At 42.1% G+C, this 59,163-nt stretch overlaps 1 long non-coding RNA gene across 1 annotated transcript; it reads right to left on the bottom strand.

The window, feature by feature from the left end:
• Positions 1-34,876: 34,876 nt before the first annotated feature.
• Positions 34,877-37,955, bottom strand: LOC131739999 (uncharacterized). The gene is made up of 6 exons (XR_009330631.1): positions 37,847-37,955; positions 37,401-37,466; positions 37,050-37,106; positions 35,951-36,010; positions 35,596-35,820; positions 34,877-35,417 (listed from the first exon to the last, which is right to left on the bottom strand). It is a non-coding gene; the product is annotated as an uncharacterized LOC131739999 (long non-coding RNA).
• Between the last annotated feature and the right edge of the window lie 21,208 nt (positions 37,956-59,163).

Raw genomic sequence — 59,163 nt, 5'->3', positions numbered from 1 at the left:
AGTGGCATGGGGCAGGTGCCGCAGTCTGCTGGACATTTTAAACACCCTTCCTCAGGCTCACAGATATCATCGCCACACACTAATGTGCACAGGAGACAAAGCACAGCATTGGAAACACCAATAGATTTTCATAGGAGCAACATTTGAATGCCTTGAACCAGATTCTCAAACCTTTTTAATCCAGAGTTCTTAGCACTACGAGAAACAAATATAAAAAAACAACTTACTGAAAATGACTAATTAAAAGCCCCTAAATTAAATGTCTGAGTTGTTTGACTTTATTGGGTGAGTTTTCCTTTAAAAATGTAATAATGACAATTTGGAATAAAACGTTTTGAGACCCTTTGCAGTTTTTTTCCTTCTGAATTTTCTTAGTTACACATACTGTAATTAGCTTCCAAACTCCATTTTACAAAAATTACAAACATAAAACAAATTGCAAAGCAACAGTAAGTAAGTAGATTGTTATTAAAACACACAATGCTCTATAATCATTGACCCCTCAGCAGTGTGCAGGACTGGATACGTTATTTTCTAGGCTTACAAAGCTACCCTGGCATGTTGCTAAATTACAGTTGTTGTACAAAACTCAATTGATTTTATTTCTGAAGTCTTAAATGCAATAACAGAAGTTGGTCATTATGATCGAGCCAGTACTTCACCTGTGCTAAAATTGTTCATTTACAGTAAATCAGGGCTCTTGGTTCAGTTTTTATTTTTTCACAATTAGTTTTTTATGATTAAAGCTGAAAACCTTGTGCACTGAGAACCGATGTCTTGGCTTCTAATGCAGCGTGCATCTTCCCGATTTTAATGTGTGCAATCATTGAAGTGACTCCAAGATGGGCCAATACCACCTGCAAAAAACAATAACAACACTGAATTATGTCGTAGTGGGAGGTACCCTGTTTTTTGCTCAGGAACCCCTTTGTCACACAAACTATCATACTTTACCTTGCTCCATACCACAATTTTGACATTACTAGATTATAATGTAGTTACTGTTGAGTAGGGTTTTTGATTAGGTTTTTACTGATGAACATTGATAAAATACCCTTGAAAAAAAACAAGCAGGTGTTTTTTTCTTATAAAGACCGAAACAACCCCAGAGATGGCTTAATTTGTTTTCACTTTGTCCTGCTCATGGGGTAGTAGAAGTACAGCAAACTGTGATTCCTATCTGCGCTGGTATTTCCTTTGAGCAGTTCTCATCATATCTTCCCACAATACAACACTGGAAGTGTACTTTTGGGCACCATAGAAAGAACTACAGTGCATACAAATGCATACAAATGTGTAATGTCGGAAATCTGAGAGAAATGATCTTGTGATCTCAAAATAATAGTTTGAAATGTCGAGATCCTAAGATTTATTTCATGATCTCGTATAATACATTTTAATTAAACATGTTTCCCACTGTACTTAATGAGCAACTGTAAAGAGCCACTCTATAATAAGCATTCAGATAAACAGACCATCTATAAAACAAAATGTGAATTTAAAAAAAAGGAATTGGTATTTCCAGTCAACTTCTTGTCCTTTAATTGTATTGAATCAATTGAATAGGCCGTGCTGTCTCATACTGTAAATAGACGTTGCTGCTTTATTTTCACAGAGTACAGTGGAATCAGTCTTAATACCTGATGTTTTACACATAAAAATTGGAACCAGTAAATACCAGACACCGATAAACACTGCACTTAAAAAAGACAAGCCATGTTTGATTACAGTCACTTTGGTGAAGGAGAGATGAAAAACTCTCCCCAGTTGAGCCGACATTGAATTATTCTGGCAATCTTGGCACTATAAAAAGATATCTGCTGATTAAGCTGGGATTTATTCAAGCAGGAATTAATCTCCATGATGAGGAATACCAGTAATACATTAGTTACTAGCATGAAAAGGGAAATCTGTATGACAAAACCTCGAAGATGACATCTGATGAAGCATTCCTTTAGTAACTGTACACAACTGTAGCTTTACTTGGCTTACAGCATCATAAACTATATCACAAATCCTGTACTATACAGCAGTGGTTATAAACTGTGATCCAAGGTGCTTCACTGGACGGGCTGTGGAACAATCCTGTCTCTGTCAAAAAAATGTCTCAAAAAAAGGCAAACAAAAGGAAACAACTGATACTGTTAACTAATTGAACAACAGTGAAACGAGTATAGATACAGTGCATGTTTCATCCATGCCTAAAGAAACACTCAGTGGTACATTTTAAACTCCAGTGACATTTCAGCTATAAGTCTTTCTCAATGTCTTCAATGTATTTTGCTATGTTTCACAGAAAAAAAACCTGCTTTACATTCGGATTTAAGTGTTAATGTTTTTTTAAAAAAATCATTTTCTTTCCACAGTGGACTGCTGTGCCTAATAGAAATCACTGTGGGCTTAGCGTAAAAAAATCTGGGAATCTCTGCTGTACAGTATAATAGATTTTTTCCTCAACTAATGATTTTTGGTAAGGGTGGTTTAAAAAATATACAAAACTTCTCAAGTATGGTAACTACATTGAAACCTTTTGACGTTGTATTTAGATGAAGTATATAGACACTTGCATGCACAGGACTGCTGTCCACAGGGGTCACAATAGGATATGTTTTCAGTGATTGGGAAAACCCAGGGAGAGAAATGAAATCTATGCTCTAAGGAACATATAATTAGGGTATAACCAAAGTCTCTAGGCAAGGTAACCACAATAACAGTGAAGGCTTAGCACAACATCAGGCTTCAGAAAGTCACAATAGCTCAGGAGACTGTCTAACATATTAACTCCTGCCTGTAATTTAAACTACAGTAGTGATGTGACCACTAGCTCAGGAGACATTGTATCAGTTTGGACCTGTTCTCATTCGTGGTAAAGCAATGAATGGTTGTGATTTTTAATAAAGCCACGGCTGTGGAACCATGAACCAAGATGGAAAAGGTTAATCAGGATAAAGGAGGGTTAACCATATCCATAGTGACGGAACCAAAAAAAAAACATGGATCAGTTCAGGTGTTGCTTGTTGCCTGGGAAACTTCATAGAACCCTGCTAAAACTCTGAACGTGTTGCTGATGCCTTCATTCCTCCAGTGGTAGCTGAGCTCTTACCTTAGATGTCCAGTTTAGTTGAGACATTTTGCCAGCTTGCGATAAAGTGTGTGTGACGATTTTACCATCGTCTGGGATCCAGGGACCGCAAATGCCACCCTCCTTCTGCAAAATCATAGATTAACAAAAGGGACAATTAACAGCCTTGTCCATGTTGGTAATATTGCTGGTTTTCCTGCCAGGGCTAATAGTAGCATACATTTCCACCAATTGTGTGGGATTTATTGGAGACAATAAACACCTTACTAAAATTCTAATGTTTGACTACTGTAGCTAAATAATTATACATACAATACTTACTGTGCATGTCTAATTATTTACAGCTGCTGAATATTGAGGCAATAATCTAATACACATATAGAGCAAGGCTTGTGACAAGTTCATTAAAGCAAAGTTGTAATTGAAGGCCATTGCAATGTAAAAGCACCAACCATGAACGCTAGTGGGCAGGAATGGATGTTGGCGTGATAAATACAGCAGTTGTCCTCACTGGCATCCTTCCAGTTCTCTGGACACGCATTCTCATTACAGAACCACTTGGCACTAGATGCATCGCTGTGAAGGAAACACAGTAAAGTCATTCTTACAAGGCTAATTCATCTGTGGTGTTCTGAGAGCATATGCTGTAATTGAAACTGACACACAATTTAGAGAATAGTCTTAGCCGCATTATTTATTTATTTATTTATTTATTTATATTTATATAGCGCCTTTGACCAAGGCTCTTTACAATTATTAAGCTAAACGGTACAATCAAGAAAAATGGCGGAAAGGAAGAAGGTACATTTATAGAGCAAGGGTGAGGAAGTAGAGAGTGGTGCTACTGTGAGAACAGAGGCTAGGGCAGGGTTGGGCAAGCAAGCAGGGTCCTGATCAGGGGTTAGGGGCTAGGGCACGCAGTGGGATGGACTAGGGTGAAAAGATGTGTTTTAAGGGAGGAACGAAAACTGCGTAGTGTAGGTGACTGTTTTATATGGAGTGGGAGTTTATTCCAATGAAGGGGAGCCAGGAGGGAAAAGGAACGGAAACGGGATTGGGCACAGGGCGAGGGTGGGACCGAAAGGGACAACAAAGTTTAAGAGCGTAAGGGACGGGAGAGAGCATAGTAAGTGATAAGTGCAGCCAGGTAGGGTGGGGCGAGACCGTGGAGGGATTTATAGACTAGAGTAAGGAATTTAAATAAGCAGCGATAGTAAACAGGGAGCCAGTGTAGCTGGTGGAGAAGAGGGGAGGTATGAGAGGAGCGGGGGAGGTTGAATATGATATGGACAGAGGCGTTTTGAATTTGCTGTAGTGGTGTGAAGGCATAGGAGGGAAGGCCAAAGATGAGGGAGTTGCAGTAATCGAGACGGGTGAAGATGAGAGCATGAACCAGGAGTTTAGTGGCAGAGAAAGAGATGGAGGGGCGTATTTTGCGGATGTTAAATAGGTGGAATCGACAGGTGTGTGTAGTGGCCGAGATATGATCAGCAAGGGAAAGGGTAGCGTCAAAGATGAAGCCGAGGTTGCGAGCAGAATTAACTGGAATGAGGGACAGGGGAGGAAATGAAATGGTGGGGGTGGGGGGGGGGGGGGGGGGGGAGAAGAAGGGGAGGGGAAGAAAAGGATTTCAGTTTTTGATGGGTTGATGAGGAGGTAATGGCGTGCATTAACTTTAAACAGTGCGTTCAGGCTTGAACAAGTCATTGTGTGATGTGCCATTTATCATTTTATATAGTATTTGCTTTATTAATAAAGTGTAAGCACATGTAAACAGGTGAAACTGTTGCAGATATTGTATATTTGTAACCTCCCTTCCAGTTTATGCTCTCCATCTTCGTATTCATTTTAAAGGTATGCCCATTAAAAATATTTATTACATATGCATAAGGTTTTTTTTTTTTTTTTCTTATTAAGTTGAAACATTAGCTCTGTAGTTCTTTCTTGTAAAATGTTGTATTTCATTTTGGAATATTAATGTAATAGATAATAGTTCCATTGTTAACTAAAAGTTCAATACAACAATACCATACAAGAGTTACAACAGAAGCAATTCAACTAATAGTAAATGAAGAGTATAAACATACATAAATAAACATGTCATGTATGAGTACAATAAATAATATAATTACGAAAAACAGCAGTTTTCAATGTAAAAAAATATATTCAGTTAATAAATAGCCTATAGTTTCACTTTATTAATATTTGCAGGAGTTTGGTTTGGTTTGGTTCACAGACAACATTGTGGCAAGCAGGATTGAAAGTGAAGTTTGTGTCCCTGCAGGTGATAATAAAGTAAAACATATTCTTCTGATGTAAGCTTATTTGCCAACATTTGCCTACCTAAACTTGAGGATTGCATTTTTCACTGCATAGTCGTAGAAGGAATCAGAGGCGGTAACAGTGTAGGTGACATTGAACTCCTGCCCACTTGTAACTTTCTCAGGAGGGCGCTTGACCCAAGACATCTCAAGTCCTGTAGGATGGATGGGAAAAAATTGTGACAAATGGCACCTGGAGGAATATATTTAAGGGTGGGAGGGACAAATGATTTTAGGTCACTAAGTAATTTAAAAATGCCAAAGTCAGATTATCAGATTATCCAAATGAGTGAGATTTGGGAATATTCTAATAAAACGCACTGTTTCCTTTCTTTTAGGAGTGAAGCGGCTCAAATTCAGGCCAAATGAAATGTTTGTTCAATATCAGGAATTGGACCAACTGGCAGTCCAGTTTTTGAAAAATCCAGTTTTTGCCTCCTTTGAATTATGTGCTCACCGTGCAGATTTAAAAAGCTTAATTTTAACTTCTTAGCTTATTAACCCCTTACAAAGTTTACCGTAGTAAAAAGCTTAGCAAAGTGTGATAAATCATAGTGAAAACATGATAAAGGGGTACATATTGCAAAGAATAGTGAGGTATGGTAAAGCATACTATTAAACATGGCAAACCAGACTAAACTATGGTAAATGCATAGTATAACTATGAGAAAAGCAAGGGGAAACTGAAAAAAGGGTTATGGTAACATATTTACAAAATAATAAACATATAGACCCAGTTAAAATGTTCTCCAAATTATCAGCTCCATATCTCTATAAATTCCACATCTGTCTTAACCCATTTTAGCACTGCTACAGTAGAAATGTTTATCAAAAGAGATATTTTATCATACCTTTTTATGAGTTTATAAATTAATGTATATTAACTAACTGAACACAAAACAATTTGTTAACATGTCAGTCAGCTAGCTGATACCAATTGAAGTGCCCCTTCAAATAAAATGTGACCTAAACTTGGCTTGGCCACTTACCTCCACAATCAATCATATTGTACTCATTAGGCTTGATACTTGGCCAGCAATCATATTCTGTGTTATCCAAATCATGCCAGCAATCAGCAGTCTAGGAGACAGGAGAGGAGACAGATGATAAAGTACTGGGACTAGTAATAGTGAAGGGTGCTTTTGCTGGATGTGCACACTGTTCTAAGAAAAAAAACCTTCATGTAATCATTAGTTAATTGAATGAACAGAAACTTGGCTCCACATTTCCACAGTTTGCTACCACAAAATCAACTGCCATAATTGCAGTTTATTTGTCACTCTCCTTGTGTGTACATCCTTCAAAGTTAACTTTCAAAAAATGTTTACTGGCACAAATTAGTCTGGAGACATTAAAATACAAAAAAATTGGTGGGAAATAAAATCACTGTCTAGGTCAGTGTTTGGGTTCATCCTCCAGCCAGGTGCTGTTGGGTCCCATTGATTGTGTATGGACCTGTGGGATTGGGGGAAACAGGTTCTTCTAGTTCCAGAACTGTGTAGAATTGTGTAACAGGGGAGATCTGTGCTTACTGTCTGGCGCACGCGTGGTTCTGCAGGAAGGGGGCAGCAGCCTCGTCAGATTCGCCTGTCAATCATGGCAATGACATGGAGAGGTTGGGAGGAAGGTGTGTTGGCTTTCCTTCTCTCTGAGTGGTTGAGAGGTGGGCCTTGGGGGGTTGCTCAGCCCATAAGAACTGCGCTTGGTTGTGCATTCGGGTGCCTATGCCCGGGGAAACCCAGTGACGCTAGCTGAGGAGGCGTAAACAAACACCAGGCAGGAACGCCAGTGGTAGGAGCAAGAGAATAAAATCAGGCAAGCACGGCTAAGGAAGACAGCCAGCCTTAAATAAACTGTTTGTTAAAATATATGGTTACGTACCCGAGGGGACGTGTGCAGTGATAGGGGAACCTTGGCCACCCCAGTGTATAGTGCACAGCGAAGCGTGCGCCTGCCTATACCTGTATTGGTAACCTATGGTCCTGATTACCGTTGCCGTTATACAGGCCACAGACAACAGCGCCCTCTGCGGGCTAAAATAAATCAAAAAGAAAATTAATAAAACTGGGCGCCTGTGCTGTGTTTTCAAGTACAATATTCCGTCTCCAATGTCAGTGAATACCCCCACCCTTCCACAAATGGGAACAGTTCTAAATGGATTAAATGAAGGTGCAAGAACATTGTGAAGTGGAATACTTAGAGAGGGTAAGGGGAGACATTCTTGCAGTCTGTGGACAACAGTGATAAGTTTGGATTTTACCAACTTACTCTAAGTTTATTTTAGTAGAGTACCAAAGAACACATCGGTTTAAAGATATTTTAAGTGACGTATGTTGATCAACTCTAAATGAATGTTGTATAAGGAATTGCATGATATAGCAGTTGTTTTCTTATGCCAGACTAACAGAGCACAGAGGGGTAGATGTACTAAAGTGTTGCTGTTGTCACAATAGTCGCAAACCAGTTGCAAACGGGTCAGAAGTCTAGGGTGAAATGCACTAAACAAGTGCAATGCTGTTAGCAACTTTTTAGGGAATGCTTTGAGGCAGCAGTTTTTCTTTGCAGTTCAGCCTTAGATGAATATGTAATTATGGCCGTTCCTGCATAAATCCGCAAAAATGGGGTGGAGATGAGGGTCCTCAAATATTATAATGAGATACTAAAGCTGCAACACTTACAATTGCATCAATTTGTTAAGAACTTTTGAAAGCACGTTTTAATTGTCGCAATTAGCAAACCTTTAAAAGGCAGTATAAAAAACACTATTCCTTAACCATGGCCGCTGTGATTGCAGCAAGAAGGAGACATTGTCTTCAGCAAGAATGAGTGGTTCGTAGAATTAGAAGAGAAAGGGTATTTCGTACCTGCATTACTCAATTCGATTCTAATGAAGACCAAATTAAGCACAAATACAGGCTCGGCAGCCACATAATTCTTGAGCTGCTGTCTGATTTAAAAGCAGACCTGGAACCCAGAGAAGCCATGCTATCCCTGCAGTGGTCAAACTGTTGTCCACCCTGCATTATCTTGACTCTGGGTCCACTGTTTCTCGAACGTTGCCAGTTGTGCTCAATGCATTTTTGAGGCAAACACCCAAATACCTATTTTTCCCTAAAAGCAGGGTGTACTTACAAGCCTTGAAAACACATTTCTATGACATTTCTGGTTTCCCCAAAGTCTTGGGAGCAATAGACTGCACACATGTGCCACTAACCCCTCCAGCTCATTCTGAGCATCTGTATAGGAATAGGAAACACAACTATCCTATTAATGTGCAGGTGGTTTGTAATTGTGCACAACTTAGCACTGCACCACTGACTAACTCAAATAAAAACTGACAGTATAAATTTGGCTTATAGGCTACTCATGATAATACCAATTTAGTGGTATAATGCAACATTTGTTGCTGGTCCCTTGTAATTCGTATTAACGAGAATAGACTATCCTGTAAGTATCATAACTTGTCAATGCCGCACCATGATCTATTTTGTGTATTGTCTAGGCTACTAAGTAGGCCAAGTTACAAATAATAATAATTAAAAAAACTAAACGCTAAAATCATTTAGTTTCAATTTTAAATAATCTTTTATTCACATTGTACATCAATGTGTACAATGCAGCAGCATGGTTTATTTTGTGTTACTGGTAGCCTACAGGCTAAAGTAAAAAGCAAGTACGCTAGGTATTCATTTGATTTTACTACTGTACAGATTTACATTTTTATGTAATGTAATGTGTAGTGTACCCAAAACACATTAGTGTTAATTCTGTGCAATGATTTATACATTTAAAATACATTTTTATAAGCTTTTTGATATACATATTTTTTTTTTATTTGGGAGTGAAGGTGGGGGCCCCACTATAGAATCTGATGGGATTAAACTGCCTTTCATTATTTATTCAAAAAAATGTCACATGACTCTCGCAACGCCAGAGATCTTGCGAAGATGACACAACAAATATTTGGCATATATTGCGGCTCTCTTCATTAACATTTTCTCTTAGTACATATGAGAAAATGTATAGTTTGCGAATTGTCGCAATGAAAATGCAAATTTTGGTACATTTGCGCTGAGACTGGCCCATCTTAGTACATCTATCCCACAGTCTCCTGAAACATCCTATAACTACTCATCACAACCCCTGCATGCACTGGCTTACTGTCCCGTGCTTCTCAAAACACATTCGTTTTCATTATCTTTGCTATGTCAACAGAAGCTGGAAGGTATTTAAATGTTTACAAAGCAAAACACATATAATTCAAGCAGCCATAGCAGAAGCACACTTATTTTTTTTTTCCATTTCAATTTCACTTCTGTTTTCATTGATTCGTTTAAAAAAATAATTGCTGATTTCTTCATTTGTAGCCAATATTCAGATATTTTAGCTTATAAAGTGCACATGAATTTACATATAGGGTTTTTTATTATTATTATTATGATACATGGTGAACAATAATTTTCCTGTAAACTTCAGTGTTTTACAGTCTTGATAACATGCTTCTGGAATGAAAACCGTGTATAATAATGGTGGTGGCACAAGACCTATTTATAATAAGTTTGATTATAAAACTGCTATAAAACACGAACACAACAAAGCACTGTCAAAACCAAAACAAACAACTAATATTATTATTATTATTATTATTATTATTATTATTATTATTATTATTATTATTATTATTGTTGTTGTTGAGTAATATCAGACCACCGAAACTTAAAAAGGGACATGGGTTTGGATCACTATTTTAAGAAACTGTAATGTCCTTCTGGAGAGAGGGGATTAGAGGTTGGTTATATCTCCATTCTTTTTTAAGGAAAGGCGTAACAGTATGCACATGTTTTTGACAACAGCATGAGGCATTTCTCCTGTAGAATTAAATTTTACTTTATATGGGCTACATGTTTCCAGATTTGTAATAAAGCAAACTAAAAGGCTAACACAATGATTTAATCCTTAACCCTTAGCATGGAACAATGATTGTAAATAACATGTTGTGAAAAACCTCTCTTGCTGATCAGTACTTGTGATATAAAAGATCAAATACATCTACCTTGTTGGTGTTGAGCTGATGTAAAATACCAATATAACTAATGATACTAATACTAATATAAACACTACTACTACTACTGCTGCTGCTAAGAATAAAAATAATACTTTAGATTTGTGTTTTTCCACCCATACTCTAATAAATAATGTCATTAAAGAGACAGCTAAAATATAGAATAACTTACCAGAATAAAAGAAAAAAAGACTGCTTTCCAAAGGGCCATGTGCTCCCTGAAGTGCTGTGTTTGTTCAGTCTTTGTGTGGCGCACACAGTGTGCCCAGTACAGTAGTGCTTCCAGTCTTCAAGCCTCACTTTATCATATACCCTAATTGTTCAATGAGTCCAACAGCCCTCAGTGTGGAGCTGCTGATCAGAGCAATGGTTATTCTCTAGTGTGTTCCATCTGGAGTTTGAGGACACACACACACACACACACACACACACACACACACACACACACGTCAATCTTTTTTATTTAGTCTCAAATATAAGCTTTATGTGCCTGTTCTTCAATAGGCAATTAATAGGTTGAAACACATGTAGTTATTTTCAATTAAACAATCCAAGCAAATCATGTTCTTGTTTTTCTGTATTTTTTTGTAAGTGAGTTTTTTTTGTCTTTTCCTGTTTTGACTCAATGTAGATTCATTTTGCATTATTTTCCTGATACCTGACATTGAATACTACAGTATTATACAAATGCATTTATTAAAATTACTTTACATATACCACTCACTTGACATACATTTTGAATATCAAAAGCATGGCATCCATTTTGAATACAAAAATGGAAACAATCCTGTACTAACACTTTTTAAATCTCAAGAGCTGATTGAATATGCAGTAAATATGGTAAAAAAAAAACAAAAAAACTTAGCTGTTAGCCGCGTTTACATCTGCCAGAGCGATTTGAAATAAGTTCTGTGTGTTTCTCGGTAGCTGAGAGACCAAATCAGATGCAGGCTGGCAGAAACTGATCTCTCCCACTTGATCTTATGGTGGAAGTTACCTTTTAAGCATTAAATGCACTAGAGGAAATGCAGATAAGAAAAAAACTAAAATAAAACAAAAACATTTTGGCAAAATAAAGGGCTATCAATGAATGTTTCTATAAGGCAAATATTGGAGGAAGTAAAGAAATAATAAATAGTAACAGTCACAGGCAGAAGTGAACATTAGCCACTAATATGCCAGACTAAAATATACAATGTCTGGTAGTTTAACAAACAATCTTTATAAAAAACAAAAGCACTTCAGCAATTTCAGATATTTCTTAATGACAAAAGTATTGGCACATTTTGATTAAAAGTCTGTAAAAACTGAACAGAACTAATTAAACTGATTGAAAACCATTGATTCACATTTGAGAAAAGCACTCGTAGCAAAACTACAACAAGGGAAATGGCTACAGAATAGTATCAAAGAAATATGGAATACCAAAATCCACAATCAGAGCAGTAATCAAGAAGTACCAACAAACAAATTCAACTGAAACACTTGAAAGAAGTGGATGTCCAGAGAAAATTACAGATACAGCAGGCAGGAGAAAAAGCCAAGATTAAAAGCCAAGAAAGATTTAGAAGAATCAGGCATAATAGTGCAAAAATAACTGTACAAAGAACACAGAACACAAAAGAGTTTGATGTACATAGACAACGCTGCAAACTACTTTTAAAGAAAATTCAGAAAACAAACGTCTAAAATTTGCTAGGAATCTGAAGCATTCCAACATGACAATGACCCAAAGCATAAGACTAAGTCAACTCTGGAATTCTTGAAGAAAACGAAGACAAAAGTTCTGGAATGGTCTTCGCAATCACCAGATCTCAATCCAATAGAAATGCTTTGGACTGATTTGAAAAAGCTGTAGCCAAGCATTGTGTATCCAATCTGTCTGAGCTGAAGGAAATATGCAAGACAGAATGAGCACGGATTTCATCAACAAGATGTAACATACTGGTTAAGAATTAACATCTGAATGCTGTAATAAAAACAAAAGGAGGACACACAAAATACTAAAGCAGTGATGCCAATACTGAATAAATACTTTAAATTAAATAAGTTTGTTTCTTTTTTGATAAAGATTTTGTTAAATTACTAGAAATTGTGTATGTTGCTTTTTGTTTTATTAAAACGTGGTTAAGGTTTACTAAATGCATGTCCTTAATCTGATAACTTGAATTATGGTACAGTAAGCGTAGGGTGCCAATACTTTTGTCTGCGACTGTATATCATTGACCTTTGTAGAAAGTCAGATTGCAGACTGGATTTGTAGACTGCAGATAGAACCAGTGGCAGACCCTTTCTGATAATGGAACAAGATGAGATTCAGTTTTACTCACTGGTTTTGTGATGCAGATGGAAGTGTAACATTAGTTGGTTCATAAATGGACTGAAGTAAATCTAGAGTCCTCTGTGGTGCAAGGTTAGTCATGTAATCAGGAGTTTTCAGGTTCAAATCCTGCTTGTGCCAAGTTGCTGATCTTGGCCAGTGCTGCATTGGCTTTTGCGCACATACACGCAGAGGTCTCCAACTAGGGTTGCCAACTGTGCGGTTTTGTCCTCTGTGCCATATATGTTGCAATTCAATTATTTTTTTGGGGGGGGGCGGTGCTGTCCTGTTTTGAAAAAATGGAAAGTTGCCAACCCTATCTCCAAGCCTGGTCCCGGAGAGCCCCAATCAATGGCTAAATATCTGGAACACATGCTAATCTTGACTAATTAAGACAATAATTGATTAAATTAAGTAACTGAGAGCTTGGTTGAAAGAAAAACCAGAAGACCCTGTAGCTCTCCAGGACCAGGGATGGAGACCCCTGCACAGGATGAGAGGCAGATCAGCTGGGGGTGGATCCCTTATACAGCCATAGTGACCCCTGCTGTATTGGAGCCAGACATGGCCAGGTTTCAGTTGCTTAACTTAGACAAGTAATCAGCTAATCCAATGTTTTTCAACCAGGATTGCTGGGCCTATAAAATAATGCTCTGTTGTTCCCTCAGCCCTGCCCCTTTAAAGATGAAAAACGAGCCAGCGGAAGCGCTGCTGCTGGACCAAGCACAGCCGGAGAGGAACAAAACAAAAGAAAAAGAAAAAGAAAGAAAAATGATTTTTTCTTTAGTAGCGGGGAAAACTTGGGCAGAACCCCAGAAATTATCTGCATAGCAGGTAAAGGGAATGGGTGAGCATAGGACGGAGACCCAGGCCGTGCGGATAGCGACGGTCGTGGTAAAGCTGCTTTATTTTGTAGTTTGTTAAAAGTGTTTTATTTTTTATTTTTCTTTGTACCTGTTTTTGTTTATTATTTGTTTAGGCACCTGCAAGTGTCTATCTGGCCCTGTCTCATTTACCATTGCTGGTATCTAGGACCGGCGGACCTTTAGTGCCACCTGCCGGTGAATAATAACAGTGCACCCGAGTGGTGTTTAGCACTAAAACTTTCTGTCTCCTGTGTCAGTGAATTCCTCACCCTTGCACACGTGGTGTAAGAAGTGGGATTCACTGGCACTGCCTACAAAAAACAGTGCACTGAAAAGGAGCAGAAATGGATGCCACCCAGTTTGCAGCGACGCTGGATCTCCTACGCCAGACCCTAACTGCTGCGGTGTAGGGGGCTGCTAGGCCGGCAGGACCAGATCCCAGGTTGCAGAGTCCAACCAAGATGACGGCAGAGGATCCACCTGAAGCTTATCTGGCCCAGGCACAATGGGCTAGCTACCTCTTGCTACAGCTGACGGGGGAGATGCAAGCAGCGTAGAGAAGACTGTCTCCCGAGTGTATGATGGATTACCCCGCGCTGAAAGCAGCCATCCTTAATCATGTGGGGGCCACGCCGGAGGGATACCACCAAAAGTTTTGGGAGGAGCGTTTCTCGGCGGAGGAACATCCCAGAACCATCGCCCATCGGCTGAAGGATTACGCCATGGGCTGGCTGAACCCGGATGTGAACACCAAAGTTAGGCTGATGGAGATGATCATGGTCGATCATGGCCCCGGGACCTCGGCTATGGGTACAGCTGCAGGCACCTGCCACTCTGGAGTGGGCGGTCGAATTGGCAAAGCAGTACCAGGCAGCGGAACCAACACCAGCTAGATTGCCTGGAAAGAGTGTGACTATCGTATCACCCCCTCTACTGGCCCCGGAGAGGGCGAAGGGACTGGGGGGAAGGGGAAGACAGGTTTTTGGATGGGGGGGTGGCGGTGGGAGCTCCCGGCCTGGGAACCGGGGCAGGGTGGGGTTACCCACGGGCTGCTGCAGTGTCAGGGTCTCACTCGGTCACCTTATCGTCAAGCTTCTTTGATGGCTCCGGTATTTCCACCTCTTGCTGAAGCTCCAGGGTGAGAAACTAGTCCACCGAGGTGTTGGACATGCAGGGAGGTGGGCTACATCGCTCGGGATTGTCCCATGATGTGATTGTAATTACCTCAGTCACTTCAGCAGACGGCTTTTGTTATTCCTGTGTAAGTGGATGGTACAAGAACCCAGGCTCTCTTGGATTCAGGGTGTGGTCAGTCTCTAATACAGGAGAGCATAATCTCATCGGGGCATAAACAAATATTGGGACGGATGCATATTAAATGTATTCATGGAGATGTACGCTCTTATCCCAAGGTTAGTATAAATGTAAAAATTGGCCAGCAGGTGATGCAAGTAGAGGTAGGGTTGTGTCCTCAACTGCCAGTACCAGTAGTTCTGGGACGGGACTGTGGGCAGTTTAAGGATTGGTTAGCTGCCCTGACAGCCCCGTCCTCCCTATTGGCTAAGAAAGAGGAAGTAATTGGAGAGATCTTCCCCTTTCGTGACCCAGAGTGGTATTGTCACAAATTGAAACCCCGTAAAACAAAACGGGAGCGCCGGGCCACTAAGAATGAGGGCTGGCAATGGAGGGGGTCTGAGAAATTTCAGGTGGGGGCGATTGGTGAAGAGTCTGGGGGGGAGGCCGCGGAGCCAGCACAGGGGTCTGGTTTGGCTGTCTCCACTCAGGACCGACCCGATCCCAAGCTGGAAGCCATGGGAGCTGATTTTTTAGCTCGTTCCTGTGACTTCCGACTCGAACAAGGACGTGACAACATGCTGGGCAAGCTCTTTGACCAAGCAGCTGTGGTTAATGGTTGGGTGGTCGAGCCTAGACGCGTTGCCGCGTACCCTCACTTTGGAATTGCTCGAGATCTCTTGTACCGTGTTGAGAAATTACCCCAGACTGGGGAAGTGCTTCACCAATTGCTCATTCCTAAACCCTTTAAGGAGGATTTGTTGCGGTTGGCTCATGCTATCCCCTGTCTGGTCATTTGGGAAGGGATAAAACTAAAGTGAGGGTTGTGTCACGATTCTACTGGATGGGGCTGGATGGTGACGTCAGACGTTTTTGCGAACGTTATGGGAAATACTAACCGACCAAGGCACCAACTTCATGTCCCGAATAGTCCACGGAACATGTAAGCTTTTGGGAATTAAGACCATTAGGACATCGGTTTCATCCTCAAACCGATGGTCTTGTGGAGCTTTTTAATAAGACCCTTAAGAACAGATTTATTAATAGTGATATCCGTTACTGGGACCAGCTGATTCCCCCCCTTCTCTTTGCGATCAGAGAGGTACCCCAGGCTTCTATGGGGTTTTCACCATTCGAGTTGTTGTATGGGCAGAGACCAAGGGGTGTGCTTGATCTGGTCAAAGAGATGTGGGAGGAGCAGCAGGATAATTCGACCAATACCATCCGGTATGTGTTGGACCTGCGCAAATGTCTTGAGTCTGTTGGAAAATGTCTGCTTGACAATTTGCAGCAGGCACAGCGCAGACAGGAGACACAGTACAACCGAGTTGCTCGGTTACGCACATTTCATTTGGGATGGTGAGAAAAGCACATTTATAATGTAAACCTCCTAAAGCCCTGGTTGCAACAGGAGGCATTGTTAGTGGTGCAAGCAGATGACGTCACAGACCTGGGACCTGATCTTTAAGTGTTGCGAAAAAAGGGTCGGTTCAGATTGCAGATAATCTGACACCAACACAGAAATGTCAGGCTCGGACTCTGGTGACGGAATTTCCTGATGTGTTTTCTCCCGTCCCGGGCAGACTCGAGTAGCCCATCATCACACTGAAGTTGAGTCGGGGGTGCCAGTTCGCCAGAGGCCATACCGTATACCTGAATGCAAAAGGTAATAAAAATGGAAATTGATGAGATGCTTAGACTGGGGGTAATAGAAGAGTCCCAAAGTGACTGGAACAGTCCCATTGTTTTAGTAGATAAGCCAGATGGGTCAACTCAATTTTGCATTGACTTCAGGCAAGTTAATGAAAAATCGAAATTTGACACTTATCCTATGCCCCGGGTAGATGAGATGCTGGAGCGTCTGGGCATGGCTCATTTTATGATTGGATTTAAGGAAGGGGTACTGGCAGATACCCCTGACCCCGGAATCCAGAGAGAGGATGACGTTTTCGACTCCCTTCGGGCTGTACCAATTTAGAACCATACCCTTTGGGTTGCACGGAGCGCCAGCCACTCGCTCTGAAGGGAAGGCTGTGTAGCAAGCCAGTGCTGTGCAGTCCTGATTTCAGTAAGAGGTTCACCCTGCAGACGGATCCGTCACACACAGATCTCGGGGCAGTGTTGTCTCGGGAGGTCCGGGGAAGAGAGCACCTGGTCCTGTACGTCAGCAGGAAGCTCCTTACCCGTAAGAAAAACTATAGTACCATCAAGAAGGAGTGTGTTGCGGTAAAATGGGCAGTCGAGTCACTCCGGTACTACCTCCTGGGGCAACACTTCACCCTGGTGACAGATCATGCCCCCTTAGCATGGCTTCACCAGATGAAAGATAACAATGCCAGAGTCACGTGGTGGTACTTGGTCCTGCAGCCCTAGATCTTTAGGGCTGTCCACCGAGCAGGAAAGCTGCATCAAAACGCAGATTTTTTCTCAAGGGAAGGCATGGGAATGTAGAATTTCCGAATGTACCGGTGGTGCCATTCTGAGGGAGAGGATATGTAACAGGGGAGATCTGTGCTGACTGTCTGACGTATGCATGGTGCTGCAGGAAGAGGGCAGCAGCCTCGTAAGATCTGCCTGTTCATCATGGCAGTGACAAGGAGAGGTGGGGCAGAGGGTGTGCTGGCTTTCCATCTCTCTGAGTGCTGACAGGCACGCATGGTGGGCCTATAAAATAATGCTCTGTTGTTCCCTCAGCCCTGCCCCTTTAAAGACGAAAAACAAGCTTGCGTAAGCGTTGCACCGCCGGAGAGGAAGAAAACAAAACAAAATAAAAAGAAAGAAAAAGGATTTTTGTAGCGGGGAAAACTTGGGCAGAACCCCGGAAAGTATTTGCATAGCAGGTTGAGAAAATAGGCGAGACCCAGGCCGTGCGAATAGCGACGGTCGATGTAAAGCTGCAGAGTGCAGCACCTTTATTTTGTAGTTTGTTAAAAGTGTTTTATTTTCTGTTTTTCTTTGTACCTTCTGTTTTTGATTATTATTTGTAGGCACCTGCAAGTGTCTATCTGGCCTTGTCTCATTTACTATTACTAGTATCTGGGACTGACGGTCTTTTAATGCCACCTGCCGGTGAATAATAAACAGTGCACCCGAGTGGTGTTTAGCACTAAAGCTTTCTGTCTCCTGTGTCAGTGAATTCCTCACCCTTGCACAGAGATGAATACAGCAAAAAAAAATGAAATCAATTCCTTTATCCGATAATACCATAGCAAGAAGGATTGATGATATGGCCTCAGATGTCTCCGTTCAATTACTTGAAAAGCTTCGAAACACTGATGCATTTGCAGTGCAAGTTGATGAATCGACTGACATTTCTAATGATGCCCAGCTACTTGTATTTGTAAGATTCTTTGAAAACAGCAAAGTGTCTGAAGAATTCCTGTTTTGTAAAAACTTGCCAAAATGTACTACCGGTGCTGAGATTTTTAAAGTGCTTGATGAGTTTTTGGTGGAGAATGGCATCTCATGGGCAAAATGTATCACACTGTATACAGATGGAGCCAGAGTGGACTACTTGGACGTGTAAGGTAAGTGGCACCCTGTGGCAGAGTGTCCCACCCCTATATATTTATTTATTATTATTTGTATTTTTGTTTGCGGCGCAGTTAAAAGCGCCGCGTATTTGTTATTGTTTATATATTTAAAAGCGTCGTGAGGATGCGTGGCTGATCAGCTACTGATTATTTAACTAGCTGACAGGGTCCTGTTTTGCCTGGGGTCGCTACCAGTCCCGCCATGCAGCAGGAAATACTGTGGCTGGAACCCCATGAAGGGGAGCTGCCGGCCACGAAGAAAGGGGGGGAGATCAGGAGACCAGCTCCCCCAGCCGCACTTTCGCGGCAGGAGAAGTTGTGGTCGGAGCCACTCGGAGGGGAGCTGCCGGCCATGAAGAAGGGGGGGGGGGGGGAGGTCAGGAGACCAGCTCCCCCCGCAGCAATTTCGCTGCAGGAGAACGGGTGGCCGGAGCCCCACGGAGGGGAGCTGCCAGCCATGAAGAAGGGGGGGCAGGTCTGGAGACCACCCCCAAAATTTCCTTGGCCGGAGGAGCCGGCCTGTGCGTGGTCCACCGGGACACTACAGTTGTTGGGGTACAGTTGTGGCCGCCCCCGGAGACACCTTGCTTCCCCTGTTCCTGGGCCGGGACTGCTAGCCGGGACTTTGGGGACTAAGGGGGGAGGTGGCCGAAAAGGCCATGTGTGCTGCGCACACATGGGAAATGTCGTTTTAAGACCTTGAAATATACCTTTGCTTCTATGCCTGATCCCACATTTTCCACAATTCTTTTCAAAGTCCCATTCCTGTCTATTGGCTGAGCGTCGCAGAACAAACAGGGGTAGCACATTCAAATTCCAAACTACACAGACAGACACAGAGCATTTCGCTTATTTGTTTTTCAGTTACTAACTGTCTCTGTTGAACCGAATACTGTTTTGTTTTTAGCCGTATTTTTATTTTCATCGGCAGATGCGCTCTGGATGCAAGTACAGTGCTGACATGTCATTTCCTAAAATTATATTAAGCGAGGTTTCAAGTATATATATAAAGAAAAAAGGGAGTGCATATTTTAGCACTAGTACAACAAGACCATGTACGGAATTAAAATGAATGGACTATAGAATAGTCGTTATTTTTTTTTTTTTTTTTTTTTAACAATTTAATTGGTTTAAAAGCAAACAAGATTATCCATAAACTAATGTTAACAGAAAATAAATATAAAAAGAGAAGTTCGACAAAAGTTCGGGAAGCACTGTCGCTGCTGATTGCTTGTTTCTACACGCATTGAAAAGGGAGTCTCGTCTTCCAGAATATCACTTACAATGTGTGCCATCAAAAATAAAAATAAAGTTTATAAAGAAGATGGTTTCAGCGATCTAAAACAGCACACGAACAATTAAGAACATAAGAACATAAGAAAGTTTACAAACGAGAGGAGGCCATTCAGCCCATCTTGCTCGTTTGGTTGTTAGTAGCTTATTGATCACAGAATCTCATCAAGCAGCTTCTTGAAGGATCCCAGGGTGTCAGCTTCAACAACATTACTGGGGAGTTGGTTCCAGACCCTCACAATTCTCTGTGTAAAAAAGTGCATCTATTTTCTGTTCTGAATGCCCCTTTATCTAATCTCCATTTATGACCCCTGGTCCTTTTTTCTTTTTTCAAGTCAAAACAGTCCCCCGGGTTGACATTGTCTATACCTTTTAGGATTTTGAATGTTTGAATCAGATCGCCGCGTAGTCTTCTTTGTTCAAGACTGAATAGATTCAATTCTTTTAGCCTGTCTGCATACGACATGCCTTTTAAACCCGGGATAATTCTGGTTGCTCTTCTTTGCACTCTTTCTAGAGCAGCAATATCCTTTTTGTAACGAGGTGACCAGAACTGAACACAATATTCTAGGTGAGGTCTTACTAATGCATTGTAGAGTTTTAACATTACTTCCCTTGATTTAAATTCAACACTTCTCACAATATATCCGAGCATATTGTTAGCCTTTTTTATAGCGTCCCCACATTGTCTAGATGAAGACATTTCTGAGTCAACATAAACTCCTAGGTCTTTTTCATAGTTCCCTTCTTCAATTTCACTATCTCCCATATGATATTTATAATGCACATTTTTATTGCCCGCATGCAATATTTTACACTTTTCTCTATTAAATTTCATTTGCCATGTGTCTGCCCAATTCTGAATGCTGTCTAGATCATTTTGAATGACCTTTGCTGCTTCAACAGTGTTTGCCACTCCTCCTATTTTTGTGTCGTCTGCAAATTTAACGAGTTTGCTTACTATACCAGAATCTAAATTATTAATGTAGATTAGGAATAGCAGAGGACCTAATACTGATCCCTGTGGTACACCACTGGTTACTTCACTCCATTTTGAGGTTTCTCCTCTAATCAGTACTTTCTGTTTTCTACCTGTTAACCACTCCCTAATCCATGTGCATGCATTTCCTTGAATCCCTACTGAATTCAGTTTGAGAATTAATCTTTTATGCGGGACTTTGTCAAAAACTTTCTGGAAATCTAAATAGACCATGTCGTATGCTTTGCAGTTATCCATTTTCAATGTTGCATCCTCAAAAAAGTCAAGTAGTTTAGTTAGACATGATCTCCCTTTCCTAAAACCATGCTGACTGTCTCCCAGGATATTGTTACCATATAGGTAATTTTCCATTTTGGATCTTATTATAGTTTCCATAAGTTTACATATAATAGAAGTCAGGCTTATTGGTCTGTAGTTACCTGGTTCGGTTTTGTCTCCCTTTTTGTGGATCGGTATTACGTTTGCTATTTTCCAGTCTGTCGGTACAACCCCTGTGTCAAGAGACTGTTGCATGATCTTGGTTAGCGGTTTGTAAATAACTTCTTTCATTTCTTTGAGTACAATTGGGAGGATCTCATCTGGCCCAGGGGATTTGTTTATTTTAAGAGCTCCTAGTCCCTTTAACACTTCTGCCTCTGTTATGCTAAAGTTATTTAAAATTGGATAGGAACAGGTCGACATGTGGGGCATGTTGTCCGTGTCCTTTGTAAAAACCTGTGAAAAGTAATGATTTAATATTTTTTTTTTCTTCGTCTATGATTTTGCCATTTGTGTCTCTTAGACATTTAACCTCCTCTTTGAATGTTCTCTTGCTGTTATAATATTGGAAAAACATTTTGGAATTGGTTTTAGCCCCCCTTAGCAATATTGATTTCTATCTCTCTCTTGACCTTTCTAACTTCCTTTTTGACTTGTGTTTGCAGTTCCAAGTACTCTTTCTGTGTACTTTGTTTTTGGTCCCTTTTAAACGCTATGAAAAGTGCCTTTTTTCACTGAATATTTTATTTAAATTGATCTATTAAACCATTTTGGCCATTTTGTTTTAGATTTAGATTTGTTTACTTTTGGGATGTAATTGTTTTGTGCCTCTAGTACTACATTTTTAAAAAACAGTCATCCTTTTTCTGTGGATGTTTTCTCTATTTTACTCCAATCTACTTCTATCAGTCTCTGTTTCATACCTTCGTAGTTTGCTTTTCTAAACTTGTAAACCTTAGCTTTAGTCATTACTTTTGGGGTTTTAAAAAATATTTCAAATGAGACCATGTTGTGGTCTGAGTTTGCCAATGGCTCTCTGACCTCCGTTTTAGTTATTCTGTCTTCATTATTTGAAAAGACTAAGTCAAGGTATGCCTCCCCTCTAGTCGGTGCCTTGACAAATTGCGTTAGGAAGCAGTCATTTGTCATTTCCACCATTTCAATTTCATCCGTCGTGCCCCCCATCGGGCTTTCACATTTTATACAAGGGAAGTTGAAATTAGTATGGCTTCTCCTTTTCTAAACGCATTTGGAATGTCATTGTACAACAGATTATTTTGCTTAGCGTCCGAATTTGGCGGTCTATAGCATGCTCCTATTATTATGCCCTTTGAATTTGTGTCCATTATTCTGACCCATATTGATTCTGCATTGTTTTCTTTGTCCTGATTTAACACCTGGGCTTCAAGACTATTTCTTATGTATAGCGCTACCCCTCCGCCTCTTCTGTCCTGCCTGTCTTTCCTATATAGTGTGTACCCACTAATATTATATTCGTCTCCATCACTCTCAGACAACCAAGTTTCTGTAACACCTATCACATCGTAGTTACTTGTTAGTGCAGTAGCTTCAAGTTCTAACATTTTGTTTCTGAGATTTCTAGCATTAAGATAAATACATTTAATAGTGGTCTTACCTGAGTTGTTGCCCTTGTTTTGATGTGGTCTCCCTTCTGTTTTTTTGTTTTCTCCCCCCTGTCATGTGACACTTTCTATATTGGCTTACTAGCTTACAATTGGCTGCTGGTCCGCGGCGGTGCGGCACTGAGCACTGGTTTAACATGTTACAGGTGTTATACACCAACGCCAGTAGGCACTGAGCGCTTTTCACCTCCAGCGACAGCGTGTCACTGACACTGGCATGCGTATTGGGTGCAGGAAGCCGTTTTAAGACGAATTTTCGAACTACGTTCTGAAGTACATGATTTCTGAGTCAAGCACAACCAAACAGAACTCGCCGTCAATTTTAAAGACAAGGTGTGGTCAGCAAAATTGGCTTAACTTACAGATTGTTTTCAGAACTGAGTAGTCTGAATGTGTCAATGCAGGGTCGCGGTGTCTACATTGTACAACTCTACGATAAACTTGAAGCTTTCCTTAAAAAGACAAACAAATGGCGAGAGCGAATACTGCAGGGAAATGTTTCAATGTTTCCCCAGTCATTGGACGAACTGACCGATAATTCCAATTTTAACATCACACCTGTAGTAAGGGGCACCCTTTGTGAACACTTGATGGCAATGGAGCAGCAATTTGAAGAATATTTTGCGGAGTCTGAGTCTTGGCGATGTGACAAAAAGTGGGTTCAGTTTCCATTTTCTGAAAACGCAAGTAGTGGTTCAAGCTTAACCGTTACAGAAGAAGACCAGCTGATTGAACTTTCTACTGATAGTATACACAGAAATAGATGAGTCAGCATCCTTTGCCAATTTCTGGATTGGTAGCCAGAAGGAATTCCCAGAGCTTGCACAAAGGATTTAAAAGTTGTACTGCTGTTTACAACCACCTATTTGTGTTAAAGTGGGTTCTCTTCACTGACTGCTGTGAAAAATAAGTACCATTCAAGACTACAGCCAGAAAATGATCTGCAACTATCTTTCCATGATATCTCCATCAAGCTCAAGTTTCTCACTAATGTAAGTAGCATGGTTTCCTATTATTTTATGTTTTGTTTTTTTTAATGCACCAGCTATGCAGTAATGAAAGGGGAAGTGTGTGTGTGTGTGTGTGTGTGTGTGGCTGTGTGTGTGTGTAATTATTGTGCTCTGTAGGGTTGTAAATGTCACACCAGTCACTATTCCAATTCACTCTTTTTCTTTAAAAAGAGCTGTAGGAATGTATTTAATGATAAACCACTACAAAGTATTTATCGCACAAATAAGACACTCAACCTATTCCTCACACAGCACCCTTTGCCCAGCGTTGGAGGGGGTCCCCCCGCTGCTACTGTCTTTGTCTGTAGGGGTCCAGGTATGTAGTATTGTGATCATGCAGGCTAAGGCAAGAGAAAGGGTGCCGAAAACAGCAGGCAAATCAGCAGTAGGAATTCCAAAAAACTGCAATCTTTTATTTCTCCAATCACCAGGAACACAGGAAACCAACACTCAACACTTGTGAAACTATTTACAAAAGAAAAAAACAAACACAAAAAAAAAACACAAACTGGACCATCAACTTCCAGGTCAGTTTACAAAGAGGGTTTTGCTGTTTTGAATAACACTGGCTCACTACAATCACAGCCCAGGACACCCTCCTCTCACGGCTCTCAACCGTCAACTACTACTAAGCCACAAAGCTGCCTTTTTATACCTGTCCCAGGTTCCTCCCCTTTAGGTTATACCATTATCCCAGGTAAGTTAACTATTAGACCAATACAGTGTTGCACTTTAAAAACAATACATCTGTATTAAAAATATAAACATAAACATAGTTAAATGCTCTTATCAATATGTATCTATATTTCAATAAATCACATACAGGTAACACAGCTTAATTTATTATAATCCTGCTGTTTCTTTCTCAATGCATGTGACAGGATGGGCGTAGTGTGGTGTAAAATAATAGACTCCAGTCCTCTATTCAATTAAGCGCCTTGGTTTTATTTCTTTTAAATTAGAATACCAAAACGCACTCAAAACAATAGGGAAAATAAACAATAAGGAAGCCGGGGTACACAACAATGTGTAACCCGACAAAATAAAGGGAAACGGGGTTGCAGTCCCAAAATAAACAAACAACAAAAACAATCCGTCTTCCGTTTTGTAATCCGGTAACGGGAAAAACACGGGGGTAATAAACCCAGCACTTCTGGGTTGTCGCTCCTCCGGCGTGATCCCGGAGCGTCCCGTTAGTGCTCTAAAAAATACAAGAAGTAGAAGGGTTAGCAAGTAAATCCACAATCGCGAAAACGACCCGTCTTCCAATTCCCTTCCTCTGCTTCTCTGCTAGTTTCTCTCTCTCTCTCTCTCTCTCTCACACGCACTGTACCTTGCCAGAAGCAACAGAACCCCGGGCCACGCCCCCTTTTGTACGCCCCGTCCCGTCCCCATTGGTCAGCGAGGGCAACCGCTGTCAGCCAATGCGTGATTGCCACCGCGCTTCCCGACCGGGTCTGTGACGTTGCGCACCGCGGCTCCGCCTGCTCCTCCTCCCCAGTGCCCTCACCGGTCGGAAGGGAGATCTAAAACAAGAATTCACTCTCTCTTTGTCACATATCCCACCGCTCAGAGTGGAGCCGAAGGAACACTCAGCCAAACCTACCAACCCCATTACTCCCCCCTCCCGGGAAAAATAATCTGCATTTTGGTGCTCTTTCCCTGCACGATGTACCATACGATACATGTAAGGCTGCAATGCCAAATACCACCGAGTTATCCGGGCATTGCTATCCTTCATAGTGCTTAACCATCTGAGTGGGGTGTGGTCTGTGACTAGATCAAATGAATGTCCCAGTAAGTAATATCTGAGGGAGTGGGTAGCCCATTTAATGGCCAAGCACTCCTTCTCCACAACCGAGTAATTGCGCTCCCTAGGAAGCATTTTTTTGCTGATGTAAAGAATGGGGTGCTCCACCCCGTTAACCCTCTGGGACAAGACCACCCCCAAACCAACCTCTGACGCGTCAGTATGGAGGAGGAATCTCTTGCTAAAGTCTGGTAATATTAGCGCAGGAGCCTGGCACAGTTTGCGCTTAATGGTCTCAAACGCTCCCTGACACTTCTGACCACTTGACTACATTTGGCGCACTTTTCTTAGTGAGGTTCACCAGAGGATCGACCACGGTGGCATACTCGGGGATAAAGCGGCGGTAATAACCGGCCAATCCTAACAGTGACCTCACCTGGGATTTAGTTTTGGGGATCGCCGTGTCCACCAAAGCCTGGACTTTGGTGGCTACGGGTTTCACCTGTCCGTTTCCCATGATAAATCCTAAGTACTGAGTTTCAGATTTCGCAAACGCACATTTTTTTAGGTTGGCTGTCAGCCGGGCAGCCCTTAGAGACTGAAGGACGGCTGTAAGTCGAATTACATGCTCTCTCCAGGTGGAGCTATATATCACCACATCGTCAATATAAGCTGCTGCATACTCACGATGGGGATGTAACACCTCGTCCATCAGTCTCTGAAAGGCGGCGGGCACACCATGTAGCCCAAACAGCATGGTTTTAAAATGGAACAGACCATCAGGAGTTGAAAATGCCGTTTTTTCACATGAATCGCGAGTTAAAGCGATCTGCCAATATCCCTTCGTCAGGTCCAAAGTCGGTCGAGGAGTTCGTCAATCCGAGGCATGGGGTAGGAGTCGAACTTGGCGATAGCATTGACCTTTCGAAAATCGACACAGAAGCGATTAGTGCCGTCCTTCTTGGCCACTATAACAATAGGACTGCACCACTCGCTTCTGGAAGGCTCAATGACCCCAAGTTCAAGCATCGCCCTCACCTCGTTCTGGATGCCACTCCGCCGGCTTTCTGGGATCCGGTAGGGCCTCTCCCGAACAGTGACACCTGGCGGAGTAATAACAGCATATTTGGTAAGGTTAGTCCTGCCGGGCACGTCAGAAAACACATCCCCAAATTTCCCGATCAACTTACGCAATTCTACTTGCTGATCCGGAAGTAACTGTTTCCCCATTGAAATCTGGCTGGGGCTAGGGGTCCTAAGTCATCCTCCATCTCGCCTGGGGCTATGAATAAGACCTCCCTTGCCTTCCAGGGCTTTAACAAATTGACATGATAGATTTCTGTTTTATTTCGGCGATTGGGCTGTCTAATTTCATAATTCACTAATCCTATGGCCTGTATCACCTCATATGGCCCCTGCCATTTAGCACACAGTTTCGATTCCAATGATGGAAGAAGCAGCATTACTTTATCTCCTGGCAGAAAGGTTCGAATTCGTGCATTGGTATTGTAATGCCGCTGTTGCCGATGTTGAGCCGATCTGAGATTGTCCTGAGCCAGTCGACCAATTAAATCAAGGCGATCACGCAGTAGGAGCACATGCTGCACTACATTTTTAGAGGAGCCCTTGTGTTCTTCCCAACCTTCTCTCAACAGGTCGAGGATGCCCCGTGGCTGCCGGCCATATAATAGCTCGAAGGGGGAAAATCCCGTTGAGCTCTGAGGCACCTCTCTCACTGCGAAGAGTAGGTAAGGAAGAAGGGTAGCCCAATGTTTCTGCTCCTGACTCACAAACCGTTTCAACATTTGCTTCAATGTTTGGTTAAAACGTTCCACCAGCCCATCTGTTTGGGGATGATAAACAGACGTCCTAATGGGACGTATTTTTTGAATTTTGTACACCTGCTGTAGCGTTTTCGACAAGAAGTTCGTTCCATGATCAGTCAATATTTCTTTTGGGATCCCTACCCTAGCCATAATCTGACTTAACTCCTTCGCAATTGCAGTGGCACTAGTGGACTGCAACGGAACTGCTTCCGGGTACCGCGTTGCATAATCCACCATCACTAATATGTGTGTGTACCCGGAATCAGAAGGCAGCACTGGCCCAACTATGTCCATTACAACGCGTTCAAAGGGAGTGGAGATAATAGGCAGTGGGACCAGAGGGGCGGGGCGCACTCGACCAGGTGCTACTCTCTGACATTCTGGGCAGCTAGCTACATATTTTGCCACTTCGGTGTAGAGCCCTGCCCAGTAAAATCGAGCCAGTATTCGGTCCCTCGTCTCGTCCACGCCAAGATGTCCTGCAAAGGGGACGTCATGCGCCAGCCTCATGACCTCTGGTCGACAGGACGGGGGAACCATCAACTGTTTGACAGGCTGTCCTGTGCCCGGGGCTGGGTTTACTCTATAAAGCAAGTGCCCCTCTACCACGAAATGGGGATATACCAGCGTCCCAATGCCGTCAACATCCTTACCCTCAATAGACCGGACCTGTTCCCAAGCATGCACCAGTGAGGGGTCGTTGTTCTGCTCCCACACTAGGTCCGCGCTTGAGGCCCACACGTCCGGGATATTGACAGGGGCTGGAGCAGTCTCTACCCTCGAGGGTCCAGTAACCTCGCTCGCCCGGTCACACTGCGTTCCGACTCCCTTCGATTGAAGTTTGGGACCATCAGCACCTTCTCCCGCCAGACCCCAACCGTGTCTTATCGATGCGCCTTCCCACTTTTCCTTCCGTCTCTCCTTACGTGTTTTTCTAGGACGAAAAAGTGGAGAAAACAGCTCTGTATGGAAGGGAAAAACAGTACCAATTACTTCCCTTCCCCGGGGGTCTGCCATGTCTACACGTGTGGTCGAGGCAGCCGATATTTTTACTAAATGTTTATATTGCGGCCAGTCTCAACCCAGAATAACTGGATGTGGCAACTTTTCGGCCACCCCCACTACTAGGTGGCGCTTTATCGGGCCTACTGATAAATATACTTTTAGAGTGGGGTATGTCGCCGTATCCCCATGGATACAGGAGATTGTCACCTGGCCTTGTGGCTGCCACGACATACCGCCAAGGAGAGCTGTTCGAATTAAAGTTTGCTCACACCCTGTGTCCACTAACGCGTGGGTGTTCACATTCCCTAATACAACATCAACCATACACGGGCCCTCCCGACCATTTCCCCATTTCCTACCTGTCTCAGACGCCAGGTGACACGCAGCCATGTCGCACTCCATGGCCGCCGGGCAGTATCTGGCAATGTGTCCCGGCTGCTGGCACCTAAAACAGATGGGTGGGGCAGAGGGTAAGGGCGGTACATATTTGTCCCGCTGCTGTGATGACAGCGGGGCAGGGGGAACCATTCTACCCCAGCTGGGGGCCAACCTCTGCCGCCCTGTTAAGGGGGCCGGATGGCCCAATGGGGTCGGTGGTCTGGCAGGTCTTGGTCCAGGGGGGGGTTCGATGGTGGTTTGGCAACGGAGGGAGAGGGGTAGTTCAGCAGGGTGGTGTGGGCGGACATGAGGGCGTCCTCAAAATTTTCGGCCAACGTCACGGCCTGATCCAGGGTAGTGGGGTTGTGCTGGCGAATCCAGGCTTGCGTGTCAGCCCCGACCACATGGCAGAACTGCTCCATAACAATGGCTTCCCCCATCTGGACCCCGGTTTTCTGGCTGGGGTTCAGCCATTGTGCCATGTGGTCGCACAACCGCTGTGCCACCACCCTGGGCCGGGTGTTCGGTGGCCGCCAAAACTCCCGGAACCTGACCCGGTGGGTCTCCCCCGTGATGTTAAGACGGCGGAGGATAGCCTGTTTCACCAGGTCATACTGGGCAGCGTCTCTCTCTCACACGCACTGTACTTTGCCAGAAGGAACAGAACCCCGGGCCACGCTCCCTTTTGTACGCCCCGTCCCGTCCCCATTGGTCAGCGAGGGCAACCGCCGTCAGCCAATGCGTGATTGCCACCGCGCTTCCCGACCAGGTCTGTGACGTTGCGCACCGCGGCTCCGCCTGCTCCTGCTCCCCAGCGTCCTCACCGGTCAGAAGGGAGATCTAAAACAAGAATTCACTCTCTCTTTGTCACAATGCAGTACACGTATGCTTTTCCCCCCATGCATCAATGTATATTAGGCTCGCCCCCTTCCTAAAGAATAGTGTGCATGAGCTTGTGCTGACATAGGCTGCGTCTCAAACCATTCCCTTGCACCCTACACCCTTCGACAAGTGTACACTTCGCGTGACGTTTTACTGACGTCACAGAGTGTGCACTTGGGTGAGCGAGGGAGTAGGGTGTATGGTGGAGTTAAAAAACGTTAAATGGGACGCACTTCAGCATCATCATTCAGCACCTTTACCTTTGACTGAGCAAGAAGCTATGCAATCTTTTGTTGTCAGATTGTAGTTTGAAGAATGGCTGTAGCATGAGCACTATTCCTGTTCCAAAGAACTGCGGCAAGGATTTCAGCAAGAAGGAGACGTCTTCACCGTGCTATTGCACTACTGAGAACATTTTACATGTATATGGATATTTTTAAACTTTGAGAATTTGAAAACCTTTGATATTGGTTAATAAAATAAAACCTTTGCCACATCTTCATAATGTAGCCTAATATTTATGTTTTTTTGTGTATTAAGATATTATTATTATTATTATTATTATTATTATTATTATTATTGTTATTATTATTATTATTTAATTCTTAGCAGACGCCCTTATCCAGGGTGTCTTACAGTCGTAAACAAGTATTAATACAATTAAGAGCAAGATAAAATACAATGACTTCGGTTCTAGCAAGTACAAGTATATGACAAAATACGATTCAATAACGGAGCAGATAACAGTGTCAGTGATAGTTGCATCAGGATATAATTAAAAACAAACTACTACAGATTAAATAACACTTGTGACAGATTACAGTACTCTAAAGTACAGGATTAAATGCAGTAAAATAGGGAGCAGATAAGAGCAAAAGCGCATTTAAGGAAGAGTGATAAAGTGTCCAGAGGGAAAAGAGGAGTTCTACAGGTGCTGTCTGAAGAGGTGAGTCTTGAGGAGGCGCCGGAAAGTGGTCAGGGACTGGGCAGTCCTGACATCTGTAGGAAGGTCATTCCACCACTGCAGGGCGAGGGTGGAGAAGGAGCGGGCTCTGGAGGCAGGGGAGCGTAGAGGAGGTACAGACAGTCTTCTTGTGCAGGAGGAGCGGAGAGGTCGAGTGGTGGTGTAGGGAGAGATGAGGGTCTGGAGGTAGCTGGGTGCAGTCTGGTCAAGGCATCTGTAGGCGAGTACAAGAGTCATGAACTGGATGCGAGCGGTGATCGGGAGCCAGTGGAGTGAGCGGAGCAGTGGAGTTGCGTGGGAGAAGCGAGGCAGAGAGAACACCAAGCGAGCAGCGGAGTTCTGGATGAGCTGGAGCGGACGGGTGGTGGACGCAGGGAGGTCAGCCAGGAGGGAGTTGCAGTAGTCTAGGCGGGAGAGTACCAGGGCCTGGACCAGGAGTTGGGTGGCGTAGTTGGTGAGGAAGGGTTGGATTCTTCGTATGTTGCTCAGGAAGAGCGTGCCAGAGTGGAGATGTGCTGGAAATAAGAGAGGCAGGGGTCCAGGGTGACTCAGAGGTTCTTAGCAGAGGAAGAGGGAGAGAGTGTGGTAGATTCCAAAGGAATGGCAATAGAGAGATCAGAGGAGGGGGAGGAGGAGGAGGGAAAGAAAAGGAGGTCAGATTTAGAGAGGTCGAGGTTGAGGTGATGCGAGTGCCAGGTTACCTGGTAAGTGCGGTTGGAGAGGTAGGAGGAGAACCAGGCAAGAGCAGTGCCAGAGATTCCCAGGTCAGCGAGAGAGGATAGTAGAATAGAGTGATCGACAGTGTCAAAGGCAGCAGGGAGGTCCAGGGGAATTAGGACAGAGGAGAGAGAGGCAGCTCGGGCAGAGTTTAGTGAGTTAGTGACAGAGAGGAGGGCGGTTTCAGTGGAGTGAGCAGTGCGGAAGAAAGATTGGAGAGGGTCGAGCAGAGAGTGGTTGGACAGGAAAGCAGAGATCTGGCAGTGTACTGCCCGCTTGAGGGTTTTGGAGAGGAAGCGTAGGAGGGAGACAGGACAGTAGCTCTGGAGGGAGGTGGGGTCGAGGGTAGGTTTTTTGAGGAGGGGAGTGATAGAGGCTTGTTTGACGGCAGAGGGAAAGAGACCAGAAAGGAGAAAGGTGTTGAGAAGGGAGAAGATGAAGGGAAGTAGAGCAGGAGCAGCAGCTTGAAAGAGGTGAGTGGGGATGGGGTCCAGGGCACACGTGGTGGGTTTGTGACCCTGGAGCAGGGAGGAGAGGTCAGAGTCTGAGAGGGGAAAGAAGGTGGAGAAGGAGGGTGAGTTAGTAGGGGATGCAGTGGGTGTAGGGGTTGGAGCGGAAGGGGGTGGGGGGGAGGGAGAGGTGTTAAAGAGTTTGCGGATATCTGAGACTTTAGAAGAGAAGAAAGAGGCAAAGTCACCAGAGGAGATAGAGGAGGGAGGAGGAGGGGGAGGGTTTAGGAGGGAGGAGAAGGTAGAGAATAGTTTACGTGGGTTGTTAGTGGAGGCTTGGATTATAGATTGGAAAATAAGAACATTTAGCAGGGAGATAGTAGAGGAGAAGGAGGAGAGGAGAGAGCAGTAGAGGTCTAGGGCAGCAGGGAGTTTGGTTCTCTTTCATTTCTTTTTAGCAGATTGCAGTGTGTTTCTTGCTGAGCAGAGTGCAGAGGAGAGCCAGGGTTGGGGAGGGGAGGGGCGAGCAGGTCGGGAGGTGAGGGGACAGAGGGAGTCGAGGGAGGAGGTGAGGGAGGAGAAGAGGGTGGAGGTAGCAGAGTCTATGGAGAGTTGTGAAAAGGAGTCGATAGGAGGGAGGTGAGAGAGAGCAGTGGAGGCAAGGACAGAGGGGGACAGAGAGCGGAGGCTACGGCGAGAGGTGACAGTGGGGGTAGGAGGAGTAGGGAGAGAGGGGGGAGACAGAGAAAAAGAGATGAAATAGTGATCAGAGAGGTCCAGGGGGGTGACAGAGAGGGTGGAGGGGCAGCAGGCCCTGGAGAAGGCACAGTTGGAGTGGGAGTGGGAACAGTGGGGGTGGGAGGAGGGTACAGACCTGACTAGTAGATGGTGTCTTCCAGGTTCGGATCTATTCCAACAGCGTCTCGGTGCAGGCCTCCCCTTGCTGGACTCCCGACTCTTTTGTGAGGCTCTTGACTCCCACAGCTAGACTCCCGGCTCTTTTGTTGTGAGGCTCTTCTGTTTCCTGCCGCTTCGTGCTGGCGCACAAATAGCCTGCCTGACTAATATAACAACTGGGTGGAAAAAAAAACTGAACTGTGTGGAAACCAATCAAATAGCAAATCAACCTCTATTCAATTTAACCACTCACCTGGTACTAATCACACACTACCTCACCTAATTGAAACACCACCTTACAATGTTACTTAATGTAGTTAATTTAAAATTACTTGAAGCAGAAACACTTATCTATCTGCCATACAATGGAAATGATAAAAGTGTGCAGGCTATATAAAAGTTTTAAATGTCACTCCCAGCCCAGCTTCGCGGCGTTTCTTTTCCCTGTGAAGAGGACATCGTTTGCCGCATGCAGCTGGATCAGTTTTGGGGTCTCTTCCTCTGTCCCTGTATTTCGTAAAAAAAATAATAATTTTGAAATATATTGCTCACTTATATCTTAGATTATATATTTAACCAAATAGTAACACTATTTTACAAATCTGTTATGTTGAATTCCATTACAGATGCTGATAAGAGAACTACAACCATACTACTCTGACCCAAAAGGTAGAAAATGGCCATTCCACAATACAGTGCTTGCCTCCCTTTGGACATTGTCGAACCAGGAGTCCTACAGAGGAGTGGCAGATAGATTCAACACCAGCAAGTCACTAATTTGTACAAATCTTCATGTGGTGTGTTTTCTAATATCAAACCACCTCTCATGGAAGATCTCGTGGCCCACACATCTTGCTGTCCATGATATTGAACAAGGCTTTCTAAGAGCTGGTTTCCTGAAAACCCTGTGTGCAGTAGATGGATGCCACATTCCCATTGAAAAGCCACAAGGAATTGAAATTCCAGAGACATATTTCAACAAAAAACACTTCTACTCTGTGAACCTGTGGCGGAGTGTCCCGCCCCTATGTATTTATTTATTATTATTTGTATTATTGTTTGCGGTGCAGATAACAGCGCCGCATATTTCTTATTTCTTACCTGAGGGGTAATAAGATAATTAACAGCTAGTTAACCCCTCAGCCAGAGTATAAGAACCTGCAGCTGTCCGTGCTGCGGGGTGGGGTGTACAGAGAGGAGGTACGGGGAGATAGAGAGGAGACTTTAAAATAACAATTGCTAAAACATGTTGGATTAGCCAGTACGACATTTACTTGTTTCTGTTTATTCGTTTGGCCCTCGTGCCCTTTGGTTTCTGTTTTGTTGTTTTGTTTAAATCTTTTATTTTGTTTATTTGATTTATTAAACACGCTGAGTGCCGTAGCATTCAGTTTCACCCGCCCATCCATTGTTGTGGTTCTGTTACTTCCTGGTCCGTGACGTCACCACACTTCACCACTGCAAGCCATCCTGCCACAGAACCTCACTGCTTTTTTCAACAACACTGCCCGTTTCATTCATATAAATGTTGGTTACCCTGGAAGCTGGTATGATGCTTGTGTGTTTCACATGACAGAGGTGGCTAGATTACTGCTGGAAAAGCCTCAGTCCCTTCTACCTGGGGATCTGCACATCACTGGTGATGCAGCATATCCTCTCTCACCGTTCCTCATGACCCCATTCCGTGACAATGGCCATTTAACAGTAGAACAGAAGAGGTACAACCTCAGCAAGGATGGTGATCGAAAGAGCTTTTGGGCTGTTAAAGACCAGGTTTCGCAGATTGAAAGGGTTACACATGAACAATCTCCATCAGCTCAGCTTAGCCGTTACAGCATGCTGCATTCTACACAATATCTGCTTGGAGACAGAGTGTGAACTACAGATAGATGAAGCTTTAGGTGACAATGTAGCCAATGATGTCAACCAACCACACAATCCACCAAATGATAACCATGGAGTTAATAAGAGAAATGGAATTGCTGCATCATTGTACATTGAATAGGCTGGTTGTAAAAGAAAGAAAACCTATAAAGTGGGGTGTATTTTATTCAGTTAATTTATGATTTGGTAGAGCAATTTATGTATTTATTTTTGCAGTCCACTTATTGTCTCATATACTGCTTCTTTTTCCGTGGCTTAGTTCTCTTCAAACATATGGTATCATCTATGAATAAAAATTAAATTCAACCACTGCAATGGTAATTCTTTTGTGTCCCCTTTCTTGCATTAAACTTTCCAATGATGTGCCCATTTACACACCTTCAGTCACAATGAAATTATGTTTTACCAAAGTCTGGCTTAGTTATTTGCAAAAAGACAATACATTACAATTCAAAGTGTTTATTTAAAAACAATGAAATTCACGATCGTTTCTCAAGCAGTACAATTATGTGGTCCGGTTTGGCAGAGATGCTCTGCAATGCGGAAGACATCTGTTTTAAACAGGCCAACATTTCAGTGTCTCTGTTCCTTTCTTTTGTCCCACAACCTTTTTCTCCTCTTTTCCTGCTTTTCCTCTCTAGCAGTGACTCTAACAGCTGTACATCTTTCAGCATGATTCTCATACTTTTGTAGGAATGAGTGTGAAGCATCAGTGGATTGAGTCTCTCTACGTTTATGTGCATGTGCTTGTGATTTAGAAGTGGATGGAGTGACACTGGGTGGAGGGCTGGTGAGGCATGGAGTGTCAAGTGTTTGAGTTTGGGACAGAATGGGAGTAGAGTCTGTGCAGAGTGCTGGGAGAGGCGATATGTGAGGTGTTACTGTTGGGGATGAATGTGCAGCTGCGGGAAATAGGGGTGTGCATGAAATGGAGCCAGTTGGTGGTGGTGCTCCCACAGTTTTGGAGAGTAGACTGTCAATAGCCTGTAAAACAACAAAACACATTCTCAAACAAGGACTCCTTGAAAATGCAAGTCATATACTGGACGTATTCAAGATGTAGAAAGTACTGCATCACACAATAGTTGTGAAAATGGTCTTTAATGCCAAAAAGTCAGCACTTATACTAGTAGAAGCATGCAATTTAATGACATTTAACTACCTCAAAGTACTCCCAGGTAATTCTGCCTTGGCCAGTCTCTCTGCTCCGGTCCTTGGCTCTCTTGTAGGTGACAAGAAGGATTTTTTTCGGATCCTCTCAGGAGGGAAATTATATCCGTGACCAAGGAACTTTTTGTAGAGTGTTTGAAAGAAATGTCCTTTGTTTGTATTGAACAGTGGAGTCTTGTAATGTTGATCAATAAGAAGGTAGTCTTACTGTCAAAATCTTAAACAAAGGAATGCTGTTTACACAAAGGCATGGTAAACTCTGAAGCTTTTTTGGAATAACAGTTACAGCTTACATTTCTCCATATTATAAGACTTGAAACAATACAGTGCTGACATTTCCCCATTACCTTGAAATATTGGAGCCTGACTATTGATTGACTGGGAACTGCATTCAGAGTCATCATTTCCTAAAGAATGTACAAGCAGAGGAAACATATTGCATCAATAATCAGTTACCTGCACATTCAGTACAAGAAAGACAAAATAAAAACATTACCGTGCAATACAGATGCCATTTGAGGGTTGGAACTGCATGTTTGCTAAAATGAGGAAAACAAAAAACATGCTTCTGTAAAATGTAGTTCCCTATATATGCTTGTGACGGAAATATAATGAGTTCTGGTCGTAAATCTCCCTCTCAACCTGTGAGGATACAAAGTAGGGAAAGGGAAAGGCTTTGGACAGGTTGTCCTGACAGTTCATTCCCTGGGTCGGGAAGTCAATCAGCCTGGAAAAAGACGAGACTCCAGTGCGAGAATGTATTGACCTGGAAGGTAAACGAGGTAGCAGCTGCAGGCAATAGAGTCAGCTGTAATCGTTTACCAAGGGGTCATGCATAATCGCATAAAAGGGGCTGGAGAATTGTAAATCTTTTCCTTCGCTTGGGTTTTGACGTGGAAACTGGAAGGACCGGGAGATTGCCCAAAATAATTAAAAGAAAATAATTCGTGAGTGTTTTGTTTGTTTGTCTGTTTAGTAACTGTGTGTTTGTTATCACCAGACGGCTAAACACAAATCCGGAGCTGTCGCCAAGGGCCAGCACGAAACCGGATCACCACTGCACTACCGTCACGAATAAACATTGTTATCAGCACCTGTTTCACTAAAAGCACATATTATATTGTACTTCACCACAAGCACTGAGAGCACTCACTTTGGAACAGTGATCGTGTGTGTCTAATTGTGTGTGTTTTGTACCGTGTTTTTCATTTGCGGGACTGCAACCCTTTGTTTCATCACTGCTCAATACACATTGTTGTGTATTGCCAGCTTTTTATTATTTACTGGCAGGTCATCAGACCATTGGATTATAAACCATTAAAACATTTTCACCCGTACTTTGTTGTCTGTGTGATTCTTGGAATTACGGTATCTGCACTGCACCTGCTATACACCTGCTACCACTTACCACAATGCTACATCAAAACTACACACATTTAGTATTACCTTCCAAAACTGGAGACATGCTCTGAGATTTTGTGGCTAATGCAGTCTCCCCACCCTCTACAAAAAAGCAAAATAAAATTATGCAGTGATACAAAGTACCGCTAAATCTTCATTATGTTGAATATCCCATTGCCTTCTCCTCAAAGGTTCATCTCCAGATTTCCCAAGTTAAATGTAAGGCATGGTGTATGATGGGAAAGCAAAACATGCAATTGAGGAATACTTTACACTGTTTGGCCAATCCCCCTTTTGGTACATTTGAAATTCAGGATAAAATAGAATGCCATCATATAAAAAATTAACCATCTAAAAAGCATTCATAAAAAGTGCTGCCTTAACAAAATAGCAAACCTTTTACTTGTCCAGTTGTAATGCCCTTCAATGCCTCAGCAAACAACCAGTTAGCATAGCCAGGATCTAATAGACAGTTAAGAGAACAAGTGATAGTCATTAACTGAACCAGTAGCAGACAACATATAATAAGTGCTTGTAAGCTGTCTGAGGATTTTCAAATTAAACATTACACTTGCTGCAAATAATGCAGTACTACTTAAATGTAGCAAACAAGACTGTGTAAAGATGTACATTTAGAGTAATATATCATTTATAAGAAGGTACACTGTTAGTAATGTTTCAGATTATACCAAACCATACTATTTTTGACCCCAAGTATACTATTTTTTTTTTACATTTCCAACTATGCACAGAGCACTGTTACAAACAAAAAAAGAGCTGCATTTCCATGTGTAGCCATGGAAAGCATGTTGAAGTTATCCAATATTATTAATATTTCTCACCAGATTGGATCCTTTCCTTTATAGCAGATGAAACACTGAAATTCATGATAGTGGTGCCATCAGTCAGCTGAATTTCAGTAGTCTCCATTGTTCAGTTTGTAGTGACATTCAGCACATGCTTTATATAGACCACTTCACCATGACACACAGCTGAGGTGTTTTAATCAGATCATATCAGATTAGGTAGCTTCACAACCATTTCATTGTTCTCTTTTATTAGTAGAAGTGTTTTTTTCCTGCTCATTGTTGGGACACTTAAGGACACTCACACATTGGTAAAATGAATTAAAACTGTGTTATTGTGTACATTTTGATATTTACAATTGATTTTACACAGGTTTCCAAATGTGTACTTTGACAAAAATACACATGTAAAACATATTTGTGTGTCAGGCTTACAACTTACAAATGCACATAATACATGGAAATTAAGTTATAATGTATACCTACACAACTAAAACATGCACGCATATATATTATTTTATTGTTGAACTGTGTCAAACTTTATTTCTGTTTTACTTTGCCTATCTAGCATGTAATTCATAAGATAACACCGTGTAACAATTTTTTTTTTTTTGGTTCCTGGGTAGTAAGTGTTATTTCCTAATTGCTTTTGCCTCAAAAGTATAGAAAATGGTTATTATTCCCCACAAACTTCGCTTTTTCCTAATTGCTTTTTACCTATTTTCCAGAACATTCCAGATAGATTCAGTGCTGAGTAAACTTGGAGTAACTTCTAGAACTTTCTAGAACTTTCCAGTAATATAAATAGTAGTATAAATGGGTGGGCAGCAGTGTGGAGTAGTGGTTAGGGCTCTGGACTCTTGACCGGAAGGTCGTGGGTTCAATCCCCGGTGGGGACACTGCTGCTGTACCCTTGAGCAAGGTACTTTACCTAGATTGCTCCAGTAAAAACCCAACTGTACAAATGGGTAATTGTATGTAAATAATGTGATATCTTGTAACAATTGTAAGTCGCCCTGGATAAGGGCATCAGCTAAGAAATAAATAATAATAATAAATACAGGGGTCTTAAGCCCACCAGTTCAGTTTAGTTCCAGCTGCCTAAGTGGATACATATCTGCATTTTTCTGAGATGGCATCAAGAGGCTGCAAGCATCCGGCAGACGCATTTTGCTATATCTGCGGCCAATTTATCAAGACAAGAGCGAAAAAGTACTCAGTGGAAGCATCTGCTAAGATGTGTGAGGCCTACAAGGCATATTTCGGCATGCCTGTCGGGGATCAAGACAAACCCTGGGCACCTCATTTCACCTGCGAGCACTGCAAAAAAAACTCTGGAAGGTAAGATGGACAATTGTTGCTCGGAATGTTATGTTATAAAATTTGTTAAAATTTTTAAAATTGTAAAAGTTTTTAATTTTAAAATGTTTTATTTATAAGCCCAAATGATATACACCTTTGTGTCAGAGACCCCATCCCATTTAATTTGAGACATATTATTTAAAAAAAGTTTCCTTGTCACTCCAGTAGTAAGCTGCTTCCTTCTGACGAGACATCATGCTCAACCCAAACACACACAACCGCTCATGCGCAGGACTGCTCTCTGATTTTTAGTACACATGCGCACTGCCAAAATAATATTGTAATCCGATCACCGCGTTTACAAGGCATCGAGATTGGATTTGAAAAATAATTTGAATCAGGTAACCCACGTCCACAAATCCGATCTGGCTACCCAAATCTGATTGCAGAGTTTACATGGCAGGATTTCCGAATCTGATTACTATGTAACAGGATTTGATGTGCCATGTAAACACACTGGCTGCGTTCACGTACGCATATTTTCCTAATGCAGTGCAGATTCTGTGCAGATTTTGTTCAAAACCTGGCCAAGTTTGCAATCTGCATGAACGCATCCGGATAAGACGTCACCACGTCACGTATCTCCCGAGCGCAGATTCTGCACAGATCGCGCATCTCCTGACAGGTACTGCGCTGGAGCAGCCGCGGCTCAAAACAATAGACGAGCGTTGGCTGACAAAGAAGTGTGTAGGCAACCAGATACAATCCTCACTCCATGTGCTACTGCCACCTAGTCAGGGGTGTGAAACGCCTTCGAGTCATGTCATTAATTATCTTATGAATGATTTGTAATACAAATTAAAATGATTTCACTCTTTTTCCACACAGTTATTATACTTTTCAAATATTCAGATATTTATTCTAAAGGTTTAAACATGTAAAAAAAAATATATATTGCTAAACGGTTGAAATGAACCTAAAACCACTCTGTTATTTTCAGCAGGTGTAATTGGTTATTGATGAAAGGCTATCAGGGACAGGGAATAACCCACTTTGAATTAAGGAGAATACATCAGCTTTAATAACAGGTACTATTTTTGTCCCAGATCAAAATACAGTACTGTCTAACAACCCCTTTGTGAGAGGGCGGGGGGGAATCCTGCCCGTTATAATAATCATTAATTTGTCTCACATCACAAAATATACGTTTATATTATCTCTTTATAGCAGGGACTGCTTCTACTACACCTTTTCTGATCATGCTGTAAATTATGAATCTGGTGGAGCACAAAGGGAACTTCGATTACATCCACTTCTTCTGTGATTAGAATTTCTCTCAACACCACCTCCATTTTGGTTCTGCTCAGAACTGTTGTTCATCTACCAAAGCTGTCCACACTCCGTCTGCACAGACTGTGACGTTACGCGCAGACTTTTGCTGTTGCGGTTGAGTTTTGTTTAATGTTACATGTTATATTATGTGAATGACTTGTTATGTATTTCAGTTGTTTGAAAGTGTCTGGGGCTATTTTGATGTTTTGTTTTTATTGGAGCATTTACTGTGAACTACGTAGCCTTTTAGGTGGATGTTGCTCCTCCTATAGGCTGAGAATCTTGACTTCAGGTAGGATTGCTGTTTCAATTTGAAAATAAATCTTTGATTTATTTTATTTACCGCTAAACTGAGACTTGAGAATTGTGTGATAAATGGTATAAACTGAAATTGATCCTTGTTTGTCTGTTACAGGAAATCCTGTGCTACAAAGGTTAGTACAGATTCTGTGAAATCTCAGGAGTTGAGTTTTTACAAGGCCTTCAAATGTATGTTTTTGGCGGTAACTTGTTTGGTGTAAAAGTGCATGTGTGTCTGTTTCCTTAAATACTATGTAGCTAGGGTTAGCAAGTTTAAGCTTGAAGCCAAGAGTTGGCGGTAGGGTTAGGGATGGAGCTAGGGTTAGGGTTAGGGTTAGGGATGGAGCTAGGGTTAGGGGTATGTTTAGGGTTGGAGCTCGGCTTAGGGTTGGAGGTAGGGTTAGACAGGTTTAAGGTTAGGGTGGGTGCTAGAGTTAGGGTTGGAAATGCAGTTAGGTTTAGGGTTGGAGCTAGGATTCAGTTTGGAGCTAGGGTTAGGGTGAGGATTAGGTTTGGAGCTAAATTTAGGGTTAAGGTTGGAGGTTGATTTATAGGTTGGAGTTAGGGTGAGGATTATTGAAGGTAGAGTAGGGTTGGAGCTAGGGTTAGCATTACAGATAGAGCTAGGTTTAAGGTTAGAGCTAAGGTTAGGGTATGGATTAGGGTTCAAGCTAGGGTTAGGGTATGGATTAGGGTTCAAGCTAGGGTTAGGGTTGGAGTTGGGGTCACGGTTCGACATTAACTATGGCCTGGGGCTGGTAGAGATCGTAGTTTGGCCTGTAGTTATGAAGCACCACAGGTGCGACTGGGCCGGCTACATTTAACTAGTATAATATATATAGTACACATGGATTTCATTTCATGAATCCAGGAAAATTGGCCAGTGTGCTAAAAAGCTGAAAACTAATTTACAAACCATTTTATAACTACAAACTAATCCTAACTTTCCATATTTATTGTACAGTCAGAATTTGACATACCAAAGTGTTGTGTTGGTACTCATTCCCACGACATGGCAAATATTTTACAAATTGGGTTTTCTACAACTAAGCAACCAATAATCCAAAAGGAAATCGCTGAAATCAATAAATCATAAAGAAAGTAATTATGAAAAAATGAAGATGAACATTTAGAGTGGAGGCTTCATCTGGCTGAATTATGACAGTGAAAAAAAAAGTAATGTTCTGCCTTGTTTGGCGTCAGTTTCCCAGACTTGCAGATAAAACAGCAGCTTTATTTGTTGTGAATTCAACATTTTGTTTACATCATATCTAGTCTCACAGTAAGCGATTTAACCTTTTGATTTGGGATCTGATGTGTTCATGTCAAAAATGCCATTCACAATCTTTCCAGGACTCGTTGGTATCACTCAGCAAGATTGGCGCTGTCTTGGGAGAGGCAAGCAACAACGCCCTGAGAAGGATAGTTATTTTGTACTATGAACATTGTTTATTATTAGGATTAGGGATGGAAATTTTGAATAGTTTCCTATTTGAATACACAGGCTGCAACATTTTTGTGTATTCGATTACCTGAACTCTGGTCCCTTACGCTCCCAAGAGTAAAAGGCAAGTGCATGTGTGCAAGCAGACAGCATAACAGTGTAAGCCGGTAAAATTTAGCCGGGTTCACGAAATGTACAAGCAATGTCCAAGATGAGATCTCTTCATTCAATACCCTATTTCCTTAGGCACACGTTTTTCCTTTTGTTTACTGAATTAAAATACAGAACTCAATGAGCAGCAACGTCACGACGCGTATCTCTTTCAATTAAAGCAACAGTAGCATAATATTGCGCAAACCACCAATTTTTTTTTTTTGCTGTAATGTATTCAGAATAAAATAACACCTATCATATAGCAACCTAAATATTCTACATCTGTTTAATTCTAACAAATAATATTTATAAAATAATCTTAATAGTATAAATATTGTAACCTGGCCAAAACAATAGAAAATACATTCCAACATTACAATAGCAGTGTTCGCGCTAGGCCGAACACTGACGATAGGCTAATCTTTTTTACTTGTTTGTTTGCACTTGCGTTTTCATAATTAAATTCCCGTGCCATTATTCTCCAGTCCAGTAAAATGTGTGCACACCCTCCCTGGTTACAGTCAGTTTCACAGTAAAGCCTGGACAACAACATCAGGCTTGTTAACAACATGGCCTGGTGCAAATATAACCTTGTATCCATCCCTGTTACACCCGACCATTACTTCTGGAAGAATAAGTAATCAGCTTCAAATATAATAGCTTGTTGAAATGTAGGCTATTATATTTGTTCTTAAAAATACTGTGAAATTCATCCGCTGTAAACTTATCTATTTGCTAGGCAAAATATCTGTCTGATATTTGGAGATATGGAGTGACCTAGCAAGTGAATGGGAGAAATGTATACTTCTGCGTACTGCAGTACAGTTTATAGACAAAGTGCAGTAGATTTGTGAAACGAAAACTGCATCATTGATTAAAAAAATAAAAAGTCTATGGTAATGTTATAAAATATGTGAAATGCTAAAATTCAGGGCCAAAATAATTCACTTAAGCACCAACTGTCTCTTGGCCATTTCTCCAGTAGGCCTATAACGGCATGAAAAAATATTTATATAGTAGGGATGTCACGGTATACCGGTTTCACGGTAAACCGCGGTATAAACTGCCACGCTTTGGAAACCAAAACCATTTTTCTATAACCATTTTACGATAACCGTGGTATATTTTTTGACGGTTACCATACTGTCAATTTGATACAGTGTATGTGATTTTATACAGCACTGTATATATGCCTACAATACATCTTGCATTGAGAAAACACCACTGGAATCAGAATGAAGGAAATTATTATGTAATACAGTTCATGTGCAGTCACGGTATTGGTACATAGCATTTTCAAAACCATATCATTATGTGCAGTATTAAAATATGTTAAAATACAGCAAATCCACAAAACCAACAAAATATATATTGTATATTTGTCATTTTATTTTTAGTGTTCTGTGTATCATGGGCCATCGTTTTAACCTTGAAAAAAATTCAATACAGTACCTGAAGCAGATATATGCGTTTATCATATCAACAACATCAACGTGTGCTGTAAAAATAAAGCAAAAGGTGTTTGAAAACTGTCCAAAATATTTACTTTGGGGCTAAGAATGAAAACTGTCAAGAAAAGTGCAATTTTCTATATGGAAATTGTCAAATTTAAAAGGGTTAGCTGGAAGGTAAGAATTTACCAGTCAGGACAATGGCATTTAAACACTACTATTAAACTGTACCTGTTGGTAATGTGGTTTCTTCTAATGCAGTGGTTTTAAAACTGGGAGAAAATTCTGAAATGGCTGACATCGTATGTTATTAAGTACCACTTGCCAATCTAGTGCAAACTTTTGTCATGTAATCAACATTTAATCACCAACACCAGATTAATTTACATATTAAATACGTACGTTTTAAATAAGCCCTGTTTAGATGTCATATAAACAGTTACGGTTTACTGCAGTCTTTAGGATAGAAAAAAATTACATATTTTAAAAAACTAAAAGCCTGGTCTTTAAGTCATTGTATTTCCTGTGTGCTTTCGTGCCTGCAAATCGATATTTATTTTTTCAATGACCCGATTAAAGTTTATTGTAACTTAAGTACTATTGGTTCATTTCAAAATACAGAATGTATGGCAAATCAGAAACCGAATTCTTGCCATGCAGTCTAATTTGACAAGCCGTTACGGCTGGTGTGAGAGTAAGAGTTTTTAGCTTTTCAATCCAGTGAAAAAATATGGATTGTTAGCTCAATACTAGTACATTACTAGAAAAGGGCGATCAAGACGAAATACGGTCAGAGATTAAAAACAACAAAAATGTCTTGTGACTGAAGCTCTCTCCAATTTCCCTGCCATCATCAGTGATTTGTGTGGTAACAAGCAGGGACATCCATCAATGATACTTGGTTAAGCATTTTATTATTATTAACACTGTATTTAATTAGCATCAGTACTGTACGTTTTAGTCATCAAGAATTTAAAAATGCCAATAATACGTTTTCGCAATGAGGTCAGCTGTAGAGATGCGTGGATAGTGAACTTTTCTTTGCTGCCTTTTCTGTAATTTTATTATCAATAAAAATACATGATTGCCATTTGCTATCATGGAATAGTCCTACGGTATGTCATTTTTGAGTGAGACTTAGCACGGAGGCCTTGTTGATTACAATAAAATGATGTTGATGTTTCCAACAACTAGAAACCTGTTTGGAGGGATTATTTTTATCCAAAAGTAAATAGAATATATTTTGTTCTGTTATAATACTGTAACTTTTATAATTGTATCCATTACACACTCCAAGGCTTGTACGTTTTGTTGTATCATGTTATTATACAGACCTTTTTTTCTGTTCATTTTATTATGACTAATCTCAGATGGGGATACACGTTGGATTACATTTTTTGGAAAGGGGTACGCATCTTAAAAAGATTGAAAACCCTGTTCTAATGTGATTTGGTACAATGAATATCCTCTACTCAGTGATACACCAGCATCACTGTGACACATTTCCTAATATTTTCCCCAAAAGTGACAGTGAGTATTGTAGAGACACCTTGGGGTTGTATCTACAGCTTTAGAGTTTTATTTTTTGTTCTTCAGAAACAAAAAGGTCAGTAAACTCTGTTGGCATATTTAAAACAAACAAAAATACAAAATGGTGGTTGGTTCTGAATCAAACATATTGAGATCTGACGTAGGCACGATGCTGCAGGAAGGGGGGCGGCAGTCCCGTGGGATCTGCCTGCCAGTCATGGCGGTGACACGGAGAGGTGGGGAAGAGGGTGTGTGCGCTTTCCCTCTCTCTGAGTAGCTGGGAGGCGGGTTTTAGTGGGATTGCTGATGCTATAAATTAATAATCTGCTGTGTCCTCAGATCTGCCCCTTTAGACCTGTACAACAAGCAAGCGGTTACGCTGCTCGGCCAGACTAGCTGACGGACGGGAGAAAAACTTTCACAGAGAATCTGAAGAGATAGAGAGAGAGTGGGTAATCCGTGGGCAGACCCCGATAGTGTGTTTTAAAAACCTAGCTGAGGAACAGCGGAGAGTAGGACGGAGACCCGAGTCGTACGGGTAGCGGCAATTGGGGAAGTTCACGCTGCAAAGTGCAGCACCTGAAGAGATAGAGAGAGAGTGGGGAACATGTAAGCTTTTTGGAATTAAGACCATTAGGACCTTGGTGTTTCATCCTCAGACCGATGGTCTTGTGGAGCGCTTTAATAAGACCCTTAAGAACATGTTGCGCAGATTTATTAGTAGTGATGTGCGTTACTGGGACCAGCTGATTCCTCCCCTTCTCTTTGCGATCAGAGAGGTACCCCAGGCTTACACAGGCTTTTCGCCATTCGAGCTGCTGTATGGGCGAAGACCCCGGGGTGTGCTGGATCTGGTCAGAGAGATGTGGGAGGAACAGCAGGATAATTCGACCAATACAGTCCTGTATGTGTTGGACCTGCGCAAACGTCTCGAGTCTGTTGGAAAATGGGCGCATGACAATTTGCTGCAGGCTCAGCACAGACAGGAGACATAGTACAACCGAGGAGCCCGGTTACGCACATTTCAGCCGGGGGATAAAGTACTTCTATTATTACCCAGTTCTGAGCCGAAACTTCTGGCTAAGTGGCAAAGACCTTTTGAGGTTACACGCCGGATTGGGACGGTGGATTATGAGATCTGCCAGCCGGAGCGACGAAGAGAGAAACACATTTATCATGTAAACCTCTTGAAGCCCTGGTTGCAACAGGAGAAGTTGGTAGTGGCGCAGGCAGATGACGTCACAGACCTAGGACCGGATCTTTCTGTGTTGGCAAAAACAGGGTTGGTACAGATTGCAGGCAATTTGACACCAACACAGAAATGTCAGGCTCGGGCGCTGGTGACGGAATTTCCAGATGTGTTTTCTCACATCCCGGGGCAGACTCGAGTAGCCCATCATCACATTGAAGTTGAGCTGGGGACGCCAGTTCGCCAGAGGCCATACCGTATACCTGAATGTAAAAGACAGGTAATAAAAATGAAGATTGATGAGATGCTGAGACTGGGGGTAATAGAAGAGTCCCAAAGTGACTGGAACAGTCCTATTGTTTTAGTGGATAAGCCAGACGGGTCAACTCGGTTTTGCATTGACTTCAGACAAGTTAATGGGTGTGTGCGCTTTCCCCCTCTCTGAGTGGCTGGGAGGCGGGTTTTGGTGGGATTGCTGCTCGGCCAGACCAGCTGACGGACGGGAGAAAAACTTCCACAGAGAATCTGAAGAGATAGAGAGAGAGTGGGGAATCTGTGGGCAGACCCCGATAGTGTGTTTTAAAAACCTAGCTGAGGAACAGCGGAGAGTAGGACGGAGACCCGAGTCGTACGGGTAGCGGCGACTGGGGAAGTTCACACTGCAAAGTGCAGCACCTTTATTTTGTAGTTTTGATTATTGTGTTTTATTTTCCCTTTTTCTTTTTGCCTTTCGTTTTCATTATTTTTGAACACCTGCGAGTGCACCTGAACTGGACTGTGTACCCTGACGTGGTATTCTCGTAGGTTCTGGATACCATAGTTGGTAGCCAGACCATGGACCACAGCGCCCTCTGCGGGCTAAAACAAATCAGTGCAAATCATAAGATTAAACGAAATAAAACCTAGCACCTGTGCGGTGTTTCAATTACAACTTCTGTCTCCTGTGTCAGTGAATACCCACACCCTTCCACACCCCCTCACTGAAGAAAATGTACCCCTAAAATTTTGAGAGGGGGCCACATTGATCCTCAGTCTGTAATTCCTGGAACAAACACTGCAATAGTTTAACATTACTAATTACAACTAGCCAACAAGTACTGACATCAGATGACTCTAAGTCAGGTTACTTTGTTTATTCAATAACCTGTAAATAATTCAAAACAAGGATACCTGGTTGTACTTTTAATGGTCAGTGCAAATGTTGATGTTACTCCATCCATTCACAGAAAGTCAACAGTAGATGTTTTACATTGTCTTTTATATTCATCATAATGTTAAGTTACCTTTCTAATTTCAGTGTTGCCCAAGTCCGGATTACTTCTTTAGCACTTGCTATATACATTATTTCAGTTCACACATTCAAAGTTCACCGGTGCCATGCTCCCGGAAGCTCTTTCATGACTGGCTAGCAACAGGTGCAGAAGCTGCAGTGTACAGTCATTCAAGCTGAGATCTGTTAACATTAGCTAAAAACAAGGCAATCAAATTGGCAACAATTTCAAACAGAATACGATTATTGTAGAATGTTGCTGTTAAAAGCATTGCACAATTAATTAGGGTCCTTATGTTTAATATGCAAATAACAACAGGTTTAAGACTGTCATAACACTTGTTAAGTGTCAGCATTAAAAAAGTAAGATGTGTTTGCTTTTACTAGTAACTAATGTATAAGGCTTTTTTGTGTACTTGAATATGTAATATGCTATTCGAATAGTTTTCGTGTAATCATGTATTCGACTACTCTGACCCATCCCTAATTAGGATTATTATAATTCCGTTTTAGCGTTGGTGTTATCATATGGTAACAGCTCGGTTGCGGGTTTACTTGTGAAAAAATGAGTATCATTTGTACACATACATTTTCAAATCTTAATAGTATTTTCATTTTCTGACAAGCACACAAATGTGTGCATGTTAAATGGTTGAAGTAACATAAATTGAAAGGCTTTGTTTAGCCACTTCTTTTGAGATGTGGGATCTATTTGGTTACACAGTTAGAAACATACTGAAAATAAAAACCATCATGAAAAAATATATAAATATACTGGGCCAAATAAAATTGCATCCGGGCCAGTAAAAACAGTAGCTCAGTGGCCCAAGGAGCCAGTAGTAAAAAATCTAAACGTAGAGCCCTGCGGGATTCGCCTTAGAGATGGAGCTAGGGTTAGGGTTGGATCTAGGTTTGGAGCTAGGGTTAGGTTTGGAGCTAGGGTTAGGTTTGGAGCTAGAGTTAGGGTTGGAGCTAGGGTTAGCCTTGGGGATGGAGCTAGGGTTAGGTTTGGAGCTAGGGTTAGGGTTGGAGCTAGGGTTAGGGTTGGTGCTAGGGGTAAGGTTGGAGCTAGGGTTAGGTTTGGAGCTAGGGTTAGGTTTGGAGCTAGGGTTAGGTTTGGAGCTAGGGTTAGGGTTGGATCTAGGGTTGGAGCTAGGGTTAGGGCTGGAGCTAGGGTTAGGGTTGGAGCTAGGGTTAGGGTGAGGATTAAGTTTGGAGCTAGAGTTAGCCTGAGTGATGGAGCTATTTTTAGGTTTGGAGCTGGGGTTACTGTTGGAGCTAAGGTTAATTCCAGTACTAGACAGTTCAACCCGCTCTGTGATATGTTGTGTTCCGTTACCAAACAACCGCTGCTAAATTTAAGCAATCCCAACATAAACGGATAGCTGTTCTTCTGAGGCTGTTTCTCATTCCTAATTCCTTTGGCTTTGAGAATATTGTGTAAGGTTGTGTATTAATTGTTGATACACAATAAGTGGGTTCAAAAGGCTTTAAACGGTATGACGCTGTGCAGAGAAACAATAGTATTATATAAGATTTACCACTGTTGTGACTCCATGTACCCCTATGCTACGTTGGCTTTTAAAACCCACATGGTAACATGGTATTGTGAGTGTGCATACCTGCCAACTTTTTAAAATACAAAATCAGGATCTTTTTTTGGGGGGCGGGGGCTGGATTACCTATTTACTTTTTATAAGCAGATCAGTGGCATGCTATAGCATCTGACAATAACAAGCATTATACTGTATAAGAATTCTTACATACAGTAATGAATTATGATATATTCATACCTTTTACATTGTTTACACTGGGCTTCCACTCGAAACAAGAGTAGTCAGATCCCACATTCACTTTGGTTGCCAAATGTCCCTTCTGCACCGCATTACTAAGCTTGCTGCGAGCCTCAGTCCTGTTTTTCCTTGTGACGGAGAACACTCTCACGATCTGCATTGCTGTGCGGCAATACAAGGAGTTGCTTCATTACTCCATAGTAGGTAGATTTTACTTGAGGTTTTTACAGTACAAGTCCGCTTTTCCAACGTAAGTTTTGACAGGCATCACTACACAACGCTACATCATGCATGGGAGGGGAAGGTGATGCAGTGCATGAGCCCCATTAAGTAAGACATATATTGTCTTGTTTTAGAAAATTAACTTAAGGTAATAAAGCATTACAATTGGCAATCTAAATTATTAGGAGTTCAAGATCTACATCGGGAGTCTCCTGACGAAATCAGCATTTATGAGTATGGAGTTGGTCAGAAAAGATATCATAGACTCTATCATTGCAAATGTGCAGATTGAAAAATGGGAGCCTTTCTTTTTTGGCATTCCAGTGTTTTTACTTGTGGTGACATATTCATTGTTCTTGAATCATCAGCTTTACATTCCACTGTCAGGATGTGCGTGGTGAAGTGCAGAAAGGGAATGTCCACACAAAGTTAAGTAAAAAAATGTGCTTTATTATTTTAAAAAGCCATCGGTCAAAAATAAGTCACCCCTGCTACCAACAATGGACCAGCTCCTGGTCCAGGCCCTGGTACTCTCCCGCCTAGACTACTGCAACTCCCTCCTGGCTGGCCTCCCTGCGTCCGCCACCCGTCCGCTCAAGCTCATCCAGAACTCTGCTGCCCGCCTGGTGTTCTCTCTGCCTTGCTTCGCCCATGCTACTCCACTACTCCGCTCACTCCACTGGCTCCCGATCACTGCTCGCATCCAGTTCAAGACTCTTGTACTAGCCTACAGATGCCTTGACCAGACTGCACCCAGCTACCTCCAGACCCTCATCTCTCCCTACACACCCACTCGACCTTTCCGCTCCGCCTGCACTAGAAGACTGGCTCTACCTCCGCTACGCTCCCCTGCCTCCAGAGCCCGCTCCTTCTCCACCCTTGCTCCGCAGTGGTGGAATGACCTTCCTACAGATGTCAGGACTGCCCAGTCCCTGACCACATTCCGGCGCCTCCTTAAGACTCACCTCTTCAAACAGCACCTGTAGAACTCCTCTGTTTGTATCCTGGGACACTATCACCCTTCATGTAAATGTGCTTTATTTTGCTCTTATCTGCCCCCTATTTTACTGCATTTAATCCTGTACTTCAGAATACTGTAATCTGCCAAGTGTTTAACCTGTAGTATTTTGTATTTAATCATATCCTGATGTAACTATCACTATTATCTGCTGTATTATTGAATTGTGGTTTGTCACACTTGTACTTTGCTTGAACAAAAGTTATTGTATTTCTTGCTCTTATTGTATTACTTGTATTGTAATACAAATGTATTTGTATTTGTTTGTGATTGTAAGTCGCCCTGGATAAGGGCGTCTGCTAAGAAATACATAATAATAATAATAATAATAATAATAATAATAATAATAATAATAATAATAATAATAAAGAAAAAGACAACAGTCTCCAAACAAAAAATACAAAATACATTAATCCACCTTGATCCCTCCGTGCACGAAACCTGTGTTCTCAACACCAGGTTATGGTGTGGTGCTGTGCTATGCTGTGCAGGGGATAGTGTCCTGGGTCCTGTTGCTGGCTGTATAGCTGCAGCTCCCTTGTCAATCCTCTGCAACAAAAACAAAACAAACACAGAGCGCTCCACCCATCATCAGTCAGCAACGTAAGGTCAATGCTCACATGGCTGAACCCCTTTTGTGCTGCTAAACCACCCCATAATCAACCCGGCACCCCTCCTTATCCAATCGCTGCACGGCTCCCAGCTGATCACAATGGATTTGTATAGCAGCACTGCAGCCATGTACTCTCCCCAAGATGTCTGACTTCCTGTTTTGCCGCAACACAGATTTTGGCCATCTTGGAGACAGCGTAAAACTAACCTTGCCAAACGTCTTTCCTGGTCGGGAGGCAGACTTACAGCTTGGATTCCTTCTCTCTCCATCACACACAACCGAGCAGCGAGACACAAAACATTTCCAGAGCTGCTGACTCGCTCTTTTAAAACCAGGAAAACTCCCTTCAATGGAATAGTGTTTCCCACGTCTCCTTTTCCCCATAACGCAAAGCTACATTCTTCACCAAATCCTAAACCACAACCAAAAATCAACCTAAGGAGGTAAATGCATTGTGCTTGTCAACCTTCAGTCGGTGGCAGGTACCATTCAAGTTACCATACTATTCAAGTCAGGTAACTTAAACCTACCTCTTATTGCAGCCTGCGCAATAAGAGGTCTTTGAGTTAACTCCTCTCCAACTTACACCTCCAGTTTTACCTCTCCAGGTGGGTTGGCGGTTGATCTGCCTTCCAGTACAGGCTGAGAGATGTCAATAAAAGGTGAGTTTAAGCACCAAAACCAAGCCTGTTAAAATGTTGTGTGACATGCATATGTTGTCTGTTTTATTATGTAATAAAATGTTGTTGCTGCCACCCATTTAGTAATTGTAGTTAAACCAAGGAGTAGCCACAAGGGTGGCAATGGGGGAGGTGGTAGTTTGCAAGTTAAGCAAATATATCCGTCTATTTACAGGCCAATTGGAGAGTGATGGAGTCGAAAAACAATTGAAAAATGATAAGCTACTCTCAAACCTGTATGCACATATTGAAGAGGCTTTTACTCACTTATGTATAATCAGTCATACACTGATTCACTGCATTCAAAAAGGATAGAATTTCAGCAGCTGTAACACCAGTGCCATCTAGTGGCTCTATATTTTATACAAAATACAACTAATAATAATATATAATATAAAATAACTTGGTCGCAATTGCTATTTAAGCTCAGCCTGGGTAAGGGAAAAGTATCCTAGATACGTGACTGAAATGTTCAGCAAATTTCTTACGATAATTGAATACCAGACCTTTGTAGCCCTTATCCTACATGAACAGCTTGGAGGCTAATCTTGTGCTCCTAGAGACTTGTGTGCCTGTTAATATCAGGTACACGGGACATTTTTTATACTGTATAGTTAACTGATACAAATCTAACATTTTATTTAATATTTTTTTTCTAAACAAAGTATAAAAACAAGTTATTATCATTGTGATAATTTGATTTTGTTTCAACTATTTATCAGTGACATGGCTAATTGGAAATTCCCAACAGGTCTCGTTGATTAGCGAGAAGCTAATCTTTCTAATTTAATATCATGAAACCTATTAAGAAGCTGATATTGATGTACCAGGATGGTATATTTTCATTGGGGAAACAGGGACTGACCTACTGGAGTAGAGGCTGGCATTATTCTGAAGGGGTTTCATTAAGAAGATTTTGAAAACATTTTCACAACGCAAGTTTATTTATTTATTTTTTAAACAATTTTGGGACAGATCAAAGCCAGGTTGTTCAAAGAAACAATTTGAAAGGAAGTAAAACCATGCTTGCACAGTGTTGAAAACAGTTTTGTTGAAAAACAGTCTTCTCACTGTTGTCTCTTTCACTTCTCTGAGAAATGCTTGAGAATCTTCTTTTCTTCTCATTCGAATCTGATACCAATCTCCAAAAACCACTACTGGAGAAAAAAAGGGGAACAAAATGAGACACAATACAAAAATAGAAATACATTTGAAACAAATGAGACACCAAATAGAAATACTGACGACACAATTCTAAAATACTACCCGCATTAGGAAATTCTGAACATATAATCCACAATATGCAGAAAATGGTGAGACTCAAGAACTCCCGATAATGTAGAATGCCAATTGTAATGCATTATTATTTTAGGTTTGTAAAACAAGCTCCCCCACACCCCTGCCCATTCGCTCTACAGGGGAAACAGTAAAAAAAAGGTGTGTATATATATTGTGAAAGAATCACACTCACCACCGTTCGTTGCCCCTTTAAAAACACTGACCCAATACACGGAAATTGATTTTTTAAAGCGCAGTTGCGCAATTTTTAATGAAAACACAAAAACAAAATAAACAAAACAAACACCTAGCTCTCTTTGAGCACTAACTAAAACAGAACAGGAACCTAAACTAAAACAGGACAGCTAAGCTGTTTACCTGTAAAAAACAAAAGAAACAAAACAGCACACACAAAACAAAGGCTTCACTCTACCCTTTTTTTTTTTTTAATTTTACGGCTGTACCCACACACTAGCACAGTCGGGCTTCTGCCCTCTTCAGCAGCCACCCAGAGCAGACTAACTGCTCTCCTTTTAAATCCCTGCACCTGGCTCTAATTTTTAATAATAGCCAGGTGCAGGTACTAATTAAACAATAAAACAATTAAACAAAAGCAATTAAACCATTAACAAAACAAAAGTGTGCCTTCCGCACATGTTTTTTCTGCAGGGAGGTTTTAACCCCCTCCCTGCTGTCTCACAATATATTATATATATATATATATATATATATATATATATATATATATATATATATATATAGCACACCCTCGCTATAACAAACCTGTTGGGGTCCAAGCCTTTTGTTTGCTATATCGAGGGGTTTGTCATAGTAAAAGGACAATCAAAATGAAGGATAAACTGTTGAAGTAAGTTAATGAGAGGAGTGTGAATGAAAGCAGAATTACATGTACCTGTTTGTTTCACGTATGCAGTATTCTGCCTTTGTTTTATCCTATTCCTTAAGAATTAAAAAGCAGTACAAAAAGCAAAAATTCCAACCCGGCCTAAACACCCTACCGGGGTATATTTATCGGTAGGACCGATAAAACGTCACCTGGTAGTGGTGGCGGAAAGGTTGCCACACCCAGTTATTCTGTTCCGAGAATAGAATTGATACAAATAATGGCAGTCTCAGCCGCACGCGTAAACGTGGCAGGAAAAAAGGGAACGAATTGGTGATGTGTTTCCTTTTCACACTGAAATGTTTTCTCCTATTTTCCGTCCTACAAAAATGAATTAGGAGAGACGGACCGCAAAATGGGAGGGAGCATTAATGAGACAAGGCTGGGGTTTGGTGGGAGAGCGCTCCGATGGTAACAAACACAGGTCAAAGGGAGTCGGAACGCAGTGTGACACAGAGGGCGAGGTTACTGGGCCATCCAGGGCAGATGCTACTCCCGCCCATCTCATTATACCGGACATGTGATACTCAAGCGCGGACATAGTGTGGGGCCAACATAATGACCCGTCACTAGTGCACGCTTAGGGGCAGGTCTAAGGTAGGGTATTAAAGGTAGGGATGTTGATGGCGCTGGGGCGCTAGTATTTCCGCACTTCAGTATCAAGGGGCAATTACTGTATAGGGTAAATCTAGCCGCGGGCACAGGACAGCCTGTAACACAATTATGGTTCCCCCATCTTGTCGGACAGAGGTCATGAGGCTGCCGCATGATACCCCTTTTGCGGGGCACCACGGTGCTGACAAAACAAGGGAATGGATATTGGTTCGATTCTATTTGGTAGGACTTCATACTGATGTGTCGAAATATGTAGCCACATACCCAGACTGCCAGCGAGTAGTGTCGGGTCGAGTGCGCCCCCTCCCTTTGGTTCCACTGCCGATTTTATTTCCACCCCCTTTGAATGCATTGCAATGGACATAGTGGGCCCTTTGCTACCTTCTGATTCTGGGTATATGCATATATAGGGCAGCAGTGTGGAGTAGTGGTTAGGGCGCTGGACTCTTGACCGGAGGGTCGTGGGTTCAATCCCAGGTGGGGGACACTGCTGATGTACCCTTGAGCAAGGTACTTTACCTAGATTGCTCCAGTAAAAACCCAACTGTATAAATGGGTAACTGTATGTAAAAATAATATCTTGTCTTGTAACAATTGTAAGTCCCCCTGGATAAGGGCGTCTGCTAAGAAATACAAAAAAATAATAATAATAATGTATTAGTGGTGGTAGATAATGCAACGCGATACCCAGAGGCAGTTCAATTGAGGTCCACTAGTGCTGCTGCAATAACCACCGAGTTATTGCAGATTATGGCTAGAGTAGGGATCCCCAAGGAGATTTTAACTGATCATTGAACCAACTTTTTGTATAAAACATTACAGCAAGTGTATAAAATATAAAAAATACATCCCATCAGGACATCTGTTTATCATCCACAGACGGATTGTTTGGTGGAACGATTTAATCAGACCTTAAAGCAGATGCTGAGACGTTGTGTAACTCAAGAGCAAAAACATTGGGCATCGCTTCTTCCCTACCTCCTTTTTGCAGTGAGAGAGGTGCCGAAGAGTTCGTCAGGGTTCTCCCCCTTTGAGCTCTTGAACAGCCGACAGCCTCGTGGCATCCTCGTTCTGTTGAGAGAGGGGTAGGAGGAGCACAAAGGCTCATCCAAAAATGTAGTGAAGCATGTGCTCCTACTAAGAGATCGCCTAGATTTGGTTGGTTGTTTGGCCCAGGACAACCTCAAATCGGCTCAGCACCGGGAACAGCAGCATTACAATAAAAATACACTAATTCAAACCTTTCGACCTGGAGACAAGGTAATGCTGCTGTTCCTTCCCTCCTCAGAATCGAAATGATGTGCTAAATGGCAGGAGTCATATGAAGTGATTCGAGTTATAGGAAAGGTGAATTATGAAATTAGACAGCCCGATTGCCGTAATGAACGTGAAATCTATCATGTAAATTTATTAAAGCCCTGGCAGGCAAGGGAGGCCTTATTTATAGCCCCAGGCGATGTAGCGGATGATTTAGGCCCCTGTCCAGAGACTCCTAGCACTAAAATCATTGGGAACAATTGGATCCAGATCAGCAACGGGAGCTGCGTAAGCTTATTGAGGAGTTCAGCGATGTTTTTTCTGACTTGCCCAGCAGGACTAACTTGGTTGAATATGACATTATCTCTCCCTCAGGTGTCACAGTACAAGAGAGACCTTACCGGATCCCAGAAAGTCGACAAAGTGGTGTTCGCAAAGAGGTATGGAACATGCTTGAACTTGGGGTGATTGAGCCTTCCAGGAGCGAGTGGTGCAGTCCAATTGTCATAGTGGCCAAGAAAGACGGCACCAACCGCTTCTGTGTGGACTTCCAGAAGGTAAACGCTATTTCCAGGTTCGACGCATAGCCTATGCCTCGGGTCGACAAACTTGTAGATAGATTGGGAAAGGCAAAGTTTATCTCTTCTCTGGACCTGACAAAGGGATACTAGCAGATCCCCTTAACCCGCAGTTCTAGAGAGAAAACCACATTTTCAACCCCTAAAGGGCTGTTTCATTTCAAAACCATGCCGTTTGGGCTAGATGGTGAGCCCGCTGCCTTTCAGAGACTGATGGACCAGGTTTTATGCCCACATCATGAATATGCAGCAGTGTATATTGATGATGTAGTTATTTACAGCTCTACCTGGTGAGAGCATTTTGGTAGCGTTACAGCCATCCTTCAGTCTCTAAGGGTAGCCCGGCTGACCGCTAACTTGGGAAAATGCGCGTTTGCCAAAACAGAGACTCAATATTTGGAATTTTTAATGGGGAATGGAAGGGTGAAACCCGTTGTCACCAAAATCCAGGCTTTGGGAGACGTGGTGATCCCCAAAACCAAGACTCAGGTGAGGTCGCTACTGAGATTAGCCGGTTATATCCGCTGCGTTATCCCTGAGTATGCTACAGGGGTTAACCCTTTAGTCAACCTCGCCAAAAAGAGTACACCAAATATAATTAAGTGGTCAGTAGAGTGTCAGGGAGCGTTTGATACTACTAAGCGAAGACTCTGCCAGGCCCCCACTCTCATCACACCTGATTTCACCAAGCGATTCATCCTCCACACCGATGTGTCGGAGGTGGGTTTGGTGCGGTCTTGTCCCAAAAGGTTGACGGAGTAGAACACCCGATACTGTATCTCAGTAAAAAGATGCTCCCTCAGGAGCGCAACTACTCCGTAGTCGAAAAGAAGTGTTTGGTCATTAAATGGGCTACTCACTCTTTACGATACTACCTGCTGGGGCATTATCCCGGATAACTCAGTGGTATCTGGCATTACAGCCCTTCATGTACCACATGGTACACCATGCGGGGAAAGACCACCAATATGCAGATTCTTTTTCCCGGGAGGGGGGAGTAATGGGAAAGATAGGTTCGGCCGAGTGTTCCTTGGACAACACTGCAATTTGTTTACACTAAAGTACTATATTTTCTCCACGAGCACTACAGCACGCACTGTGGACAGGTGTTTGTGTATGTGTTATGTGTGGGTGAAATAAAACAAGACTGTTGTTATTTCAGGGCCAACCCGTGGATTACAGTTAAGCAATACACGCCGCTGTATTGCTTCTCATTGACATTGTTATTATTTACTGTTGTTAGCCATTAGGCATTTGGATTACAAAATACAACTATTAAACAACATCGAACCTGGATTATAATTGTCTGTTTATTGACCACCTGCACCTGCATACTGTTAACCACTTTGCCACAGTCGTCTATATATACCAATAATTATGAGACATCTGAGGGGATAACATCATATTCACACCTATATATTCAAGATCATTTTTGCTCTTGAACTCAATTACATTACATGTAAAACTATCCTTAACATATATTAATACTCCCCTAGCTCTCCCTTGATTTCTATCTTTCCTAAAAACATTGTACCCTGATAACAAAAAAAGCACCTAAAGGAAAATTTGTGTGTAACCACGTCTCCGTCAGACATATGAAATCTACGTTTCAATCTGTCAATAGGTTTTTTCACTTGATCACACTTCGGAGATATTTATATAATATTTAAATGTCCACCAAATATTCCTTTCGGTATTAGTTTTGGATCCCAAAGTACTTTAGCATGATTAACCGTTTTAAAGAGTAGGAATTTGCGTTGTTTTAGTATTGCCTGATTCCTACATTCCCCAAGCAGTTTGTTTCCCATTTTTGTTATGTCCTTTACAGTCTTATTGCTTATTGCTTTATGTTCAGCATCTGTGATGTAATTCAATGTTTTAAAATCCATAGAATTAGTCTCGGTAACTCCGTAATAATAATAATATAATATCTTTATTTTTATATAGCTCCTTTCATAGTGGACCACCATCACAAAGTGCTTTACAGGGGTAGGCTGTGAACTGTGCATTATATACAGTCACTTACAATAGGACATTGATTTAACATCTCATCCGCAGGATGGAGCACAAAGAGGTGTGACTTGCTCAGGGTCACACACTGAGTCAGTCAGTGGCAGCGGTGGGATTTAAACCAATGACCTTCTGGTTACAAGCCCTAGACTTTAACCACTGGACCACACTGTCTCATAATATAGCTACTTGAGACTGGTTTAAAACAGAGTAAAAATTAGCGCCTGCTTGCCTTGAATTCCTCATCAGGTCTTTCCGTGTTCAAATCCTGACGTTGTATTGTACTTTGCTGTTCCACTTTCCTTTCATCGGACAACTCGAGAGTCGAATCCATTCCCAACAGTATCTCACCACTCGCCTCTGCGTCTTCTGCATAGCCTAATTTAGCACTGTCTCGCTCTTTCTCTTGTGTCA

Source organism: Acipenser ruthenus, chromosome 12 (genome assembly GCF_902713425.1).
Source record: "Acipenser ruthenus chromosome 12, fAciRut3.2 maternal haplotype, whole genome shotgun sequence".
NCBI lineage: Eukaryota > Metazoa > Chordata > Actinopteri > Acipenseriformes > Acipenseridae > Acipenser > Acipenser ruthenus.
Note: the sequence above shows the minus strand (reverse complement) of the source record. Positions and strands in the feature narration are given on the sequence as shown.